The sequence below is a fragment of the Symphalangus syndactylus genome, chromosome 14 (assembly GCF_028878055.3).
Source record: "Symphalangus syndactylus isolate Jambi chromosome 14, NHGRI_mSymSyn1-v2.1_pri, whole genome shotgun sequence".
In the NCBI taxonomy this organism is placed as follows: Eukaryota; Metazoa; Chordata; class Mammalia; order Primates; family Hylobatidae; genus Symphalangus; species Symphalangus syndactylus.
Window position 1 is genome coordinate 57,366,632 of NC_072436.2, and position 71,579 is coordinate 57,438,210.

Below are 71,579 nucleotides of genomic sequence, written 5' to 3' on the forward strand. Positions count from 1 at the left end.
CCATTCCATCACATTCCATACCACTCCATTCCGATCCACTCCTCTCCACTCCACTCCATTCCCTTCCTTTCCATCCCATTCCAGTTTCCTCCATTCCACTGCACACCACTCTACTCCACTACCCTCCATTCCACTCCACTCCACTCCACTCCACTACCCTCCATTCCATTCCATCTCATCTCATTCCACTCTGTTGCAATAAACACCACTCCACTCAAAACATTCCATTCCACTCCATTACACTCCACTCCACGCCATTCCACTCCACTCCATTCCACTCCACTCCACTCCCCACCACTCTACTCCACTTCATTCCATTAAATCCCATTCCATTCCATTCCATTCCATTCCACTCCATTCCACTCCACTCCCCTCCACTCCACTCCACTCCATTCCATTCCATTCCATTCGACTCCATTCCTTTCCATTCTTTTCTTTCTACAGTAACTCACTCTGTAACCCAGGCTGAAGTGCACTGGCACAATCTCAGCTCACATTTCATTTCACCATTCCATCACTTTCCATTCCACTCCACTCCATTCAACTCCACTCCACGTCACGCCACTCCAGTCTATTCCATTCCATCCCATCCCATTCCATTACATTTCACTCCATTCCACTCCACTCCACTCCATTCCATTCCATCCCATTCCATTCCACTCCATTCCACTCCACTTCACTCAACTACACTCCTCTCCACTCTACTCCAGTTCACTCCATTCCGTTCCATTCCATACCATTCCACTCCATTCCATTACATTCCTTTCTTTCGACAGGATCTCACTCTGTCACCCAGGCTGGAGTTCAGTGGCACAATATCAGCTCACATTTCATTTCACCATTTTATTCCATTGCATTGCATTGCATTGCATTCCATTCTATTCCATTCCATTCCACTCCACTCCACTCGTCCACTCCATTCCACTCCATTCCACTCCAGTCCACTCCACTCCACTCTGTTCCATTCCATCCCATTCCTTTCCACTCCATTCCAGTACAATTCTCTCCTTTCTACTCCACTCCACTCCATTCCATTCACTCCCATTCCATTCCACTCCATTCCTCTACACTCCTATCCTTCCACTCCACTCCACTCAATTCCATTCCATTCCATTCCACACCACTACACTGCACTCCACTCCATTCCATTCCATCCCATCCCGTTCCACTCCACTACACTGCACTCCACTCCATTCCATTCCATCCCATCCCATTCCAGTCCATTCCACTCCACTCCATTCCACTCCAATCTATCACATTCCACTCCCTTCCATTCGATTAATATCTTTCGACAGGATCATACTCTTTCACCCAGGTGGCAGTGCAGTGGCAGTATCTCAGCTCGCATTTCATTTCACCATTACATTACATTCCATTAAACTCCATTCCAATCCACTCCACTCTACCCAATTTCATTCCACTCCATTCCACTCCACTCCACTCCCCAACACTCCATTCCATTCCATCCCATTCAATTCCAATCCATTCCACTCCACTCCACTCGACTCCACTCCACACCCTTCCATTCCATTCCAACCCATTCCATTCCACTCCAATCCATTCCACTCCAATCTTCTCCAATCCATTACATTACATTACATTACATTACATTACATTACATTACATTACATTACATTACATTCCTTTTTTTCTACATGACCTCACTCTGTCACTCAGGCTGGAGTGCAGTGACACAATCTCAGCTCACATTTTATTTCATAATTCCATTCCATTCCACTCCATTCAATTGCATTCCACTCCACTCCACTCCATCCCATTCCATTCCACTCCATTCCACTCCACTCCTCTCGACTCCACTCCACATCATTCCATTCCAACCCATTCCATTCCACTCCATTCCACTCCACTCCAATCCACTCCAATCCATTCCATTAAATTCCATTACTTTTTTTCTACAGGATCTCATTCTGTCACCCAGGCTGGATTGCAGTGACACCATCTCAGCTCATATTTTATTTCACCATTCTATTCCATTCCACTCCATTCAATTGCATTCCACTCCACTCCACTCCCTTCCACTCCACTCCATTCCATTCCATCCTGTTCCATTCCAGTCCATTCCACTCCATTCCACTACACTCCTCTCCTTCCACTCCACTCCACTCTACTCCATTCCATTCCATTACATTCCATTCCACTACACTACACTGAACTCCACTCCATTCCATTCCATCCCATCCCATTCCAGTGCATTCCACTCCACTCCAGTCCACTCCACTCCAATCCATCCCATTCCACTCCATTCCATTCCATTAATATATTTTGACAAGATCTCACTCTGTCACCCAGACTGCAGTGCAGTGACAGTATCTCAGCTTGCATTTCATTTCACCTTTCCATTCCATTCCATTAGATTCCAATCCACTCCATTCCACTCTACGCCATTTCATTCCACTCCATTCCAATCCACTTCACTCGACTCCACTCAACACCATTTCATTCCATTCCAACCCATTCCATTCCACTCCAATCCACTCCAATCCATTCAATTCCATTCCGTTCCATTCCATTCCACTCCATTCCATTCCTTTCTTTCGACAGGATCTCACTCTGTCACCCATTCTGTAGTGCAGTGGCGCAATCTCAGCTCACATTTCATTACACCGTTTTAGTGCATTCCATTCCATTCCATTCCATTCCACTCCACTCCAGTCCACTCCATTCCACGCATTCCACTCCAATCCACTGCACTCCACTCTCTTCCATTCCATCACATTCCATTCCACTCCATTCCAGTCCACTCCTCTCCTCTCTACTCCATTCCATCCCACTCTATTCCACTCCATTCCATTCCACTCCATTCCAGTCCATTCCACTCCACTCTTCTCCACTCGAATCCACTCCATTCCATTCCATTCTATTCAACTCCACTACACTGCACTTCAGTCCCTTCCATTCCATCCCATCCCATTCCAGTCCATTCCACTCCACTCCACTCCACTCCACTATAATCCATCCCATTCCACTCCATTCCATTCCATTCCTATCTTTTGAGAAAAACTCACTCTGTCACCCAGGCTGCAGTGCAGTGGCAGTATCTCAGCTCACATTTCATTTCACCATTCCATTCCATTCCATTTCATTAGACTCCACTCCACTCCACTCTACTCCCTTTCATTCCACTCCGTTCCACTCCACTCTGCTCCAATGCACTACACTCCATTCTATTCCATCCCATGCCATTCCACTCCATTCCACTCGACTCCACTCCACACCATTCCATTCTATTCCAACCAATTCCATTCCACTCCACGCCATTCCACTCCAATCCACTCCAATTCATTCCATGCCATTCCATTCCATTCCATTCCATTCCATTCCATTCCATTGCATTCCTTTTCTTCTACAGGATATCACTCTGTCACCCAGGCTGGAGTGCAGTGACACAATCTCAGCTCACATTTTGTTTCACCATTCCATTCCATTCCATTCCATTCCATTCCATTCCATTCCACTCCATTCCATTGCATTCCACTCCACTCCACTCCACTCCACTCCACTCTACTACACTCCATTCCATTCCATTCCATTCCATTCCATTCCACTCCACTGCACTCCACTCTACTCCACTCCTTTCCATTCCATTCAATCCTAATCCATTCCAATCCATTCCACTCTACTCCCCTCCACTCCACTCCATAACATTCCATACCATTCCATTGGACTCCATTCCACTCCACTCCATTCCACTCTACTCCACTCCACTCCACTCCACTCCATTTTATTCCATTCTATTCCATTCCATTCCATTCCATTCCATTCCATTCCATTCCACTCCAATCCATTCCATTCCGTTCCTTTCTTTGGACAGGATCTCACTCTGTGACGCAAGTTGGAGTGCAAGGGCACTATCTCAGCTCACATTTCATTTCACCATTCCATTCCATTCCATTTTTTTTCCATTCCATTCCACTCCATTCCACTCCACTTCACTCCACTCCACACCACTCTATTCCATTCCATTCAATCCCAATCCATTCCACTCCATTCCACTCTACTCCTCTCTACTCCACTCCACTCCGTAATGTTCCATGCCATTCCAATTGACTCCATTCCACTCCACTCCACTCCACTCCACCCCACTAGATTCCATTGCATTCCATTCCATTCCATTCCACTCCACTCCATTCCATTGCATTCCTTTCTTTCGAAAGGATCTCACTCTGTCACTCATATTGGAGTGCTGGGGCACAATCTCATCTCACATTTCATTTCACCGTTCATTTCCATTCCATTCCATTTCATTCCATTCCTTTACAATCCACTCCACTGCACTCCACTCCATTCCATTCCATTCCCTTCCACTTCATTCAAATCCACTCCACTCCACTCCACTCCAATCCATGCCATTCCACACCAATCTATTCCATTCCATCACATTCCATTCCACTCCATTCCGATCCACTCCTCTCGGCTCCACCCCACTCCATTCCACTCCTTTCTATCCCATTCCAATTCCTCTATTCCACTGCACACCACTCCATTCAATTCCCCTCAATTCCACTCCACTCCACTCCATTCCATTCCACTCCATTCCACTCCTCTTCACTCCACACCATTCCCACTCTACTTCACTCCATTCCATTAAATCCCATTCCACTCCAGGCCGTTCCACTTCCTTCCACTCCACTCCACTCCACTCCACTCCATTCCATTCCACCTCATTCCACTCCATTCTGTTCCATTCCTTTCTTTCTACAGTAACTCACTCTGTTACCTGGGTTGATGTGCACTGGCAGAATGTCAGCTCACATTTCATTTCACCATTCCATCCCATTTCATTCCACTCCAGTCCATTCAATTCCACTGCACTCCACACCACTCCACTCCACTCCATTCCATTCCATTCCATCCTATTCCATTCCACTCTACTCCACTCCAATCCACTCCATTGCATTCCATTCCATCCCATTCCTTTCCACTGCATTCCATGCCACTCCACTCAACTTCCCTACACTCCACTCCATAACATTCCATTCCATTCAATTACACTCCATTCCACTCCACTCCACCCCACTACACTCCTCTCCACTCCACACTAATTCACTCCATTCCGTTCCATTCCATAGCAATCCACTCCATTCCATTTCATTCCTTTCTTTTGAGAGGATCTCACTCTGTCACCAAGGCTGGAGGGCAGTGGCACAATATCCGCTCACATTTCATTTCACCATTTTATTCCATTGCATTCCATTGCATTCCATTCCATTCCATTCCATTCCACTCTAGTCCTCTCCAATCCATTCAACCACATTCCACTGCAATCCACTCCACTCCACTCAGTTCCATTCCATTTGACTCCATTCCAGTCCACTCCTCTCATCTCTACTCCACTCCACCACACTCCACTCCATGACACTCCATTCCATTCCTTCCAATTCCATTCCACTCCTTCCACTCTATTACACTACACTCCTCTGCACTCCACTCCACTCCATTCCATTCCAATCCACTACACTGCACTCCACCACATTATATTCCATCCCATCCCATTCCAGTGCATTACACTCCACTCCACTCCAATCCATCCCATTCCACTCCATTGCATTCCATTCCTATCTTTCGACAGGATCTCACTCTGTCAACCGGGCTGCAGTGCGGTGGCAGTATCTCAGGCTGAGATTTCATTTCACCATTCCATTCCATTCCATTAGACTCCAATCCACTCTACTCCATTTCATTCCACTCCATTCCACTCCACTCCACTGCACTACCCTACTCTCCATTCCATTCCATCCCATTCCATTCCACTCCATTCCACTCCACTCGACTCCACTCCACACCATTCCATTCCATCCCAACACATTCCTTTCCACCCCATTCCACTCTACTCCACTCCACTCCAATCCACTCCATTCCATTGCATTCCATTCCATTACATTCCATTCCTTTTTTTCTACAGGATCCCACTCTGTCACCCAGGCTGGAGTTCAGTGACACAACCTCAGCTCACATTTTATTTCACCATTCCATTCCATTCCACTCCATTCCATTGCATTCCACACCACTCCTCTCCATTCCATTCCATTCCGTTCCATTCCATCCCATTTCATTCCGTTCCATTCCATCCCATTTCATTCCACTCCATTCTACTCCACTCCTCTCTGCTCCGCTAAATTCCACTCCATCCCATTCCATTACACTACATTCCACAGCACCCAACTCCACTCCACTCCACTCCACTGCACTCCAATCCATTCCATTCCATTCCACTCCACTCCACTCCACTCCATTCCATTCCATTTCATTCCAATCCACTCCATTCCATTCCACTGCATTCCATTCCATTGCTCTCTTTAGATATGTTCACTCTCTGTCACCCAGGCTGGAGTGCAGTGGCACAATCTCAACTCACATTTCATTTCACCATTCCATTCCATTCCATTCCATTCCATTCTATCCCACCCCATTCCACACCTCTCCACTCCACTCTGCTCCATTCTATTCCACTCCACTCCTCTCTGTTCCACTCCATTGCAATCCACCCTTTTCCATTACAATTTTACTTGTTTCCATGTGGAAATCCAGTTTTCCCTGAATCGTGTATTGAAGAGACTATTTTTTCCGTTTTGTAACCTCTTACTGCCCTTGTCAAAAGTTACTTGACCATATAAGTTTGGATTTGTTTCTGCGGTCTCTATTATATTCTACTGGTCTATGCGTTTGTGAGGGAAATAGATTATTGGAAATCAAATTTGAGCAACCATTAAGTGTGTTTTTTTATTCTTTGTGTTTCTTTTAGTATTGAAGCTTTTCATTTTTAAGTAATTATACATGCATAAGAAGTTGCAGAAAAAGATCACAGAAGCCCCATGTCCCCTTCATTCACTGCAGAGGATGAAAGTCCCACCTTTCCACTAACCTTCCTGCACCACCACCACAGAGGGCAGCAGAAGTTTCTCATTACCTCCAGGTGATGGTAGAAGTCCAAGTACCTAGTGCCTCTGAAGACACTACAAGGTTGGGGAGTGGGGTAGGAGATTTTATTTTTTGGTGTTTGTGAAATATCTGGTTTTCCAATAACCCCCTTCTCACACTACCTGAGGAAGGAATGGGACAGGCACCTCTTATAGTCATGCAAAGATGGAAGTATTTGCTTTCCACTCAGGCTTTGCTGATGTGTGTATAGATGGAGACACAGGTTTAGGTTTTTCTCATGGCTAGGGTGGAGTAGAGAAGTATCGTTATTGGAAAATGTTACCTCTTGCTAGGATCTTCTTTTCCTCGCTCTTTGTCTAGAGAGGACAAGCTTTTCTTTTTTCTTGATGTGACCCTTTGCCGTTTCTGGGTTGTAAGTTTCTCTAGTATCCAGTCCAGTTAAAATGAAGCAAAAAGAAACCCCAGTGGAACTCACCTTCATGTAATTCTTCTGGCGCAAGTCCTTTAGCTTGTCTGCCTTCTTGTCTCCATGTTTTTATGTTGTTTTACAATTTTAGACATACATAGCATGAAGAATACTGAGAAGTATTTCTATTACATCTTTCCTAAAACTTGGAATCTCTTTCCCTTTTTGAAGCATGTTCTGTATATAAAAATTAACTTTAAAAATGTTAACTAAGCTCAAGTGAATATTTACTTTAAAATAAAATTCTTCATTTTGCACAGTAATTCACTTTGGAATTTCAATAATCTCTCTCTTAAATATAATACATGGTACAATTCCTTTGAATGTACAAATTTACAGGACTTTTCAGGTACATGTCATTCTATAAAAGGATGCATATTTGTATTGAAAATTCTAAGACTGGCACTGGGAAGATGATTTTAGATACCATCTTTATTTATTTTTCTTTGAATTTGTATTAATAGTAGAAATTCACAAGTGCCTCACATTCATCACAGTGTTCTTTGTGCTTTGATCTATAGTTGTAACCTTCCCAGGCACTGGAGGCAATGTTGTTTACTCAACATAAAAAAGTCAGGGTCACAGCTTTGCTTGCATTTGCAGCCTGAATATGCTGAGAATATTCTTATAAGACTCTTGGATCATTATTACATCCATTATGCACATAGCTGTTACACTAAATTTAATTTGAACTTTGTTTTCAATTATGCAAAAATCCCTGAGTCTGTAGTTAAGCCAGCATAGTCTGAGTGAGTGTAGAGATAAACCCATTATTGGAAAAAATACATTCTTACTACTAAAAGGTCACAATATTCCCAGACTCCAGAAAAGGGTGAAAAAAAACTTGTCTTTTTCCATGAAATGCTATTTGTCCAGCTTTGATGGTGATGCCAGGCCAGAGCCCCTTCTTCCATTATCTTTTTCTGTCTTCTTTGCTTTAGTCTTTTATCTTCTCTGTCCTGACCCAGACGCCTCCTAACTTCAGTACTTTGAGGTCCTTGTAATCTTCATAACCGTTTTGACTTCAAGTTGGAAGACTGACAGCAGTTATTATTCTGATTCATTTTGGAGGACTTCACCATTTTGGTTTCATCTTGGAGCACTGACAGCAGTTTTCTACTAAGTCCCACTCTGTGCTATTTCAACTTTGAGGTTCTTTAAGGTAGCGCTTTTAAAAATAAATAAATGTTTATCATGTATACAATATAATGTCTTTGCTATATATACAAATATATGCAATGTTTAAAATGTTGAGCACATTGATAGCAAAATGAGGAATCATGCTCATGGAGTCTTTGTCTTTACAACCCTCAAAGTCAAGCAGAAACAGAAAAAGAGATGAGGTGGAATGAAAATCTTGCTTTGCCATGTGAGGTTTAGTATATTTAACTTAGTCTTAAATTTATTTCTCTTACAAGTAACTGGAAAGATTAGAAATAGGATTTTCAAAGTCAGTAAAAATTAAGCATGCTGATATTATATTTATATCTCTGATTGTTTTATGTATGTAAACACATGTATTGGAAATACATAATATATATAAATACAGTTGACCCTCGAACAACATGGGTTTGAGCTGCACGGTTTCACTTATACATACATATTTTTTCAATAAATATATTGGACAATGTTTTGAAAATTTGCAACATTTTGAAAAATATTGCAGACAAACTGCACAAAATATAATTTAACAATACAACTTAGGAAGAGTTAGGTAGGTCATGAATGCATAAAATATATGTAGATACTAGTCAATTTTATTATTTACTATCATGAAATACACACGAATTTATTATAAAAAGTCAAAATGTATACAAAACTTACACACCATTCATGGCACCATTCACAATGAAGAGAAATGAAAACAAACATAAAGATCCAGTATTAAAACATAATTGCATAAAATTGTAGTACATTTTCTACTACTGTATTGATTTTGTAGCCACCTCCTGTTGCTATTTTGGTGAGTTTGTGTTGCAAGCATCCACTAAAAACATGGTGTGGCTCTGGTCATCCTTGAGTGAAGAGTTCATCTCTTCAGTAAATTGTGTATTCAAGTAAAAAGTGTTCTCTCACAGTTCTCATGTTATTTTTCACTGTGTTTAGTGCAATATCATAGACCTTGAATAACACAGGGGACCCATGTGCAGTGCCACCATTGATGCTGGAAGTGCTCCAGAGAAGCATGGAAAAGCCATGGCATTACAAGAAAAAGTCGAATTGCTTAGTACATACCAAAGATTGAGGTCTGCAGCTGCAGTTGCCCATCATTTCAAATAAATGAAACTAGTGTAAGCACCATTGTCAATGTAAGAAAAAAAATTGCTGCAGCTATGCTAGCAGGTACAGAAACCTTGCACTTTTCATGAAATATATTTTTTATCTCACACCCTTATGCTAGTATAGAAAAATGCAGCTCTTATATTAGCATAGGATTGTTATAAGGAAAACATACCAATAGACTCTAATATAATTCAACAAAAAACTAAACCATTATATGGAACTTAAATCAAAAGGAAGATGAAATATCAAAGCTGGATAACTTATTGCCAGCAAAGGATGGTTTGATAATTTTAGAAAAAAAAGTTTGGCCTAAAAATATCTAGGTAACAGGAGAAGCAGCTCCTATCAACCAAAAGGCAGCAGATGAGTACCCCGATGCCATAAAAAATAATTGAAAAGAAAAGGTATCTGCCTGAACAGGTTTTTAACGCAGATGAAAGGTCATAAGGACCTTCAAGGCTCATTATGCACGGTGCTCTATGGAAATAATTTTCAACTCTATGGAAGAGAACCCTGATAGAACATCTGGAAGAATTACACTGTTAAATTTGTCATCATTGTTACAGAAAAGCAATGAAGACCAACAAGCTTGAAACAGTAAATTGCTGCTGGAGAAAACCATATCCAGAAAACTGTGCTTGACTTCACGGGATTTCTGACAGAGCCAATCTAGGACATAATAAAAAAGATTGTGGATATAGCAAAAAAAGGTGAAGTGTGAAGGGTTTCAAGATATAGTCTTGGAGAAATTCAAGAGTTAACAGACACCACACAAGAGGAATTAACAGAAGATTACTTGATAGAGACGAGTGTTTCTAAACTAGTGCCAGATAATGATGATGGGGAAGTTGACTTTTGACAATTGGTCAAAAGGTTTCCAATTATTCAAGACTGCTTTTGACTTCTCTTATTACAAGGAACCTTCTTTGATATGGCACTGAAACATGGTGGAAGAAAGATTTTTACCATATAGGAACATTTTTAGAGAAATTAAAAGGCAAAAAAGTCAGAAATTATTATGTATTTTCATAAAGTTGGGCCAACTATGCCTGCTTCTCCTGACTTCCCTTCTATAACCTCCACAAATCTGCCTCTGCTACCCATGAGACAGCAAGGCCAGCCACTCCCCTTCCTCCACCTCAGCCTGCTCAATGAGAAGATAAGAATTAATAAATTATGATGACCGATTTCCACTTAAAAAGTAGTAAATATGTTTTACCTTTCTTATAATTTTCTTTATAATTTTATATTCTCGAGCTTAATTTACTGTTAGAATACAGTAAGTACATAATGCATATAACATTTAAAAGACATGTTAATCAAATGTTTATGTTACTGGTAAGGTTTCTGGTAAACAGTAGGCTATTAAGTTTATCAGGAGTCAAAAATTATACACAGATTTTTGCCTTTGTGGGAAATCAGCACCCCTAATCCCCACATTGTTCAAGGGTGAACTGTAATACATAACACATATAAATATATATATTATATACATCATAATCCAATACTCTAAAATAATAACCAGGAAAACATGCTTTTTCTGAGAAAATAATATTTTATTAAATTGAAAATGCATTGTGTTTTCATTAGTTTTCATTAGTGACTCCTTTTTGTGAGGTCATAGTAAAATCCAAAATAAGGTCCATATGGAAGTGGAACCAGCAATGAAAAATATTTGAATAGCTAGATGAGCACTGAAATATGACACCCAGAAAATATCATGACAGACAATAGCTGGATGTAGAGCATAGAAAGCAGTCAAGGTGGCAACAGATGACATAGTGGAATTTGGGTAGATTTGGGTGGATAACCAGAAGACTGGAAGACACAATATAGGGAAGTTAAGGCAGACTGTTGAGACAGAAAAACGATAGCTGAAGGTGTCATTGCTACCATGAAAATTTAAATTGTAGCAGTGGGTTTAAAGCAGGTGTGGTGATTCGTGTGGCCACACGAATAATAAAATCCCCTGGGTAACCACATCAAACATACTCCTACACTCTAGGGAACATATGGGGAAGGAAGCTGATGGACAGTAGATCCCTACAGAGGTTATACAGTAGGCTTGTGGAAAGAACAGAGGATTATTTTGTTCAAGACAGAATTAATCGTTTATAGTTTCGCTTTTCTGCACAACAAGAACATTATTTAGCTACTATGTATAAGCAGTTAAATTTGATTTCTTTGGTTTATAATATTAAGCACGGTGTGTTTTTGTAATTCTAATCCAGTATTTTAAAGATTATTAAAATTATTATCACAGTTGTGATTGTGCTTCCCATTTCATTTTTTTATCCTGATACCTACATTCTGACCTCAGGTTTCAATTTTTTTATAAAACTAGGTTTCTTCTTTGCTCTTGTTCTCTATGTTTCTATTTGGATAATATGTCCCTTGCATGATTTTGCCTTCTAACAAGAACCGTAAACGGATCTTGGCACAGAAACATTTGATAGTTTCTCACTGTTATCACAGAGTACATCCTCATAATTCTGTGTTTCTACAATTCAAAGAGTCATCAGCCTCACTAGTCCCCATTATTTTTTTCTACATAACTCCAGCAATTTCCTGCCCTTGATATTGAATCACTGATGTCTTGCTGGAATATAACCTGCTTGATACCACCAAGTAAATACCATGAGCTTACTGATTAACTCAAATTTCCCATAAGTCCCCATGCATGTCATATCTCAATGATTAGGTCAGGTTCATAAAAAGTACATATTTTTTTCTGCCAAATTCTCCTTAATTAGTACAGGGTTGGTTACAGCTTCTGGTTTTAGCAGGCAGTTACAGCTGCTGGAATGAAGATTTTAAAATATCCTCTCTGGGATATGTTATGTTTGGATTAATCCCTTTTTCAGATGCCATTCTTGAAATCTACAAAAAGGCTAACCTAGAGATGACTGATTTTATCTATTATGCTACTCCAGTATTTGTCATGCAGAGGAAGTGTGACCATGTGCTTGCTCATATCTTGACTTTCACTGTGTTATTTTATTTGTGTTTTCTTGTTTGTTTTTTGTTTTTGTTTTTTTGTAATTGAGTAACTGGATGAGGGTTGAGGACTTCTGTGAAGATCTAGAAATGGATATCTTCTTTTCTTCAGATAAAACTGGATGGGTGAGTTCAAAGGTCTACATTTTGCATTAGGAGGTAGAATATTAGTGTTAACTTTGTTACCAAGGCATATTTTACTTTTCCACTTTTGAGACAAGGTCTGACTCCATTGCCCAGGCTGGAGTGCAGCGGTGGATTACGGCTCACCGAAGCCTCAATCTTCTGGGCTCAAGTGCTCCTCTCACCTCAGCCTCCCAAGTAGCTGAGACCACAGGCTAGTGTCACCACGCCTGATTATTTTTTGTATTTTTTGTAGACAAAGGGTTTCACCATTTGCCAAGGCTAGTCTCGAACTCCTAGGTTCAAGTAATCTGCCCACTCCGCCTTCCAAAATGGTGGGATTACAGGTGTAAATTACCCTAAGGCATATTTTTCAATCAAGCTGTTACTTCAGCTTTGCTCTTGGTCTACAATTTTTGTTCTTTATCTCGATATGCTCTTGTTTGAGAACGCTTGTAGGAGATGAATCCTATTTGGCACATAAACCCCAAAACAAAGTAATCTTTAGCAAGACTGCTATATACAGAACACAGCTCTGTGACTGATAGTAATGACACTCAGCAAGTACAAAGTCAAAATGCAGATATAAAAGTAGCAGTTACTAGTATTGGGGTTGATATTTTTGACAGACGAATGTATCAGAGGCCAAGATTCTAACCAATTTTTTTCTGAATTAAATTTCAGAGAACAGCTGAATTGAACTAGGGAGACATAAATTTGTCATGAATAAATCTTGCAGCAGGAATGTATTCAAACTATGGAGATATGATATACAGTGGATATATTTGTGGCTAGCAAAATGATGTTACACTTTTATGATAATAAATTTCTTAGTATCTTGCACAGCGCTGGCATGAATTACATATTCAAACTTCCTGCTCCCAAATTAAGCAATACACTATTAGAAAATGTTAGTCAATATTTATCAGTATGTATGCCCCAAACATTTTGCAAAGTATAGGAAATGCAAATTTTAAAAGTCATTGTCTTTGCCTAAGGTCTTTCCATTTTATAAGGGAATAACATCAAGAATGGAGAAGGAAGAGCGGACAGTGTTGAATAAAAGTGACATAGAAGTGGAAAAAAGTATGAGGAATAGAAAATGTACACGAAGCAAGAAATAACACAGTGATGAGAAAAAAAAAGGAAAGAAGCATAGTAGTGAATACTAAAGAGGCGAGAGGATGATGCAAAAGAAGGATAAATAGATGCAAGTGGAGGAGCAAGGCAGAAAGGAAAAACAGAGAAAATATTAAGGGCAAATTAGACCAGAAAGGAGGACCAAAGGGAAAGTCCTACAGCCAAATGTTTCTATATCTGCTATAGTTAATTCATTACAATAGATGATACATGCTTTTACTCTAATAGGCTTAGTAGTAACTGATTTGAAATTATTAATGTATATAATTTTGAGATTTCTTTTAGAAATATTAAATTGGTGGCAGCAAATTAATAAATGACTACTATGTAGAAAAATAATTGTTAAAATTTAAAAGGACAAATTCTTGACAGAAAACTGCTGCAATAACAATCGCTATCTTATGTAACAAACACAGAACTTCCATTAGCTCCAATTTAAACCAAGCTGACAGGTTTCACTAGGAATTTGTTATGACTACTAAATATTCTTGTAAAATTATGTAAGAAATAAATCTTCTTTATGAAATAGCAGTCATATTCCTGAAATAAAATGTAGATACCAGGTTGTTTTACCCACTCCACCCCATTGGAGATTGACAATTAATTATAAAATATGCATACATGTGCAAGAATGCAATTAGCACATATAAGCATATTACTCTCTCACACAGACACGCGTGCACATACACACGCACAACCATTCATGCACACACACAGAGTTATTGCATATGGATAATTTTAATCGTTGCTACTCTTTTCAACTGTCATTACCACCCTTGTATCTTTTTCTTTGTGACTAATTGCTCCCCACTGTTAGAATAGAATGAAATCTGATAATAAAAAGAGAAACTTCTTGAGGTTTCTTCTCCCATGTACCCCATATCCCTCAGCAAATTTCATCTTTAGTTTTTTAAGCTAAGAAAAAAATGATTAGAGAGCATCTCTGTCTCCTGACTGAAACAGTATGCATTCATCATTGTTGCACAGTAAACATGTCACATTGGTCCAGCCCCAAGCATTGCTTATTTGTACAGCTTTGGCCTCTAGCAGTGGGTACAAACTAGCCCCAAGTATGGTTTTGTCCTGTGGATCTAACTACTTCTACTGCATTTTCAGAAACTCCAAAATCTAAAATTGTCTAGTGAAAAGGAAACAAATGTAATCTAAGTCATTATCTTCAGTACATTGTTATTTCAGAATATCTAAAGCATGTTCAATGAGTTGTTCATTAATATCAGGAATTGACAAAGTCTGGAAATGTGCCTAGAAATCCAAATCTATCATGACGCCATTATAAAATAAAGGATCAGGAAGTAATTGCTACTACAATGAGAAAAATAAATGTTGTTTATGATTGTTTGCTAAATCTATTTCTGAAATATTTTATGATTATAAAATGATTGACATGCAAATAATTCGCATGATTTTAGGGTAAAAGCTAAAAATTAAATTATATTTATATGACCTGAATCAAGACAGTGGAATAAAACAGTAAATATTCATGAATGTACACATAGAGAGAAATGTATTTGTTTGTTTCCTGAGATTTGACTGTGTTCCCTGAAAACCCAGTGGGTTGTTTTAAACTGGCAAGGAGGAATAATCCAGCTTGTTTGCAATGTGGCAGCCCATATCAGCATCCTGTTCCACACAGTCCTTGAGAATCTTGAAAATGAACACATCAGCATTATCATTACCTAAATACACATCCTATGTGAATTTATACAGCTAGAATGTAAGATTAATATGAACAATTCAAAAGCATTCTTCCCTGCCTAGAAATTAATTTATATTACCCTCTTATATTCATATCTTCCATAGTATAGTAAAGGTGCCTTCTCACACTTTTCCCCCTATCTTGAGCTTCTGCCTTCCTATGTTTTTAAACTAAGTTACTCTCTATTTCCTGAAAATGCCTCCACTTCTAACACTGAGTCTTTACCCACGGAGACCCCAAAATCCTTCATATATATTAACTCCTCAGTTTTCCTAACATCTGGATACTTCTTACTTCTCTAATCTCCTCAGTCTTCATTCCTTCTCAAGAATCCTACATGGTTAAAATCTTGCTAGACTGAGTCATGCATTCTCAAAAGGATATTATTGTCCACAATGTGGTTAGGATTGGCTCTTGAGGAGGAAAATCTTCTTTAGAATTACAATAGTTTGGGCCGGGCGCGGTGGCTCACGCCTGTAATCCCAGCGCTTTGGGAGGCCGAGGCGGCAGATCACGAGGTCAGGAGATGGAGACCATCCTGGCTAATACGGTGAAACCCCGTCTCTATTGAAAATACAAAAAATATTAGCTGGGCGTGGTGGCGGGCACCTGTAGTCCCAGCTACTTGGGAAGCTGAGGCAGGAGAATGGCGTGAACCTGGGATGCGGAGCTTGCAGTGAGCGGAGATCGTGCCACTGCACTCCAGCCTGGGCGACAGAGCGAGACTCTGTCTCAAACAAACAAACAAAATTACAACAGTTTGGGTCTCCACGGTTTAACACTATAGGACAAGATCTTCATCGTTAAAATTTAATTTCATGATAGAATGGTGGTGATTTTGTAAAAGCATCTAAAAGGGATCCTGGTAGGGAGAGGAGCGAACATGAAAAGAAGATTGGGAAACACTGGGCACAATCATCGTCCCAGTTGCCCTCAATATATTTGGAAAGCTCTGGACCAATACACGTTGTTCTTTTTTTCTCTCCAAGACAACTTTGTTCAACACTTGATGACTTATCTTTAGAAAACCCTCCCATTCTTCCAGATACAGCTCAAATCTAAACTCTTGTAGCTTTTGTGGATACAATCATTCCACCTGCACCAGGCAGAAAACTTCTTTTTACATGTGTTCCCATATTTTCCAGGTACTTGGCATGCAATGGACCAAATGTTTCTGGTTCCCCCTGCAATTTACACATTGAAACCCTAATTTCAGTATGAAAATTTTTGGAGGTGAAGCCCTTGAGATGTAATTAGGTCAGGAGGATAAAAGCCCTCATGAATGGGATTGCTGCCCATATGAGAAGAGGGGAGTGAGCTAACAAGAACTCTCTCCACCAGGTAAGGGCGCACTGAGTGACTCTCTGCAACCCAGAAGGGAGTCCTCACCAGAACCTAATCATGCTGGCAACCTGGCTACCAGAACTATAAGAAATATAATTCTGGGGTGGGGGCAGTGGCTCACTCCTGTAATCCCAGCACTTTGGGATGCCGAGGTGGGAGGATCACTTGATGTCAGGAGTTCGAGACCAGCCTGGCCAACATGGTGAAACTCCATCTCTACTAAAAATACAAAAATTAGCCAGGCATGGTGGTGGGCACTTGTAACCCCAGCTATTTGTGAGAGAGCCTGAGGCAGGAGAATCGCTTGAACCTGGGCGGAGGAAGTTACAGAGATCACGCCATTGTGCTCCAGCCTGGGTGACAAAATGAAAAAAAAAATCGGGTTTTCACTGTCTCCTAGGCTGCAGCCTCAGGCTCAAGTGATCCTCCTGCCTCAGCCTCCCCAGTAGCTAGGACTACAGGCATGTGCCACCACACCCGGCTAAAGTTTTTATTTTTATTTTTGTAGAGAGAGGGTCTTTCCCAGACTGGTCTCGAACTTCTGGCCTCAAGCAATCCTTCTACCTTGGCTTCCCAAATTGCTAGTATTACAGACATGAGAATTTCTGTTGTTTATAAACCACACAAGCTATAATATTTTGTTATAGTAGCACCAACTAATACATATCATCACTGTATATCCATTTATTTATATATTGTTCTTCCCTGTGATAATATGTCTTCATATTTAAGTCCAAACTATCTACATCTTTATAAGCCTCAGTAATACAGAATTGTTACCAGACTAAGCAAGATGATTTAAAGATTAGGAAAATAAAAGCCTTTGGATAAAAAAAGTAACTGAAATATTATTGTTTTGATGTAGAGAAAGAATAGGTAAAGATATAATCCTGCTTAATTTCAGATCAACTATAGGCTATTCTGCTTACCTAGTATGAAACAGGATTATCAAGGCCAAATTTAGGTTTTTAAAATAGAGCCATAAAGTGAGTATGTGCTTTACAAATTGTATTAGCATCATAGTGGTCCCCATAGTGAGTATAAATATAAGACCATGTAGATGACAACAAAAAGTCCTAGAAGAAAGAAATATTTGTAACCTGTACCTATTTGTCTGTATTTATTTATATCTCTAATCTTTTGAGCAATTTATATTTACTTATATAATATAGTAATATAATTATATAATATACTATATAAATTTATAGTAAATATAAATTTACTGTACATCTATGGTTAATATATTTATTAAATATATTTATACATTATATATACATAATTTTATCTTAATTAGAGTCTTGCTGTTTAGCTCAATAGCTCAGGCTAGAATATTGTTGCTTTTCATAAGTGCAATCATTCCACACTACAGCCTCAAATTCCTGGACTCAACCAAGCCTCCCGCCTCAGCCTCCACAAGTAGTCAGGACTATAGATATCCACTACTGTTCCTGGCTCTATATTATATACTCATGTATAAACATTTTGTAATTAATGTAAATAAGAAGTTATGGTATGTTACATAATATAATAATAGAATGTATTGCAGCCGGGCACGGTGGCTCATGCCTGTATTCCCAGCACTTTGGGAGGCTGAGGTGGGTGGATCATGAGATCAGGAGATGGAGACCATCCTGGCTAACACGGTGAAACCCGGTCTCAGCAGGGGTGGGTGAGGAACGGTTGAGGGCTTTTAAGAGAGTGACAGAATCAGAGGGGCCAGGAAAGAGGCGGCTGTGGCAGTCCCCAAGAGTCTTTGAGTATAGTGTCCAGCTCTCTGGCCCTGAATCCAAGGCCCCAGCAGGCTCCTCCAGGGCCAGCACTGCTCACGTCTAAGGATGCGGTGCTCGGCCCCACCAGGCCGCCTGTCCTGTCATTGTAGACTTCAGTCCCCAGCCCTCACTTCAGCCCAAAGGACCTCGGTCAGTTTCATTGTTGCTCCCTCTACCCGTCTTGCATTTATAGCGAACCTCTAAAAACCTCACAATATGGCTGAGGTGGGCACCGCAGAAATGGCCATCCCTGTGCTGTAGAGGAGGGATGGAGGCCCAGGCAAGAGGCTGCAGCCTGCCCCAGGCCCCGAAGTGTGAAGAGGTGAGGGCAGGCCTAAGGCCAGACTGCTCCCTCCACTTGACCCTCCCTGCCTGCACAGGGCCTGGCAGAGAACGTCCCAGGGACTGTTGGCTCCCAGCGCTCTTACATGAGCCTGACATGGGCACGTTTCTCTGGCTGCCCAGGATGAGGCAGTGATCTGGAGGAGGGACCATGGGAGGCAGTGACAGTCACAGGAGGACAGCGGTGGCCTGGCCATAGTAAGAGCAGGGGCTAGAGCTGGGAAGTGCTGGGGAAGCAGCAGGCCCAGGCCCTGGGTCTCAGGGGAAGAGGAGGGGGCTCCTCGTCTTCGGCTTGGGGCAGGTAGGGGTAGCATCCCTGCAGACAGGGAGCACTGGGGGAGGAGCTGCTAGAGGAGGATGATGAAGAGTCCAGTGGCACGTGCTTGGTGGTAGGGCCCTGGAGCTGCCAGGTGGGTCACTGCCCGCAAGGAGCCAAGGGGGTTAGACTCAGATGGAGCAGGTCCCCTCCAGCTCTGCCATTGAGGCTGCACAACCTTGGGCCGAGTTCCTGATGCTCCATATGGGATCCTCTTCAGGGAAGTGGAGGGCACAGGAGCCACCAGGCCAGGAGCATGAGAGTGGGAGGCAGAGCAGGGCCCGGCCCATGGTGAACACGTGGCCCCTGCTGTGGCGCGGGGTGGTCAGCACCCAAGAACAGGCCCTAAGGGACTAAGAGCCCCTTGTTCAAAGCCTGATGTTTACATACCAGTCATAGACTGAGGCAGCTCGGGAACTCAAGCTGCCTGGTCCAGAGAGCTGGTGACTTTCAGGTGGAGCTTCCAAGTCCCATTAGGGACTTCAGGGAAGAGAAGAGCCTCCAGGATTCTTGGAGTCGGTTTGGCCGGGTCCGTTTCTCAGGGTCACTGCCCCTAGAGCCTGCACCACACCTCACCTCCCCCTCCGCAGAGACCCAGTGCCCTCAGCCCTGAGTTTTCAGCGCCTGTCTCCCCCCACCCTCTGCACCCTGCCATGTTCCCCCATCTCTCCAAGGCCTGAGCCTTAATTACCTCCACCTGGAAAACAGGCACATTCTCTGCCCGCCTCTCCAGAGGGGGGCTCTCGCACAGGAAAAGCTGAGAAGGCAGGAGGGGAGCCCATTGGTTCCTGGATTCGGGGGTGGGAGGCAGAAGGGGAGCCCATTGGCTCCTGGATTGGGAGTGGGAGGCAGGAGTTCCCTCTCTTGTTGTCAGCCCAGGGAGGAAACTAACAAGCCAGGTGCTTGTAAGCGGGTTGATTTGACCCTCACCTCCGCCCTGGAAGAGAAGACTCGTCCTTATTTCCAGGTGTAAGTGCGGAGGTGCAGCCCCAAGGGGTGGCTGCCTGGGTGGCCCTGTGAATGACAGCCAGGACTCATTCCCTGGCCTGCCCACCTCCACTATCCCAGTAGATGGCCCAGAGGGCATAAGCCAGCCAAGTGCCAGTCATACCACCTGTATGAGCCTAAGGGAGGATGACACCTTCCCTCCGTGTCTGCGGTGTCAGGGAGGCTCCTTGTGGAGGTGGGGTCTGAGCCAGGCCTTGAAGGATGAACAGGAGGGAGGCGTCCAAGCCCTGGGACCAGCACACTGCCATGGCAGGAGGTGGGAGGGCAAAAGACTGGTTCATAGAAACCACCCATGCCCAGCTGAGGTCCAGGATTTGAGGAGACACGCAGAGGGCGAGCCAGGAAGAGTGTCAGGGTCAAGACCACCCACCTTCCACTGGCACCCACAGCTCATCCTACGGTGGTGATGGCTCAGCCATGACCATGAGGAGGACGCCCACCACTGCAGCCCTGCAGAATCTCAGATGCACACTCGCACACACACACAGAGGGGAACATGAGGTTTCCCTTTCCCCCTGCACACCCCTACAAGGTGAAGTTCAAAGGAAAGGCAATATGCATTTAATTTAATTAGCACCAGGGAGTCCTGACAGCTGAGGGTGTATATTCATTGATTCCCCCAGCCTGCAGAAACGCAGACCCCACAGCACAGGAACAGAGTAAACCCATTAGGGAGACGCTTAAGGGAGAAGGCACACCAGGGCCAGGAGTCCAGGTGATGTCGAGGCGAAGGCAGGCAGGGGGATCCAGGTTATAAGGGATGGGCGCCCATTGGCTTTCTGCCTCCCAGCAGCAAGGCGAAGAGGGAAGCCCACGCAGCCACCGTTTTCACCAGATAAAAGCCTGCCAGATGCTCAGGAAGAAACCCAGGTGGCAGAGACCCAAGGGCTGGACGAGCCCCCAGCGTCCTGGTGTGCCAGCTCTGCCAGACCCTCCTCCAGGCCTGGGGGGGATCACTCACGGCACGACGGCTTCAGTGACCTCAGTTATGCCCTAAGCCACTCTAGCCCCTTTGAAATTTGGAGAAAAAAAAAAAAGCACTAGACAAGCTTCAAGTGGACAAAAACCTGATGCCTTTGGCATATCACTCAGTGAGAACAGATGTTGGGCTGAAAGCCTTATCAAGGTGTTGGATGGTGTGCGAGCCCTCGGTACCTACCCCTCGGCCCCCTGGCCGGGGCCACAAGCCAGTCCGTACTGAGATGCTTTTGGGGGCCCCAGTCACCTCCAAGTAACCTCTAGCCTGGACTTGGAGTCTGAGTCCAGGCAGGTCAAAGGTTTAGGAATCCAGCCTTGGGCAGTTAAATACAGCCAGGCCAGTCTGGCCCCAGATGGTAGTTTTGACCCTGTTGGCAGCAGCCTCTGTATAAGCACAGCCCTCTGCAGTTTGCAGACAGTGTACTCATCCCTCACCACATGCAGCCCCACACAAGAATGGTGTCATTCCCCCATTTCACAGATGGGGAGCTTGAGGCTCAGAGAGGCAGCACAGCTTCCCTAGAGTCCCACAGCCAGAGAGTATATCAGAGCCAGAGCTTGAAACCGGGTCTCCTGTCTCATAGAAGATCTCTCCATGGAAGGGGAAAGCCAGTGGCTTCTGTCCAAGGAGACTGAGGTCTCTGTCTCTTTCCCTCCCCAGAGACGTGTGCAGTCAATAACGGAGGCTGCAACCGGACGTGCAAGGACACAGGCACTGGCGTGCGATGCAGCTGCCCCATTGGATTCACACTGCAGCCGGACGGGAAGACATGCAAAGGTCAGCATGTGGAGCTGTGTGGGCGCCCTGGCCCGTACTGGCCTGGCCAAGAGCCTCCGTGTGCTTGCATAGCCGGGCCCAGGGCTGGGCTGAATGGGGGCCACGTGTGGCTGTGGGAAAGGACATGTGGCAATCATTTGCGTTGCTGTTGGAGAGGCCAGGAAGAGGGAGGGCTGGCCAGCAGCAGGGTCCCCGGCAGAGTTCGAGAGAACGCAGGTCCCACGGCACATTGGCAGGTTCCTGGGCCAAAAAGGCACTGATGTCAGAGAATTTGGCTGCACACTGGGTTAAACAGTTAAGCCAGCGTCTCTGCTGTGGGACTTCCTGGGCCCTCAGTGATAGTGTGGCTTCCCAAGTTGCGTAGAATGTGGCGCGTTTACGAACCCCTTGACCTTTGGTTGCAGTGGGTCTTGCAGAGCTGGTGGGGGCAGTCTGGTACAGGGCCATCTGGGACACGCAGGTCTACTCATGCCAGGAAAAATAAGGACAGTGTGTCACTACTGGGGGGGGGGGCGAGGCTAGGGGGATCCCATCTGAAAAGATAAGGACTCGGCCAGGCACGGTGGCTCACGCTTGTAATCCCAGCACTTTGGGAGGCCGAGGTGGGCGGATCACGAGGTCAGGAGATCGAGACCATGGTGAAACCCCGTCTCTACTAAAAATACAAAAAATTAGCTGGGCGTGGTGGTGGGCAGCTGTAGTCCCAGCTACTCAGAGAGGCTGAGGCAGGAGAATGGCGTGAACCCGGGAGGCGGAGCTTGCAGTGAGCCGAGATCGCGCCACTGCACTCCAGCCTGGGTGACAGAGCGAGACTCTGTCTCCAAAAAAAAAAAAAAAAAAAAAAAGATAAGATAAGGACTCAGGACTTCTGCTTGTCATCGGAAAATGAGGAGTCAGGAAGACCTGAGAGTGACTGTGGTTGAAGGAAGGAGGGACAGGGCTGGGCTGCCGGTGGCTGGCAGTGAGGAAGGCAGAGGTGTATCCTCCCACTTGTCCCCTGAGTCACCCCACAAAGACTTACTGAGTACCTCCTGGGTTGAGGGGACCCTCGGGAAACAGGAAGCCCAGGGAGCTGGGAGAGGAGAGCTGGGTGGGCTCTTGAGACAGCCCTGCAGATGAGGAGGTCCAGCTACCCCCAAAGGACAGACGGAGCCCCAAGAAGCTGTGGGCCCTGGGGCAGGGTGTTAGGCCTGAGTGCCAGAGCCCCCTGTGCAGAAGGGTGAGGGGCAGTGCTCACTGCCCCCAGCATCGCTCCAGACCACCCTCTAAACGCCCCCACCCCAGCGCTGGGCAGTACTCCCACACTTCACCAGGAAGGGAGAGCCTAGAGAGCAGGGCGTGGAGGGGAGAGGAACTGGAACTTCCAAAGTCCCGTCAGGGAAAATATTGAAAGTGGAGGTTAGGGTGACTTAAAATAGCTTGAGGTGGACTTTTTTTAAGCCTGTAAAAATAAATGTCTTTTTGTACAGTGTATGACTTCTCCCTTGCCAACTTGCTGGGAAGAACTGAGTGATTATTGACAGAAATAACAGTGCTTCCGCCTGTTTATTTGAAAATAAAGCCCTTCTGTGACCACCGCTCAGCCTGTTAATAGCCTTGGTGCGTTCCTGGCAGGCAAGTGGGCAGGTGGGTGGCGTCTGAGTCCTCACCACATGACTCAGTGCCAGGAGTGACTGGCCGAGGAAGCCCAAGGTCTGCGCAGATCTGGGCATCTTCACAGCCCAGCGATGGCACAGCCTGCCAGCATTTGCCTTCGGAGGGCCAGAAGGGCAGGCAGAGCTTAATTCCTCCGGCAAGGCTGGGGCTGCTGGAATGGGGTCTGGAGGCCAGGGGCCACCCTGTCTGGGCCAGAAGGGGGCCTGGTGCAGGGCAGGCATGTGGCCCAAGAGGGGGCTACTGGGATTGGGGCTCCCACTGCTGATCCCTAACCATCCCTCTGTAGCCCAAGGGACACTCGTTTCCTCCCGCTCTGCTTCTGGCTCTGAGGGTAGGGTGGTACTCAGAAGTGATGTCCACAGCCCCAAGGTGACCCCCCAAACCCCCCCAACCCAACCACATTTCCTTTGCTCTTCAGTCGGGGCCCTTTCACCAGGCTGCCCCACTCAGCCCTTTGGCCAAACCTCCTCCATGGACGCCCAGCCCTGGGCCTGTGGCTGCACTCAGAGCCCTTAGGGTCCTGGCTCCCACTGGCCAAGGTCAGAGATCATCTCACTCACTCACGGAACTGGTATGTTTTCTGGGCTCCTATTGTATGCAGGTTCCAGTGAGACAGGATGAATAAAAGAGACGGTTCCTGCCTGTAGGGGTCCTCTACTGAGTGCGCAAGACAGGTTTTCATTTTTAAAATCACTCAGATCATTGAGTATTACAGACTGCTTGGTGTGGGATAGAGAAGTTCAGTATGGCAGGAGGTTGGGGGAGGCCGGGGAGGGCTGAGGGGAAGAGGCGTTTATCAGGCAATGGTGGGCACAGGGGAAGCATTTTCAGCACTGTGACTGTTGCCAGAGGCCTGCGGGTTCAAGGACCTGGGACTGGGAAGGATGCAAAGGAGGCGGGCCAGATGGCGCAAGGCCCAGGGCTACCCTACAAGCTTGGCCAGGTCCCAGTCAGCACTGGGCAGGGGAGGCTCACGCCCAGGTTTTCATTTTGAACTGACCCTGGCCACAGTGGGGTCACAGTAGGGTCTGGAAGAGCAGCCAGGCACAGCTGCTGCCACTCAGGCTCGTGGCAGTGCCAAGGCAGGACTGGCAGCAGACATAGAGAAGGCAGAGACTAGACATGTCCATAGATGCCCACATTTCAGCACCAAGGGACTGTCTAGAACTGCCCAAAGGACCACCTCAGGGAGCCTGAGAAACCAGACGGTGGCCTCCAGCCCCAGGGCTGGTGTCTTTGGTGTGTTCCCAGCCCTGGCTGGAGAGGCACAGGCAGGAGGATTCCCAGCAAATTGAAGGCCCTGGCCCCAGGGTCTGGCTCCTCGGTCAGGTGCACACCCTGATCTTGGCAGGGTCTGGGGAGGATCTCAAAGGAGAGAGTTCAAAGGCTCCATGTTTTCTGAAAGCCAAAATGTCAATGTCAAGCAAGAGGAGTGGCTGGAGAACAAAGGTCACAGTGGGCTTGGACAACTCAGGGCTGCAAACCCCGGGCAGGTGGGGGTCATGGGGGCAGGTGGAGGCAGGGGTGGGAAAGTTGGGAGGTTCTGTCTAAATGTTGGGGACGAGGGGGGCCTGGAAGATGTGCCTAAGCCCTCGTCTCAAGGGCTCCCTGTTGGGTAACGTGCCCGTTCGGTGTTGGGAGGCGGTTATCTTGCTAATCGGTCCCTCCAAGAGGAAGGGGATCCTGGGCCTCATGAATAAGGATGCAGGACTGCTGCTTGCCATTGGCAAGTGAGGAGTTGGGAGGATGGGAAAGTGACTGTAGCTGAAGGAAGCAGGGAAGGGCTGGGCTGCTGGTGGCTGGCAGTGGGAGAAAGCAGACATGCATCCTCGCTTCCTCAGCGGGAGCCTGCATTTCCCTCAGGGACACCAGCCCCTCTTCCCAGCATCTCCAGAACAATCTGGGAGAACCCCCTACCCACCACCTGTTTCCTCTCCTCCCTCTGCAGTGCTCTGGGCCAGGCAGGCCACAGCCAGGGCTTTTACCCGAGTGGGAGCAATGATGCCCTCGAGTGACCGCCAACTGGCCAGCCCCGCCCAGCAGCTGGCCCTCCCTGCTGGGCACTCCAGGATGATGCCAGCCCATGACCCTGTGCCCTCCCTCTGCTCCCACCCAAAAGTGCTCCCCTACATGGTCCCCCACGTGAGATGGGCAGGAGGGAGCCAGAACCAGTATCCTGTGCGTCCCTGTAGCTCACCCCATCGCCCTGCCCCCATGCATATGCACTCAAGCTCCAACCCTGGGTGATGCACACAAATAGTCCACTCAGTGGCCCAAGACCCCACCCTTCCCTCAACCCTCAGACCCGCTCCATTGTCTGGAATCACCCTGACCCATTCATTCATTCAGTGAGTGTTCCCAGACACTCACGCTGGGCCCTGGGGCACCAGACAGGAACAGACACCCCCAAGTCTGTGTCCCAAGGCCCTCTCATGCCCCCAAAGGCAGGTCCCGTGAAGAGGGAGCTACTGGCTCTGGAAAAACCCTGGGAAAGGCTTTCTGGAAGGGCCGTTTTTCCCAGGGCTCGGGTCAGCAGGTGAGGGGGTACTGGGTGTGGTCGCTGGAGTCCAGGCTGCCAGGGTAGGAGCCAAGCAGGCTGGAGAGAGGAGGCAAGGCCGCCTGGCCAGGCTGGAAGGGAAGCGCTGGGAGCTTTTGCAGAGGGAGGGCCCACATCCTAGCAGACTCAGAATGCTGGCCAGCAGGCAGGGACTCAGCCAGATTTGTGTGTGGAAGGTGGTGCTGGCTGCCTGGCGGGGGGCGGTGGGGTGGGAACCCAGGGAGGAGCAGAAGGGCAGAGGGGCACAGAAGCTGCACCCCAGGGGCCATGAGCCCAGCACCTGCTTCACTATATCCTGAGGTAGTGTGAGGAGGGGTCTTCCCTCCATCCTGACCCCCAGGCAGCCAGCTACACCAGCCTGGGCCTCAGGCAAACATGCCTCTCTCTGCCTGTCTGGTTGCTATGACAGCCCCTTAGCAGACAGGCCCAGATGGGGCAGGGGATGGGGCTGGGGGTTCTGGAAGGCCTGAGGCTCCACTGAGGAGGCAGGAGTGGTGAGAATGATCACGTGCTGCCCCTGTCTGCTTAGCAGCCTCAGCTCATTTCAGTTTGCTAAGGATGCTGGGAGAGGCGATGCTAGGAGAGGCACCATTTAGCAGCCCGGTTTGCAGATGGGACCCTAAGGCTCAGAGAGGTGCCTTTCCCTGCCCAACATCACACAGCCAACTGAGGCAGAGCTAAGATGGGCCTTTGTTCTTCTACCTGAGACTTCTATCTAGAAATTCCCCATCTACCTATAATCCCGGGACTGGGGGGGAAGGAATGATAGAGATTCCTAAGCCTCCTCCCTGGACCAGCACAGCTAGGCTTCATATCTCTTTCTTGGTGGCTGCAGGGCCAGCGTGACGTGCTGCAGCAGGCCCGTCTTTGGGTTTGGATGGTGCTGGCTGAGACCCAGCTCCTGCGTGTAGTGCTGTGACCTTGTCTGTAAAATGGGAGCCCTGTTGTCTGGGCTGGTTTGAAGGTCACATGAGATGACAGCAGGAAGTACATGGCATGTCCCTCCCCAAGGCTCCCAGAGAGCCACGTGGGCATCTCAGCCCCACACTCCTCTAATATTCTTGACCAGAGATTTGACCTCTAATAGCCTGGTTTTGTCATCACTGGGGGGCATTCCCTGGAAACATTGCTTTAGGACTTTGGGCAGGTAGTAAGTCCAGCCTGTTTGGTTTGAAGAAAAAAAGTGAGAGTGGCATAGGCCGGCCTGAGGTCGGAGGAGCAGTGCCAGGAACAAGTTGCCTCTACGGGGCCCAGTGCCATCTATAAAGTGGGGGCAGTCTTACCTTCCACACAGAGCGGTGCCAGTGACACTGGACAGGGCCTTCATGTACCTGGCTCAGCAACCATGCCCAGGACGGGCTCTGCAGATGCTGGAATCTGCATCTGGCAGGTCTGCTGAGACATGGCCAGTGACCAATAGGAGCTGCTCTTCCCATTGTCCTCCCTGGAAGGGCCTCTTCCACTGCCTCCTTTTTGCTTCTCCAAGTCAGGGTGAGACCACCGTCCTGAAAGCTAGCACCGATTATTATTTTTTTTTTTTGAGATGCAGTTTCACTTTTGTTGCCCAGGCTGGAATGCAATGGCAAGATCTTGGCTCACTGCAAACTCCACCTCCTGGGTTCAAGCGATTCTCCTTCCTCAGCTTCCCGGGTAGCTGGGATTACAGGCATGCACCACCACGCCCAGCTAATTTTGTATTTTTAGTAGAGATAGGGTTTCTCTGTGTTGGTCAGGCTGCTCTTGAACTCCCGACCTCAGGTGATCTGCCTGCCTCGGCCTTCTAAAGTGCTGGGATTACAGGCATGAGCCACTGTGCCCAGCCAGCACAGATTATTTTTTTAAGCTACCCCGCAGTGTAGAAATAAAACCTCTTATTTTTGTTACTCATTGCTGGAGAGAGTCTGGAGGGGGTGGCCAGCATGGGGGCCTGCAGGCCGGGACCCAAGAGGAATTTGGGAGTAGCTGAGACTGTGTCCCTTGGAGAAGAGGCCCCTTGGGGACAGGGACCTCTAACGGCACAGAATGCCAGGCTGGCCCAGAGCCTAAGGGCAAAGCCCAGATGGGCCCAACAAGGGGGCAGGACCCGTGTGAGGCAGGGCCCCCAACCCTCTGCACAGCTGGGGAGCCAGCAGCCAGCCTGGGAAGTGGGCACCAGGCAAGTCAGGGCAGGAGCATGGGGGCTCACAAGGGTCAGTGCTGTGTTTACGGTGAGGAAGACATCTGTGAGTCTTCGGCCAGCAGGCCATGCTGGGAGGGAGAAAGTTCCCTGTCGCTGGAGGGGTGCAAGCAGAAGCTGACAGGCAGAGTTGCTCGGGATGGCATCATTTATTACACGGGATTGGGCCAGGCAACCTTCGGAGCATACCACAACTCATTTACTGCCAAGCGAAGAAGCAGCTCAAACAAACAGGCGGGGAGTCAGGCTGGGAAAGAGGGGAGCGTCAGGCCCGCTGCATAGCCCAGCTTCCCACTTACCTTCTGAAGCCTCTTGAAGCAGGTGCTTTCCCTCTCTAAGCTTCAGTCTACTCCTCAAACAGAGGCAAAAATGCCTACTTTTTGAAAAAGGTTTCTTGAGCGCTGACCAAGCACCGGCACAGTGGAAATATTTTGTCACCTAGTCCTCGTGATGTCCTTCAAAGTGGGTGCACTTCCTGTCCTCGCTCTGCAGGCAGGAGGCTAAGGCTCAGGGGTCCAGGAGCTTGCGGAGGTCACCAGAAGTGGTGCCTGCCTGCTCCAGCCTCCCTGCTGGCCAGGTGGCCTCCCTGAACCTGCAGATGAGAGGACATGGGAGAGTCGCCATCCCTGCTTTCTTGCCGGGCACAGCAGCCATCAGTTCCTCTCTACTCAATGTCTCACATCCCAGGCTTGCCAAGTCTCAGGGGAAGTGACGAAGCTTGGGGAGCCGGCCCTTCCCGGTACAACCCAGCCCCAACCCTGACCCGTGCGAGACAGGGCCCCCAACCCTCTGCACAGCTGGGGAGCCAGCAGCCAGCCTGGGAAGTGGGCACCAGGCAAGTCAGGGCAGTGTCATCCCACGCCGCTAGCCTGTTGTCCCCTCACTGGTCACACAAGCTGATTCTCCTGGCTCTCACTCCTCCATCCCCCTTGGCTCCCACAGACATCAACGAGTGCCTGGTCAACAACGGAGGCTGCGACCACTTCTGCCGCAACACCGTGGGCAGCTTCGAGTGCGGCTGCCGGAAGGGCTACAAGCTACTCACCGACGAGTGCACCTGCCAGGGTGAACACCTGCCATGCCCCGGGTGGCCCTCGGGACCAGCGGGATTGTGCCCCTTCCCCTCCTGGGCTGACACGGGCTCCTAGGAGGGGAGGGGAGTGAGGATGGGGCTGGGCCCCAGGGAACAGGGTCCCTTATGACTCTAGGGGACATCGAGTCCAATCTGTTCCTTTTATTGATGTGACACTGAGGCCCGGGAGGGCTTCAGCACATGTCCCAGGTGGCAGAGGGAGCTGGTGGCCGAGCTCATCAGCTCACTGAGCCCCTCCCTTCCCAGGTGGCCCACGGGCCTCCCAGCATCCAACTCCTCTGGCTTCGGAAGTGGGATGCTGCCATCTGTTGGAAAGCGTTGCACATTGCAGGCAGGTGCTCTCAAACAATCCTCAGCTTCTGGGAACAAGGATAATGAGAAGGAGGGGTCTGGGCAGAAGCCAAGAATCCCAGCCCAAGACAAGTCTAGTGGGATCCAGGATGCAGCGGGAGCCCAGAGGCTGGCAGTGCAGAGCGGGGTCAGGGAAGGCTACGGGGGAGAGCCCGTTGGTGAAATGCTTGAGGGGTGAGTAGGGATTTTCCAGGAGGAGCCAGGGAGGGAAACGCACCCAGGAGATGGCACTGCCAGCCTGAGGAGGTTTAGGGGACCACAGGGAACTTGGTAGGGCCGGATGAGGCCATGAGGAAGGAGACAGGTACCCTGTGAGACCCACACTGGGAGAAAGTGCAGGAGGTGGGGCACCCCACGGAGCAGGGCAGGGGCTCTCTTTCCCTCATGATTATCCAGCTGTGGTCTGGTGGTTTTGTGCCTGCGGGGTACCAGCAGTTGTGGGCAGCATGTGGCCTTGTCTGGGTACCAGGCTGTGCTTCTGCCTGTCACTGCAGCTCAGGGGCTGGCACGGGTCAGGGTGAGGCCCTGAGGAGCGAGGGCTGGGCTCCCACAAGGTCCCTGAGGAATGTAAAAGCAGGAGGCTGGTGAGAGTGAGGCCAGGGCCTGCCGTCCTCAGAATCATGTGTGCCCCAGGCCAGCCGCTCCCTTCCCCAGGCTCAGCCTTTTCGTCGTCCCTGGACGGGCATCCTGGCCGTGTCTTCTCCTCAGGGCCTGAGGTCTGGTCAGGAGTACAGCGTCTGTCCAGGCCCTATCAGGGTTCCTCTGACTTTGACTTTGTTTCTCTATTGGCCTTGCCAAGTTCTGCAGAGGGCTGAGGAGAGCCCTTGACCTTGCATCCCAGCTGCCCCCTGAAAGAGGCAGGTGGCTATCGAGGAGGAGGTGAGATTGCTTGTGAGGCCCTGTCCTCACCCGCCCCACTCCCACCTGTATCTTTTTCCATCCCCTTCCAGGCTCATCTTTCTGAGGACTTGGGGCTGTGGGCTCCACAGGTCCAGCAGGGAAGGGTCCATGCTCCTTCGCTTGGCACTCAGGGGACCCCAGACACCCCCCCCAGTCCCCCTTGGGCTCCACACAAGTGGACCTGCCAGGGTGGCTCCTAGGAGGGAAGGGGAGTTCAGATGGGGCTGGGCCCAAGGGAACAGGTGCGTCCCCTGGGCACCCCATGCTCTTACCTCCTAGCCACTGCCTGGAGCACTCTTCCTCCACATTCATTCGCTCATTCCAGGCTGGTCCCATCCTTCAGCTTTTAGCCCAGGTGCCGCAAGCACCAGGAGATCCCAGATCCTCCCTGGGAGGGAGCACACTCGCCTTTGAGCACCCATGCACAATTTCTTCCTTGTGTTAATGTTTTTATAAATATGCATATGTTACAAATATTTGTGAAATTACATGAGCTAATGTTTTCAAAGAATGAACTCTTAATTGCTGCGCCCAAGGAGGGGCAGGTTGGCTTCTGTTTTGCCTTCAGGGGTCCCCATCAACTGTCCCATAACAGCCATTTTCCTCAGAATTTATGGCCAGGACAGACTTGTCTCCAGTCAACATGGTGGTTCGTTTTTTCCTTTCCAGGAACAAACACCCCATGACCTTTCCTGTTTCCCTTTTTACCTTGGCTGCCAGGAAGCTCATCATCACATTTCACATTCTATCAGAGCTCCCTTTTTGACCTTTATGGGTGGCGTGTTTCCTCTTCTCTTTTTACTTGTGTGGTTTTCCTTATTTTCTCAAGAACCATCATGGGGTGATGGGGAAAGATGCTTTGGTCAGCATCCAAGAGGCCTAGATTTATGTCCCAAGTCAGCTGCCCCCCCAGGGCCCTAGGGCCAGCCGCAGTCCACTTCCTGCAGGCATGGATTCAATGCCTCTCTGCCACTCCTAATCAGAGTTGACTGTGAGATAATAAAATGGCAGAGATTCATAATAATCCCTTCCATTCACAATGTTTCTGCCCTGCTCATCTCCAGAAAAGATGTGAGGTGGCTCCCAACCCAGAAACAGAAGGCCAATGGAGACACAATGGAAAATCGAGCAGCAAGAAGGAGTCTCCCATTTCCTGCGGGTCGGTGCTGTGCTGTGCCTCCACCCAGGGACTGTGTGTCCACAGATGTGTCTTGAGTGACTGAGAGTGACAGGCCGTGCCCACCCACCACTCCCTGAAACTCCTCCCCCAACTTTGTCTCCCTGTGGCCACGCAGACATCGACGAGTGCTCCTTCGAGGGGATCTGTGACCACATCTGCATCAACTCTCTGGGCAGCTTCCAGTGCCTGTGTCACCGCGGCTACATCCTCTACGGGACAACCCACTGCGGAGGTCTGCAGCCTGCCCGCCAGGGCCACCTCCCCCCCGAGGCACGCGCCTGGCCGCATGGCCACCTACACTGCACCCCGCATCCCAATGCTGCCCTCAACCCTGGGGGGCCCGAGGCCTCAGCAAGGATGGGGACTGCTGGGCAGAGGGGCTCAGCCAAGGACAAGTGGGGCAGGGCTGGGGAGACAAGGGGTAGCAGGGAACGGTTAGAGGTGGGTAGCAGGTCTCTGCCAGCGCCAGGCCTTGGCCAGATGGGCACAGGGCTAGAAACCCCATTTACTAGAGAACCCGGGCCAGGAGCAGGGGCAGCCAATACATGGAAATTCCAGACAGCTTGTTCCAGGGAGGCTTACAGCAGAGAGGGGCAGAGTAGAGGGGCAATTCGGGATCCTCAAGGGGGAGTGTTTGGCTGGGGGATGGGGAGGAACTCCAGAGGGATCCGCATGAGAAAGCAGTGGACAGAAGGAGCGAGAGGCAGCCACAGGGCTGGAGCCCGCAGGAGGGAGCTCAGAGGAAGATGCAGATAGGGGGCGCCATCCCACCATGCAGGCTGCGTGAGCCCGCAGGGGAGTTGGGGGTTAATTCCCAGTCAGATGAGAAGCCTGTGGAGGGTTTAAGCAGGGGTGTGATATGGTCAGGTTCAGGGAACTAGATGCCCCAGTGGCCACGTGGAAAGGAGAGTGGAATCCAGGGTACCACTGGGAAGACAGCTCCAGGCATGGGGGCGTGCACTGCTGGAGCCGGGGCAGGGTGGGCAGGGATGGAACAAAGAGGAAGTTTCTAGATGTATTTAGGAGCCAGAGCCAGGCTGCTGGGACTTGGTGTTATGTGGGCATGGTGGGTGAAGATTGGGAAGCCAAGGACGGTCCCCCTGTCTCTTCCTTTTCTGTGACCTGGGGGTAGCCACACTCAGGATGCCAGGCCACTTGAAGATCAGACAGGGTCAAGCAAGAATGTGATCAGGACGCAGCTGGTGCTTGGGCTTCTGGAGGTAGGCTACAGATTCTTCTGGAAAGACTCTCAAAAACCTGGGCACCCCTTCCCTGGGCCTGCCCAGTGCAGGCAGCTCAAGAACTAACAGAATGTGGGGCCCGGCCTCTTCCCCCAGCTCCAGCAGGTGCTTTTGGTCAGAGGAGGAAGGGCCTTAGTGGTGACCTCCTTCACCCTGGTGTCTGTTGTACCACAGGGGACCTGGGGCTAGAAAAGGGCTTGTCCAGAGTCCCACAGTAAAATCAGTTTCACAATCCCTGGAGCAGTGCTCATTCCCTGTGCCAAAAACCAGGTTGGGTTGGAACTTTAATCGTGTGCCACCTCCTCTGCCCCCTAGCCTGGGGTGCAGCTGCTTGAGTTCAGAAAATGACTGAGGTTCCTGGGGGAAGGGACATTGGGGTCTGTGAGGAGCCTTATAAACCCAGGCGTGTGCGCGCCTGTGGCGCGTGCACTGCTCATCTGCATCCCGTGATGCTGTCCAACTCGGTGGGGTCAGGAGACTCTCTCCCTCTTGCACCGGGTGGTCCCTTCCCCTGCCAGCTGCCAGCCTCCCCTCTGCCCTTACGCCCGCTGTGCTTCCAGATGTGGACGAGTGCAGCATGAGCAACGGGAGCTGTGACCAGGGCTGCATCAACACCAAGGACAGCTACGAGTGCGTCTGTCCCCTGGGGAGGCGGCTCCACTGGAACCGGAAGGACTGCGTGGGTAGGTGGCCGCCCTGTGCTGCTGGCTCCTCCCCTGCACCTGGGCTTGGATGGGAGGGGCAGTGGCTTTTCTGAGGTGGAGGTGAGCAGGACAGCCCCTCCCTTTCCTCTGGGCCTTGCCTTCCCAGGCAGAGGTTCTCTGCTGTTGGGGTATGGCTGAGAATGAGGACTTGCAGAAAAGGAGGGGGTCCCAGGCAGAGCATGCCAGTGTCAGCCAGAGGCACAGCAACAGGGATCTGCGGTGGGGAGGAAGGCACAGAGGAGATCTGGGGGTCCGTGTGCAGCCCCAGCCGTGGGCCACAGGGACCCTGCTGATGTCTCCGTAGGGCTGGAAGCTTAGAGGGAGTGGGTGTGGAGGCCTCTCTTCTGGCAGCTTCCCCTTGTCCTGCTGAGGAGGTTGAGGGGGAGGAGGAGGGTCACTCGGGGTGCAGCAGCCTCAGTGGGGCACAGTTGCAGGGGATGTGGCAGTGCCTCCTGGAAAGCCCATGGTCCCTGCACCCTCTGCGGGTGTGCTCGCAGCACTGGGTGCCCCTAGGCTGAGTTCTGGATGGGCCCCTGCGTTCCCTGGTTCCCTGTACACGGGGCCCTGTCTGGGTGCTGGGGCTGTGGGCCTGCCCTCCTGGAACCTCCACACCGGGTCCTTGCCCGGCCACACTCTGACATCCCCAGGGCAGCCTAAGTGAGCCTTTTAAATTTAAGTTAGAACATCCCTCTGGGCTCAGAACCCTACCATCCCCCCAACCCTCCACCGCTTCCACCCCCCCGTAACTCCTCCTTTGACTCTGAATCAAAGCCACAGTGCTTGGAATGGCCCGAAGGCTGCTGCCAGCTGACAGGATTGCCCTCTGCTGTCTCCCTCGCTTGCTTCACGCCAGCCTCACTGACTTTGCAGGGCCTCCACCAGCCCTCAGCCCAAGGCTGTGCGCTTCTCTTGGCCTGGAGGGCCCTCCCCCAGCGCTCCCTTGCTGTGAGGGTCTGTGAGTGAGGCCCGCCCCATCACCCACCCAGAGCCGCAGCCTCGGCCACTTCCGCAGCCATCTGGGCCCCCTTTGCTTCCAGCCTTCTTTCCCTCCCATCACACTCCCAGCCACCAGAAGTAATGTGCACTTTACAGGTTCGTGTTGGTTTATGTCTGTCTGTCTGTCCATCTCTCTCTCCTCACTAGAATGTAAGCTTTACACAGTTAAACAGGTCTTCTTGGCCTGTCCCATTCACTGCTACAGGCCCAGCACCTGCAACAGACCCTGACAATCATAGACACAAAGTAAATATTTGTCAATGAACACATTAATGAATACAGACCATCATTTAATATCTGAGCTCAAAAGGCTGGGTTTATCATGTACTTATGGAAGGAATTGCTGTGCTGTTCAGGCAAAGTCTCACTGAACAAAGTCAACTGCTGCTCTTCTGTTGAGTTTTGGGAAAGAGCTTGTTTGGGGTTGTCCTGGTGACAGAGGCAGCATTAGGGGATATCCGTCTTAGAAGCATAGGAAGGATATGGTACCTTCAGATTCTTTGCAGGAAAGCGTTGTTCATTGAGGGTGTTGGGGGTCATTGCTCCTTTGTGAGCAGGTTTACAGAAACCTGCCTCCAAAGGCCAAGGAAACTGAGTGGCAGAAGAAAGAGGCTGACACATTTAGTTTCTCAGAAAGAAACATTTGGCCGGGCACAGTGACTCACGCCTGTAATCCCAGCACTTTGAGAGGCTGAGGTGGGCAGATCACCTAATGTTTGTATTTTTAGTAGAGACGAGGTTTCACCATGTTGGTCAGGCTGGTCTCAACCTCCTGACCTTGTGATCCACCCGCCTCAGCCTCCCAAAGTCCTGGGATTGCAGGTGTGAGCCACCGCGCCTGGCCGCTTCTACCGCTCTTTACCATCTGTTGCTTTTGAACTTTTTCTTCCATCCAAGATCCTAACACTTACGTGAACTCATTGTGATACAGATCTGATCATCCAGGACAGTAACTATCCAGCGATATCCCGAATTCTTAAGCAAGGATGTTTGTCTGTCTCCTGGAGAATTTCCTTCAGCACTCAGCATAGCTCTAGACCTGACTTTACATCCAGCATTAGAGATCTGATTTCTGACTTTCCTGGGATAAACCCTAAGGGAGGAGTTGCTTGTGTAGGAGGTGAGGGGCAGGAGCAGAGAGGGTGGGATGCAATAAGTGGCTGGTGAAGACAGAGCTGGGCAGAGAGAGTGGCAAGTGGATTTCGGAAGGTTTGAGTGGGAGAAAACTGAGGCCAAGGTATACCACTGGCAAAAGCTGTTAAATGATGGCATTTTGTCTCCTAACATTTTAGAGCTCCTCTTAAATATATTAATGTATTAGTTTTGATGTGTCAGAAGTTCCCACTATGACCAATGTTATTCCAAGCTGCTGGTGGTGGTTGTCGCTGTTTGGGTTTTGTGGTGAGTAGGGGGCAGTTTGCCATTTACCATGACAAGCACAAGTTAGGATAATAGTCTAAATTCATAAGGATGCAGGAGTTCAGCCAGGGAAGTTGCAGCCTTGGCATAACCAACCCATGATCATCACTTTCATCAGTCAAAAGTGTGTGCTTAGAATGATGTTCCTGGTTCCCCCAACCAGACACAGGCTGGAAAGGGCCGTGCAGTCAGTGACCTGACAGCTGTGACCCCAGAATATGGAGAAAACAAAGGGGCCTCCTTTCAAGTGTTGGCAGAACAGGAGCGCCCTCGGGAAGATTTTAGAAGGGACCCAAGGAAAGTTCTGCCTAGTCGCCTATAGGAATTGGCCACTAGTACCATAGACCTCTGACCATTGATCCTGGGGGCCAGCTTGGATTGAGTTGGAAGCGTGCAGGGCCTGTGTCACCATCTTCTCCCCAAGGAGCACCCTGTTATCTATCCATCAGACACAAGACAAGTCAGAGCACAGCAAAACTCATAGCATAAACCTTTATCTAATAGTCAAGCAAAAACAAAGTGCCCAGCAGCAGAACACGCAGGTAAATGTGCATCTCTGAACACAAGGTCTTGCTCCCCAGCCGGAGGCCCACTTGCTAACAAAGCAGTCAGCACGAGAGAGCAGCAAAGCAAGTGAGAGCTCAGAGTGTTGTCACACTGTGCCCTCCCAGAAAGCAATCAGCAGGACAGACAAAAATGTGGGCCCCGGGGACTTGACCAAGGACACCTGTGGTCCTCGGCGCCCAAAGGACACTGGGAAGCAAGGGTTTCTAAAACAATCTCAGAGGAAACTCCAGAATTACCGAAGGATGAGATCAGCCACCGCTCAGTATCTGAAACCAGAAAGCTGAGCTGTCGCTTAAGTAAGGGGGAGCTGTGTTGGTCAGGCAGGCTCAGGGAGCAAAGCAAACTGCTGATCTTCCCTGGGGATTTGGGGCAAAGCTTATTCCAGGCAGGTCAGGATTAGGTTGATGGGAGTCTAACAGCATGGCCTGTGTGGGTTACAGAAGGGAGATGACTTGACTGAGCCTGGAAGCCTGGTTATACTGGAGTAACTCCACACTGATGACTGACCAGAGTGTGAGGCTGTCACTCATGAGGTGGCTTTCAGAGGCGTGCCACATAAGCAGGTTGTCACTGACCAATTAGCCGTCTATAAAATCAGTTCTGGTATTTACCATGGCTGTAGAACCGTCTGTCTTTTCCTAGGAGTACGGGGGACTTTTTCATCCTCTAATGATAAGTAAGCAAGTGAGAAATTCTGGAGGGCTGTTTTGGACATCTCCAGACACCTGATGGCTGTAGCAGGTGCTGCCCCAAAGAGGTGCTTCCGAGCGATCCCTCCCACGGCCCCTCCCAGGAAGCCAGTGTTCATTTACCGCCGTTCCTTTCCCCAGTAGGAATGGACGCCTGCCCTGGAGAGCTCAGCCCTGCCCTCAGGGAGTTCCTGATCTGGGGATGGGGACATGAACCTTCTCACAGCCAGGATTAGAGCCTGAGGGGGAGGAGGGACTAAGCCAGCTGTCTGGGCCCAGCATCCCCACACACCCAAGGGACCTGCGATCTCCAGGCGCCTTCCCACCTAACCAGCCCAGCCATGGAAGAAGGGAGTTGGGGGAGTCCCCATTAGGCCATCCCCAGGACCCTCCCGGCTCCAGGAAGCCTCTGCCCTGGCCTCTCTCAGCCCTCTCTCATATCTCCCTTCACAGAGACAGGCAAGTGTCTTTCTCGTCCCAAGACCTCCCCCCGGGCCCAGCTGTCCTGCAGCAAGGTGGGCGGTGTGGAGAGCTGCTTCCTTTCCTGCCCAGCTCACACACTCTTCGTGCCAGGTAACCCGGGCTGTCCCTGAGATGGGATGCTGTGGCACGGGGGTCTTCCTCCCTGGGGTCCCACCATTGCTCCCAGCTGTCCTCCAGGAAACAGCCCGACCTAGGAATGAGAGCCTCTGATAACTGAGTGGCCCTAAGGCAGCTGTCTGGTTTTCTCTGGGCCTCACTGTCCTTCTCAGTAAACCCAGTGGGCTCCTTCCTCCTGGCCACTTACCTGTGGTTGTGTAGCAGAAACTGGCAGAAGAATCTGTCCTGATCTTTGCCTCACTCCACAATCCCTCTGAGGCCCCAAGAATCTGAGTGCCGTGGGAGGGAGGAGCACCAGGCCCACCTCACCCACCGGCTTCTCTGCAGACTCGGAAAATAGCTATGTCCTGAGTTGCGGAGTTCCAGGGCCACAGGGCAAGGCGCTGCAGAAACGCCACGGCACCAGCTCTGGCCTCAGGCCCAGCTGCTCAGGTAACCCCTCGGCCTGTCCATGCTGCATGCCACTGGGTGACCTTGACTGCATCCAGCAACATGCTGGCGGGAGAGGAAAGGGCACCGCCCAGGGAAGACCTTCCTGCTCTCGGCCCTGCCCCATGTGGCGTGGGGTACTGGTGATGAGCCAGGCCAGGACCTAGAAGCCAGCAGGCTGCAGGCCGAGTTCCAGCCCAGGGTCAGGGGACCATGGGAGGGCCCTTCTGGCTCTGAGGTCACAGCCAGAGTGGTTCAGGGACCCTAAGGTGCTGTGAGTGCACAGATCTCAGACTGTATGGCTGGAGCAAGCCACATCTGCTGTGGCTATTAGGTTCTGCCGAGTCGGAGCTGGCCTGGCCGTGCAGAGCGTGCCAAGAAGCGTCGAGGCGCAGCACAGTCCCAGCCCTTTGGGAGCAACCTGCTGGGCTTGATCAGCATGGCACAGCCAGCCTTAGCTCCTGCCAGCTAAGGAGCTGGGGGTTGTGTCTTCAGCAGCTTTTCTTATTCAGGATGCTGGATTTGATAGATAGGTGCATTTCTGTATGTTTATTTTTATTATTATCTTTTTAAACGGAGTCTCACTCTGTCACCCAGGTACAGTGGCGTGATCTCGGCTCACTGCAACCTCCGCCTCCCAGGTTCAAGCAATTCTCCTGCCTCAGCCTCCGGAGTAGCTGGGATTACACGTGCCCATTACCACACCTGGCTAATTTTTGTATTTTTAATAGAGACAGGGTTTCACCATGTTGGTCAGCCTAGTCTCGAACTCCTGACCTCAAGTGATCCGCCTGCCTCGGCCTCCCAGAATGCTAGGATTACAGGCGTGAGCCACCGCACCCGGCCCATTTCTATATATTTAATGCATATGTCATTTGATTCTAAGCACCTGTGGTGATAGGCTTCTTTAGTCCAAGGGCTATGATTTGCTCTTGCAAGGAACTGGCAGTCCTGGGATCTATAGTATTTCAAAGCCCCTTCCCTTCCTTGCTGTCCTATCTCTCTTCTGTTCTACGCTCTTTCCTAAAGCACAATCATGGCTTGCTGATGGGGAGGAGGTAGGAGGATCCCTTTCCTCCTTCACAGAAGACCTCTGGCAGGTGGTCCCTGGGCGTGAGCTTGACCCCACCATCCATGTGTTCACCTGTTTTAGGCCTTGCAGGGAGAGAAATGGGGCAGGAGAGGGTCCCCCACCCCAGGAGAGCTGTCGGGGCACAGGGACTCAGATCAAGCCCCACCCCCAGCTCCAGATGGATTTGTCCCCTGGCAGCCCCCGTCCCCCACCACCTCCTTGCCTGCAGGAGAGGCCACCACCTGGGGGAATTTTGGCTTTCCCCAGATGCCCCCACCACCCCCATCAAACAGAAGGCCCGCTTCAAGATCCGAGATGCCAAGTGCCACCTCCGGCCCCACAGCCAGGCACGAGCAAAGGAGACCACCAGGCAGCCACTGCTGGGTGAGTGGGATGCCCTGCTCCTAACCCACAGCAACGGGGCTGTAGGAGAGTCCTCATGCCTGGGAGCTGGGGCCCCAGGGTCCAGCGAGTCTGGTTTCCGAGGGTGGAGGTCTCTCTCACCTGGCAGCTGTTTATTGAATGAGAGTTTCCAAGGACATTGCAGGCTGGGGGAACAGCAGAGGGAAAGCTTGGTACGAGGGGCCCCGGAGGAAGGCACCAGCTCTGTCCCCGTGAAGATTCCTCCTCAAACCTAACAGAACTCTCAGCACGCAGCAGGCTCTGCCTGGAGCCGAGTCTGCACTGGCCAAACACTCAGCAGGCCCAGAGCTGGGGGCACAGCCTCATTCATGAATATGTATGAGATGCCTCCACCTGCAGCAGCGTGATGGACCGGTCGTGAGACCTGGCTCAGCCACCAGCCCCTCCTGAGACCCTGAGCCAGCCCTGGCCTTCTCTAGCCTGAGTTTTTCCATCTGCACCACGGACCAGGAGGTCCTTGCCAATGGCACTCTGTGTGCAGGGCTTGGTAGGACCTTGCTCCCTGCCCCATGCTGTCTTTGCCACAGTGGTCCTTTCCTCATCCAGACCACTGCCATGTGACATTCGTGACCCTCAAGTGTGACTCCTCCAAGAAGAGGCGCCGTGGCCACAAGTCCCCATCCAAGGAGGTGTCCCACATCACAGCAGAGTTTGAGATCGAGACAAAGATGGAAGAGGCCTCAGGTAGGTGAGGGGTTCTCTTGGGGGCTTCTGCAGGCCTGAAAGAGGACAGCAGGCTGGTGGTGCTGCCGGGGGCCTGCCAGGCATGAAGCCAGGCTCCCAGTAGATCACAGCTGTGGCTCGGATGGGAGTCCAGCTTCTGGAGACAGAGGCAGGCCCACAAGCAAAGGGAGCTGGCAGGAGTCAACGCCTGCAGCCCAGGATAGAAGAGGCAGCCCAGGGCAATGAGACAGAAGGGCCGAGGTGACCTCAAAAGTCACGTGACCCTTATCTGCCCCTCCACACTCCTGCTGGGGCCCGGGAGGACAAATAGGTGCAGCCCCCCTAGAATGCTTGAGCCAAGGATTGTCTTTCCTGGTTCCAGAAGGGGGTTCTAATGCTGGCTCGGGTGTCACAGCAGCACTTGGCTCTTGGCTATATGTGAGTGTCAACTTGTGAGTCGTTGACGTTGAAGAGATGGGATCTGTCAGCAGATAAGTGTGGTATGGGCCTGGCTGTGGGCTTGGGTGCTGTGGAAAGAAAAGTCCCCACCCAGGTAACACTCTCAGCCAGAGAGGCAGACGCATGTGCAAACCACTCATTGCCAGGTGAGACTCTCGGTGGTGGGGGCACAAGAACAAACAATGCATAGAACTGAGGTCTCTCCCCACGGGAGGGCTTAGGAAATGTCTTAGTCTGGCTGGGTGCGCTGGCTCACGGCTGTAATCCCAGCACTCTGAGAGGCCAAGGTGGGTGGATCACTTGACGTCAGGAGTTCAAGACCAGCCTGGCCAACATGGTGCAACCCTGTCTCTACTAAAAATACAAAAATTAGCCAGGTATGGTGGTGGGCAACTGTAATCCCAGCTACTCAGGAGGCTGAGGCAGGAGAATCGCTTGAACCTGGGAGGCAGAGGTTGCAGTGAGCTGAGATTGCACCACTGTACTCCAGCCTGTCGACAGAGTGAGACTCCATCTCAAAAAAAAAAAAAAAAAAAAGGAAATGTCTTAGTCTATTTGTGTTGCTAAAAGGAACACCTGAGGCTGGATAATTTATCAGGAAAAGAGCTTATTGGCTCTCGGCTCTGCAGGCTGTCAGAGAACACGGCAGCAGCATCTGCCTGGCAAAGCCTTAGGCTCCTTCTGCTCACGGAGGAAGGTGAAGAGCAGCTGGCATCACATGGCAAGAGGAAAGGAGCAAGAGAGAGGGGAGGGGGTGCCTATGTCTTCAACAGTCACATCTCATGGGGACTAGTAGAGCCAGCAAGAACTGACCACCACGAGGACAGCACCAGGCCATTCATGAGGGACCTACCCCATGACCCAGACACCTCCTACCAGGCCCCACCCCCAGCATTAGGGATCATATTTCAACATGAGGTTTGGAAGAGACAAACATTGAAACCATATCAGGAAGCTTTCCCAGAAGAGCTGCCATTTGAATGAGAGCTTAGAATCAAAGCTCACTGGGTGGAAGAGGTGGCAAGGAATGGCATTCAGGCAGAGGGAATAGAATAGGCAAAGGCACAGAGGTCAGAGAGAGGAGGAGGTGTCCAGGAAGCCCTAAGTAGGGCCGGGCGGCTAGACATTGGAATCCACAGGGAATGTCAGAGTGGAGGGGATGAGGCTGGCAAGGCCAGACGGGGCTGGATCTTGAAGGGCCTTGGATTCAGGGCCAGAGAGCTGGACACTATCCTGGGGACAGTGGCAGTCCCCAAGAGTCTTTGAGTGACAGAAAGGGGTTCTTGCCCCGTGAGTTGTACCCTGGGGGGGTGATGTGTTGCAGTGGCAGCTGCCTGGATTGCACTCACATCTGCCGCGGGGCCTTGGGCAGGCCCTGCCTCCCAGGTCCACAGCCTCCTCACTGTCAGATGGGCGCGACAGTGACCCCTTAGGTCAGGACTGTCGTGAGAACGTGCTGAGGTGTCCGAGCCCAGTGCAGGGCCTGGCACGGGGCAGCCCTCAGCTAAGAAGGCAGCGGCTAGCAGGGTTGCCAGCGATTCATGTTGTCTCTCCTGCCCCTGCAGACACGTGCAAAGCAGACTGCTTGTGGAAGCGAGCAGAACAGAGCCTGCAGGCCGCCATCAAGACCCTGCACAAGTCCATCGGCCGGCAGCAGTTCTATGTCCAGGTCTCAGGCACTGAGTACGAGGTAGCCCAGAGGCCAGCCAAGGCCCTAGAGGGGCAGGGGGCATGTGGAGCAGGCCAGGTGCTACAGGACAGCAAATGCAGTAAGTCCTTGCCCATGGCCACTCAGATGCTGACTCTGTCCTTCCTTGCACATGAGCTGGGGTAAACAGTGGTGGGCATGCAGGGGAGACAGACACCTGGGGAGGGGACAGAGAGATGCAGAGGCCTGCCGGGGAGAAGGACTGCAGCCCTCATGGTCATCGCTGTCATTTGAAGAGCACTCCTCTGTGCTGGGCCTCGGGCATGTCATCACAGCCTGAGGAGGGACAAGGAGTGGACAGGACAGCAAGGCCACGGTCGAGGGGCGCAAGGGGGCACGGGAACCCGAACAGGCCCTCTCTAGTCTGGGATGTGGTTCAGGGAAGCTTCTTGGAGGAGAAGTCACGTGAGCTGAGACCTCAGGGCTCCAGGAGTTGGGGAGCCTGAGTCAGGGTTGGGGGACAGAGCAGCAATGTCGTGAGGCCTAGGGCCACCCAGGAGGGCAGCGTCGTGCTGCAGGGAAGCAGGTGAAGCCGGCCCCCAGCGGGCTGGTGTGGGCTGGAGGGGAGAGCCTGGAGGTAGGACAGGCAGAACCAGCACACGAGACAGTCCTAGTTCTAGTGGAGCTCGCATGCCCGTGCGGAAGATGGACAGTGGGCCAGTGAACATGCCCACAGGTACAGTGATGCCAGAGGTGATGGGGCCTGGCAGGCCACAGACACCACTCTGAGTTGGATGGGGAGCCATAGGAATGCTTAGAGCAAGGACGCAGGTTCACGCGCTCTGTTATGGGAAGGCTGAGTAGGGGGCGGAGCAAGGACGCAGGCACGCGCACTCTGATATGGGAAGGCTGAGTAGCAGGGGTAGAGCAAGGACGGGGAGGAGCATGAGATGGAGGAGTCTCCTAGGGAGAGACAGACTTCAAGGACGACTCCAAGGGTTTGGCCAATTGGGCAGAGGTGGTATCGCTTCCCGATGCTGGCCAAATCCCCAAGGATTTGAGGAAGAGGGGGCTGGGGGGGTGGGGTGCGCAGGCTGTACATGTTCAGTTTGAGACGCTCACAAGTCATCCACATGGAGATGTTGGATGAGCAGTTGGAGCCACAAGTTCGAAGCCTCAAACAGTAGGGTTGGCCAGGGGTGTAAACTGGGAAGCCGGTGGAGAAGAGATGATACCTGGCGGGGGAGGGGGGAAGCTGTTGGAGAAGAGGTGATACCTGGCGGGGTGGGGGGGTTGGGGGAAGCTGCTGGTAAAGTGATGACACCTGGCGGGGTGGGGAAGCTGTTGGTAAAGTGGTGACACCTGGTGGGGTGGGGAAGCTGTTGGCAAAGTGGTGACACCTGGTGGGGTGGGGAAGCTGTTGGTAAAGTGGTGACACCTGGTGGGGTGGGGCAGCTGTTGGTAAAGTGTTGACACCTGGTGGGGTGGGGCAAGCCATTGGAGAAGAGGTGACACCTGGCGGGGGTGGGGGGAAGCTGTTAGAGAAGCGGTGACGGCAGTGGGGGGGAAGCTGTTGGAGAAGAGGTGACACCTGGCAGTGGGGGGTGGGGGAGAAGCTGTTGGTAAAGAGATGACACCTGATGGGGGAAGGGCCAGGTTGGGGAAGCTGGGACTCTGGCTCAGACAGTGGAGGGGGACAGCCGTACTGACAAGGGGGGGACAAAGGGAGCTTGGTGATATCATTCTTCTACTTTCTTTTTTTGTTTGTTTTTGTTTTTGAGACAGAGTCTCGCTCTCTAGCCAGGCTGGAGTGCAATGGTGTAATCTCAGCTCACCGCAACCTCTGCCTCCCAGGTTCAACCTATTCTCCTGCCTCAGCCTCCCAAGTAGCTGGGACTATAGGTGCGCCCGGCCTCTTCTACTTTCAATAATTTATTTTGGGCCAGGCATGGTAGCTCACGCCTATAATCCCAGCACTTTGGGAGGCCGAGACAGGTGGATCACCTGAGGTCAGGAGTTCGAGACCAGCCTGGCCAACATGGTGAAACCCCGTCTCTACTAAAGATACAAAAATTAGCTGGGCGTGGTGGTGAGCACCTGCAATCCTAGCTACTGGGGAGGCTGAGACAGGAGAATCACTTGAACCTGGGAGGCAGAGGTTGCAGTGAGCTGAGATCACGCCACTGCACTCCAGCCTGGGTGACAGAGCAAGACTCCATCTCAAAATAAAAATAAATAACTTATTTTGAAATTTTTTCAAACTTTCAGAAACATTGTCAAGCAGAACAAAAAACTTCCATATTTTCTTCATCCAAATTCCCCAGTTGTGCACATTTTACCACATCCGCCCCGTCTCCCACACGTGTATGCATGTGTGTGAGTGTGCATGCATGTGTGAGTGTGTAGTCTTTGCCATCCAACCCACACACCCACCCCATTCAGCTCCAGCAATCCTTCCAATAATGTCCCTTTTTTTTTCTGGTCCCAGCTCCCATCCAGAAAGACAGGTCACCCTCCACTGTGTCTTCAGGCTCCTTCAGTCTGGAGCCGCTTCTCCCCTTTCCCTGCCTCTCCTGTCCTTGTCCCAACCTCACCTCCTCTAGGCTAATGCTCAGAGCTCCCTCTGGTCTTTCCTGGGGACCTGACTCAGGGCTCAGGGTCCAGCAGGAACCTCAGCTTCGAGGCCTGATCCTGGGCGTCCCATCAGCAGGCACAGGATACCCCCAGCCCACCACAATACCCCCAGCCCACCACAGGATACCCCCAGCCCACCACAGGATACCCCCAGCCCACCACTGGATACCCCCAGCCCACCACTGGATACCCCCAGCCCACCACTGGATACCCCCAGCCTGCCACTGGCTTCACTTTCACTTGCCATTTTCCCTCTGTGTTTGATGAGTGTTTTCTGGGGACATTCTGAGTTTGGACCAATATTCTCCTCCTCATCAAACTTCTGCACAGCTCCCGCCATGTCAGCCACCTCTACCATTCCTTCCACCCTCTCCTGTAGGAAAGCAGGTGGCCATGGCCATTTACCTCTGGGTCTGTATCCCTGTAGACTCAGATTCCCCTTACTCATTGCGTTGTGATCCATTCCTGATGTTATTTAGTTCGGCACTCACTGTGTCCCCAGGGTAGCCAGGGGTGCCCCACCAAGCTGGCTCTTGGGTCTTTCTGACCTGCCACACACACGCTGCGAGCCTCCCCTTCAGATCCAATTGACACTCTCCATCCCCTGGCATCAGCCAAATCCCCAAGGACCCCTGGTTCCTTTGAGAGGAAGATGATGGGTAGAAACCAAAATCTGGGCTATTCATTGCTCCTGGAGTACCACTGCCTCTAGGCCCTCTCATCGGACAGAACTGGAAAGCATAGGTGTGTATACACGTGTACACATAGGCATGGGGATCTATGAGTTCATGCCAGTGCCTCCCGTTCCACACCTCAGGGTCTTTTCTAACCCTCACTCCCCGTTTCCACGTTTGTAAGCATCTTCTCCAGCACTGAGAAACTCGGCTCCCTTTCTCCTTAATTTACTGATTTACTCAGTTTCCTTACTCATCAGTTGATGTATTTGTTCAGTGAAGCCAACCAGACTGCACTGTCTTCAGCCCATCATCTCCTCACTACGCCCCTCCCACCTCCCCCGCCAGGCCCTCCTGCCCTTGTCTATTTCAGCCCCAGTCCCTCCCCACTGCCCCTGACTCCTCCACTGAGGAAGGACAGGGGAGCTTTGGGGTGAAATGACTGTAGCATATCCAAGTGGCGACATCCAGGAGGCAGTTTGCTAAAGCTGGAGGGCAGGGTGTGGAGCAGACAGAGGACAGACGTATGGGGAAAGTGGGGACCACAGGCTTTTATAAGCGGGTGGAGATGGAGGGGTCCGCAGAGGACTCTGAGGTGCAGCAGCCAGAGGGGCCAGGCTTCATGGCCCTCACAGATGGCTGTCCCCTGGGTCCTGCCCCAGGCTCTTCTGGGATAGGTCAGGGGCCCCTCTGTGTCCTTGGGGCCCCAGGGAACAAGGACTGTGTCTATCAGGAGAGCCTGGGCTTGAGCACACAGGAGACACCCCCGGCCTCCCCGCCTCTGCCTCCAGCAGCCTCTCCGCTTTGCCTCTGCAGTTGCCTGTGGGCCTGGCACCCACTTCAGCGGTGAGCTCGGCCAGTGTGTGCCATGTATGCCAGGAACATACCAGGACACGGAAGGCCAGCTCAGTTGCACACCATGCCCCAGCAGTGACGGGCTTGGTCTGGCTGGTGCCCGCAATGTGTCAGAATGTGGAGGCGAGTGCAGGCCTACCCTAGAAGGAGAGGTGGGGTGGGGGTGGGAGTGGGGGTGGGGGGTGGGCGGGGGCTCCCCCTGTCTCTGATGAGGCCCTCCTGTCCAAGGCCCAGGTGCCTGGTGTGGCCACAGAGTGTGGTATTTTCTAAAGTTCCTTGTCCTTTCCAAAACCCTTCAGGATGTCTGTGCCATCACCACTTACAAAGCGCATGACAGATCCCAAAGCGTCAGCAGTCCCGGCCTGCACTACAGAGCTGAGCGCTGCACCGCCCTCGGTGTGCTCTCAGACTTGCACTGTGCCCTTTGGAAAGGACTTCACAGTGTGCAACTTACGGTTTCTAAGGGAGGCACATAGGTGCCTTATGGTGGACCAGACAGCTTCCATTTTATGGAACATTCCATTACGACTGGAACACTTTGCAGAGTGTATCTTATACTTGAGCAGGAACTTTGCTCCACACAAAGAACTTTATGATGTGCCCCACAGACTGTTTAGAAAGCCCTTTTTCAATTTACCAAATGCAGTTAGGTTTGCAAAGAGCTTTTGCATTTACCTCCCTCTCCCCACTTAACTCCATCTGTGAAGCTAGCTCAGTCTCCCCATGAGCCTTTCTTCCCAGGCCACTGAGTTTCACCCAAGAGAATCCGCGGGGAAGCTTCTCAGCACCCTGAGAAGCACAGTGCCTGTGAGGGTGGGGGAGTGGGGTCCCAGGATACTGGGGACCTCCAGCTTTCTCCCGGTGACAGAAGGGCTCAGAGCCCAGCCCTGAGTCCGTGCAGGCTGCCGGCTGCTCTCTGGCCCACTGCCCGCTCCAGGACTGTGGTCTCCACCCCTGGGGGAGTGGCCACTGGTAGGAGATTTGGTGTTTGGGTGGAAGCTGAGAATCCCAGGGTCTGGGCTGAGAGGATGCTAAACCCGCCCCTCACTCAGTGCCAGAATACTCTCTGCATCCTGAGTCTGCTGGAGTGCTAGAACATTCCTTATGTGGAGCTGAAATTGGCTTTCCTGTGGTCCCCTCCCTTTGTCTCAGAGGTGACCTTGAGTACCTCAGAAACCCTCCCCAGACCCGCCTCCCTCTGCTCTGGCCTGGCCCTGCTGGTGGACCAGGCAGCGTCACCCTGAAGCTGAGCAGGTGCTCCTTCTGCAAAGACCCTGGTGCAGCCTGCCCCCCGGGGAGAGCCCCTCTGAGACATGTGACCCGCCCCTCCACCTGTGGGTCCCCTTCCTAGCTCAGCAGCAAGGCCTCTTGCTCTTCAACCCCCAGGCCTTCTTGCTGGTGGGAGAAGGAAAGCCAGGCTTGACCAAGGCCGCACATGAACCGCTGGCAGCATCCGGACCAGGGCCCAGCCTCCTGCACCCCGGCTGCTTCGCTCTCCCCACCCCGTCCCCACTCCAGGCCTCGGGTGCCCGGTACCTTTTCCAGGGCCAGGCAAAGGCCAGGAGCAGGGCCTGAGACCACCCACAGCCTGGGCCCTGCAGTGCCTCCTGCTCGCCTGAGCTGTGACCTCTGACTTCCAGGCCAGTGTTCTCCAGGCTTCTTCTCGGCCGACGGCTTCAAGCCCTGCCAGGCCTGCCCCGTGGGCACGTACCAGCCTGAGCCCGGGCGCACCGGCTGTTTCCCCTGCAAGAGAGGGTTTGCTCACCAAACATGAAGGCACCACCTCCTTCCAGGACTGCGAGGCTAAAGGTGAGCATGCCCCCCCACCATGCCCGCCCACCCCGAGAGGCTTCCCTGAGCCCCTCTCATTTCCTCCACGTGGCAAACCTCCCAGCTCAGAGGAGGAGCTGGAGCTGTCAGGCATGGGCGTGGGTGACCCACTGTGCCCTGCATCAGGACAGGGACGCCTTATAGCTGAGAGCTTTCTGAGCTCCAGGGGGACAGCAGCTCCTCAGAGCACTGAGCAGGCCTCTGGGGACAGGAGGCCTTGAGCAGCATGTAGAAGGGAGGTTGAGAGGGTGAGGAGGGGGCAGGAGTGTGGGGACAGGAGCAGGATCAGGGCATCACCTCAACTGCTGTCTGTTCAGGGCATCTGGTCCCACTCAGGTCTGCATCCCGTCTTCCCTCGCTCACCAACTCCCCCCAAATCCTCCCCATTCTCAGCTGCTGACCCTGCTTCCCCACCGCGCTCCCTCTCAGTGTCTGTCCGTCTGTCCAGGTGGCCTGGCCCTCAGCTCCCTGGAGCCAGCCACGTCACCAGATACTCTCCTGCACATACAAACTGTTCCGAATTTGCCCATTTAAAAAAACTGAAGCCAGGTGCGGTGTCTCACGCCTATAATCCCAGCACTTTGGGAGGCCAAAGTGGGTGGATCACCTGAGGTCAAAAGTTTGAGGCCAGCCTGGCTAACATGGCGAAACCCCGTCTCTACTTAAAAAAATACAAAAATAATTAGCCGGGTGTGGTGATGTGCACCTGTAATCCCACCTACTCGGGAGACTGGGAGGGGAGCATAGCTTGAACCCAGGAGATGCTGGTTGCAGTGAGCCAAGATGGTGCCACTGCACTCCAGCCTGGGTGACAGAGCGAGCTCCATCTCAAAAAAAAAAAAAAAAGAATTGCCCACCTCTAGCCCCCCCGCCCCGCCACCCCTCAGACTCTGGCTGCCTGTCTCTCCTGCCCCAGCAACCTTGTAGAAAGAGGGTTTGGCCTCGCTGGCTCCACCTCCCCTCCTCCCTGTCTTCCCTGCACACCTCCAGTCGCATCATCGCCCCCACTCTCTCTGAAAATTGCTCCCATCAAGGTGGCCTGTGTGGTCCCTGTTTTGCTGAAGCCAATATCACATCAATCTGCCATGTGACTCCCACGCCAAGGGCTCTTCCTGGCCATGGCGGAGTGAGGGTGATGGGAGGTCATGGGGCGGTGGGGAAGAGCCTTGAACTCTGTGCCAAAACAGACCTCGAGGACATGAAAGGTCCTGGGGACAGCTCCCCAATGCTGCCCATTCCCTGCACCCCTCCACACCCACCACACTGCCTTGTGTCCCCTGGCAGTGCACTGCTCCCCCGGCCACCACTACAACACCACCACCCACCACTGCATCCGCTGCCCTGTCGGCACCTACCAGCCTGAGTTTGGCCAGAACCACTGCATCACCTGTCCAGGCAACACCAGCACAGACTTTGATGGCTCCACCAATGTCACACACTGCAAAAGTGGATGCTGCTGCTCTGCCATGGGAAGCTGGGAACACAGGAGGGGCTGGGCAGGTTGTGGGGGTGGGAGGAGACCTGATCTCACACGAGCTCCACGAGGACACTGGACTCCTCCTGCTCCATCCCGTCTGCTCTCGGGTGCCTTGCATCCATCTGGAGGCCTGTGGCACCAAAGGGGCAGCCCTGGCTTGGCCCACTCTACAGAGCCCACAATGGTGCCCATCGTTCATCAGTTCCCACTGCTCACCCAACACAGCCCGAGCCTCTGCCCTGAGCCAGGCCCTGCTCTAGTTTCTGGGTCTGCTGGGGTAGCTGACAGCCTACAGGGGCACTGACGGGGCCGCTAGAGAGGGCACGGCTCCAGGCCCTCAGTGCCCCTGACAAGGCCCAGCCGCAGAGAAATAGGGTGGGCCTGCAGGCATGGCAGCCCAGTAAGAAGAAGCCCCCAGGCTGGGCCTCAGGGAACCACAGGCGTGAGCAGGGGACCTGCCCTCCTGCTCTGGGGTCAGCCCAGGCAGGGTCCCCAAGGAGGATGGGCTAAGGGTCCGAGGGCTGCTGTGGGAGGGTACAAGAGCACCTTCCAGCCCTGCCCTAGGCCTCCCAGGTGGTTAGAGGCCTGGCCGGCCAGGGCCCCTGCCCAGTGGAGCCTGATGAGGCCCTCGGGCCACTGTGCCCACAGACCAGCACTGCGGCGGCGAGCTTGGTGACTATACCGGCTACATCGAGTCCCCCAACTACCCTGGCGACTACCCAGCCAACGCTGAATGTGTCTGGCACATCGCACCTCCCCCAAAGCGCAGGATCCTCATCGTGGTCCCTGAGATCTTCCTGCCCATCGAGGATGAATGCGGCGATGTTCTGGTCATGAGGAAGAGCGGTACGTTGGGGGCGGAGGAGACTAGCAGCCTCAGCCGCGTGTGCACCCCCGTCTCGCTGCGGTTCCGCCAGGCGGGATCGCTGCCTTCACAGGGCAGAGAGGAGGGCCCTGGGGCTCAGGGGACCAGCCCCTCAGATTCCACCTGGGAGGCAGGGTTGAAACCCACTTGGGTCTAAAAGCTGGCTTTACAGAGTTCTATGGAAAGATCTGGAGAGCTTAGGGTATTCCGAGCGTGGATGCTGGGATGTGGTCAGGCCTGGTCTCAACTCTGGCCACGAGCCCAGCCCTGAGCCCGGCCCTCATCCCAGTGGCAGGACCAGCCACAGGGCCCCTTCCCACCGCTTTCTGCCGCACCGCTCAGGGCGAGACCTCAGGCTCCAGCTCCATGGGTCTCCTCCCGCCCACTGAGGCTTGGGGGACAACACGGCCGTCCCATGCAACACACAAGATACCAGCTCAGAGAGCCCTCCCCACCCCTCTGTGAGCCCTGGACTCCGGGCCCATCCGCCCCATCAGGGCTCCTCTTGAGACTTCAGGGAGTGAAGGATGGAATGGCATGAGAGAGGACTGGACTCAGCAGTGGGTGTGACCACATGTATGCCCAGCTGGCCACAGCAGCAGGAATGCCTGGGAGGCCCCTGAGCCCCCCCCCCCCCCCCCCACCAGCCAAATCCCTGCAGGGCACCTGTCCAGGGGACCTCCTTGCTGTCGGGCTATCGGTGCCCATGTGAGCAAGCTCCATGTCTGAGTGTTAGGGAAGGAAGAGCAGGAACCCAGACACCCACAGACACTGGCCAGAGAACATGTCTGGGTACACAGCGACCACAGAGACCGGCCAGAGGAGGGCATGGGGAGGGGCCTGAGGTCTGCTCCGGGGCTGCTCCGCCAGAGCTGCGTGCGTTATCCTGGGCAGGAGTTGCTCAGCATAGCTAACGAGTAGACAAATGTCAGCAAGGCTGATGCAGCTGACCAGCCAAAAGCCACAGTGTGCAGATGGGCAAGGGACCAGCCTGGGACCACCTTCCCCGCCCGTTCCCCTCACCCGCTCCCCTGCCCCCAGCATCCCCTCCTTCTATCCCCCACCACAAGGCTGAGCTCAAGTGAAGCCCAGCCTGTCCCCCATGAGGGGCTCCTCGGGAAGGCCCCCAGGGAACCGTGAGGCCTTGCTGAGGAGCCCTTAAGTGGGGAGAGGCTGGGCAGGGCTGGGGTGCTCCCACTGTGACCGCATCTGAGAAAAGGATGGTTTTCGGAGTTTGGGAAGATTTACCTGCTGGTCACATGCTGTGCCCACGCTGCCGCACTTGGCTCCTGATTTCCTCCTCGGGAGATCAGGGCTCAGTGGGCCTTGCTGGTGCATTTGCTCTCGGGGAGAAGGGACTTCCCAAGTCTGTGCCTCTGGTCCCAGCAGTCAGTGCCAGTTCATCTCCCACCTCCTCCCCCAGCTTCCACTCCCGCCTTGGCCTTGCACCAAGTGCAGGCCTGAGCCCTTTCACCGAGGAGCAGTTAGCTCGAGAGAGATGGAGACCCACTGACAGAGGGCCTGTGATAAGGGGTTCACCAGAGCAGAGCAGGAGCTTGGGAGGGGATGGGGGGCAATCAGGGAGGCTTCCTGGAAGAGGGGACACAGAGATGGGTCTCAGAAGGACAAGTAGGAACCAGGGTTGAGGGTAGGGAAGTGCCTCAGAGACAGAGGGAACAAGCACATAGACTAAGCTGTTGTGTTTGGGGAATCAGGCGTTCGGTGCAGGTGCTGGGCAGTGGACTGGATGGGAGGCAAGCGGCCTAGGGCAGGAGGAGCTGCCCACCTGGGGCGGCTCAGCAATGATGCTTCACCCACAGCCTCGCCCACGTCCATCACCACCTATGAGATCTGCCAGACCTACGAGAGGCCCATCGCCTTCACCTCCCGCTCCCAGAAGCTCTGGATCCAGTTCAAATCCAATGAAGGCAACAGTGGCAAAGGCTTCCAAGTGCCCTATGTCACCTACGATGGTAAGACCCAACTGTCTTCATGGCCCACTGTGCACGGCTCAGGCGGGGCTCTGGAGACACAGAGAAGAGTCGCACGTCCTTGCCCTCAGGGAGCTGCGACCTGGCAGGTACAGACCTGGAAGCAGAACGAACACTATTAGTGGCCAGAGCCAGACAGGCCGAGGGTGGTACCGGGTGGTACAGGCAAGGCAGCGGTTAGTGGCATCTGCAGGCTTCAGCTGAGGTGCTGCCCAAGCCGGGTTTTGAGGGCTAAATAGGGGGTTCTTAGTGAAACCCCGAGGAGGACAATACAGGTGGAGGGAGCCCCAGGTTCAAAGGCACAGAGGCAGAGCTGTGGCCAGCCATAGCCCGGAGCCCGTGGCTGGAGCAGGGGAGGGAGGGCAGAGGCTGGAGGTGAAAAGGGAGCACGTGGGTCTCAAGCCCCTCGCCTTCCTCTCCCCCTGCTGCCCCGCTGCCCCGCTGCCCAGAGGACTACCAACAACTCATAGAGGACATCGTGCGTGATGGGCGGCTGTACGCCTCGGAGAACCACCAGGAAATTTTGAAAGTGAGTGAGTTTATTGGAAGGGAATCCACGTAACCCTGGGATGGGGCCTGTGATGAGCCAGGACCGCCCCTGCCCCAGCCCTGGCCCCTGGAGGAGCAAGGGAGGATGGGTCGTGATGGGAGAGGAGCAGGAGGCTTGGGGGGTCCCAGAGCCCTAATGGTGGGGACTGGGTCCTGCACATCTGTCCCTCCAGACCAGGAGGCCTGAGGGAAGCTGTTTGGTGAGGATGTGGGGAGCAAGACCTGGTGATGTGGCCTCAGGCACGCTCCTCACCAGCTCTCAGCCTCACTCGCCTCATCTGTAGAATGAGGGTATTCTGGGGGGTGTCTCAGAATCAGTGGGATCTACCCAGTGCCATTGTCACTTGGAGTCCCCCCTGCCGCTCAGACTGGGCTCCCTCCTCTTCCTGCTTCCAGCCTGGAGAGGCAGGGCCGCCTGGTGTGTCACATGGTGGGTACTGGCCAGAGGTCCAGGGACCCGGGACTCACCCAGCTCAGCCCTGGGCAGCAGCACTGTTAGCCCAGGAGCCCCGGGGTGTGGAGGACAAGGGCAGGGCTGGAGCGCTCCCGCTGTCACCTCTTCTGAGAAAAGGATGGTTTGCAGAGTTCGGGAAGATTCACTTGAGTCTCCCCATAGTCTGCCAGTCACATGCTGCCGCCCTCGGCTCCTCATTTCCTCCTCAAGCTGCTTGGGCAGAAGCCAGGGATGCATCCTGGGCTCCTTCCCCCCAATCCCTGTCCCCCTAGCTCTGCCCTGGGAGCATCGCTCCCAAACTGGAACGTCCTGACGCTGCTCTGGGAACACAAACCTCAGCCAGAGGGCTGTCCTCCTCCACAGTGGCTCCCAGCTTCTCACACACCGAGCCTCTCGGCCCATTCTTCTCTCCCCCACCTCTTTACCCCAACCTTCCGCCCTCAGCTGGGACATCCTGTCGTCCTCTGGGCGGCCTGCCCGGACCCCCTGACCTGGGCACACCTTTGCAGCCCCTAGGACCCGTGTGCCCCTCCTTCCTGGCACCCACCAGAACTCACTTTAGGTTTGTTCTGTGAATATTTAGCCCCTGCCCCGTTGCGGGGGAGGAGCTGCCAGGGTTCATGGTCAACTCTGCCTCCAGCGCCGGCACCACGCCCAGCACAGAGGGGAGCAGGAGTGTCTGTCTCCAGGGTATGGGTTCAGGGCACGCGTGTGTGTGGAGAGTGTGGGGGAGTGTGCTGACTGTGTGGTGTGTTTGTGGAGGCATGTATGGTGAGTTTGGAGGTGTTCTGTGTGTGTGGTGACTGTGGTGTGTGTGTAGGGATGCGTGGTGGGCTTGAGTGTGGGGTGTGAGTGGGTGTAGTGTGTATGTAGGGGTATGTAGGGATTTGTGTGCTGGGTGTTTAGGGGTGTGTGTTGAGTGGGCGTGTGGTGGGTGTGGTGTGTGTGGGGGTGTGTGTGGTGGGTAGGGGTGTGGTGGATGTGTGGTGTTTATGGGGTGTGTGTGGTCAATGGAGGTGGGGGTGTGTGGTGTTTGTGGGGGAGTGTGGGGTGAACAGAGGTGTGTGGGAGATGTGTAGTGAGTGGGTGTGTGGTGTGTATATAGGGGTGTGTGTGGTGAGGGGGTGTGGTGGGTGTGTGATATGTATGGGGGTGTGTGGTGAATAGAGGTGGGGGTGTGTGGTGTGTATGGGAGTGTGTGTGGTGAGTGGGGGTGGGGGTGTGAATAGAGGTGTGGGGGTATGGTGAGGGGGGTGTGGTGTGTGTAGGGGTGTGTGGTGAGTGGGTGTGTGGTGGGTGTGTGTGGTGAGTGGGGGTGGGGGTGTGGTGAATAGAGGTGTGGGGGCATGTGTGGTGAGGGGGGTGTGGTGGGTGTGTGGTGTGTGTGTGGGGTGGGTGTGTTGTATGGGGTGTGTGGTATGGGGTGTGGTGGGTGTGTGGTATGGGGTGTGGTGGGTGTGTGGTATGGGGTGTGGTGGGTGTGTGGTATGGGGTGTGTGGTATGGGGTGTGGTATGAGGTGTGGTGGGTGTGTGGTGTGTGGTATGGGGTGTGGTGGGTGTGTGGTATGGGGTGTGGTGGGTGTGTGGGTGTGTGTGGGTGTGTGTGGTATGGGGTGTGGTGGGTGTGTGGTGTGTGGTATGGGGTGTGGGTGTGTGTGGTATGGGGTGTGGTGTGTGGTATGGGGTGTGGTGGGTGTGTGTGGGTGTGTGTGGTATGGGGTGTGGTGGGTGTGTGGTGTGTGGTATGGGGTGTGGTATGGGGTGTGGTGTGGTGTGTGGTATGGGGTGTGGGTATGTGTGGTATGGGGTGTGGTGGGTGTGTGGTATGGGGTGTCATATGGGGTGTGGTGGGTGTGTGGTATGGGGTGTGGGTGTGTGTGGTATGGGGTGTGGTGTGGTGTGTGGTATGGGGTGTGGGTATGTGTGGTATGGGGTGTGGTGGGCGTGTGGTATGGGGTGTGGTATGGGGTGTGGTGGTGTGTGGTATGGGGTGTGGGTGTGTGTGGTATGGGGTGTGGTGTGGTGTGTGGTATGGGGTGTGGTATGGGGTGTGGTGGTGTGTGGTATGGGGTGTGGGTGTGTGTGGTATGGGGTGTGGTGTGGTGTGTGGTATGGGGTGTGGGTGTGTGTGGTATGGGGTGTGGTGTGGTGTGTGGTATGGGGTGTGGTGTGTGGTATGGGGTGTGGTGGGTGTGTGTGGGTGTGTGTGGTATGGGGTGTGGTGGGTGTGTGGTGTGTGGTATGGGGTGTGGTATGGGGTGTGGTGTGGTGTGTGGTATGGGGTGTGGGTGTGTGTGGTGTGGTGTGTGGTATGGGGTGTGGGTATGTGTGGTATGGGGTGTGGTGGGTGTGTGGTATGGGGTGTCATATGGGGTGTGGTGGGTGTGTGGTATGGGGTGTGGGTGTGTGTGGTATGGGGTGTGGTGTGGTGTGTGGTATGGGGTGTGGGTATGTGTGGTATGGGGTGTGTGTGGTATGGGGTGTGGTGTGGTGTGGTGTGTGGTATGGGGTGTGGTGGTGTGTGGTATGGGGTGTGGGTGTGGTATGTGGTATGGGGTGTGGGTGTGTGTGGTATGGGGTGTGTGTGGTATGGGGTGTGTTGGGTGTGTGTGGGTGTGTGTGGTATGGGGTGTGGTGGGTGTGTGTGGGTGTGTGTGGTATGGGGTGTGGTGGGTGTGTGGTATGAGGTGTGGGTGTGTGTGGTATGGGGTGTGGTGTGGTGTGTGGTATGGGGTGTGGGTGTGTGTGGTATGGGGTGTGGTGTGGTGTGTGGTATGGGGTGTGGGTGTGTGTGGTATGGGGTGTGTGTGGTATGGGGTGTGGTGGGTGTGTGTGGGTGTGTGTGGTATGGGGTGTGGTGGGTGTGTGGTGTGTGGTATGGGGTGTGGTGGGTGTATGGTATGGGGTGTGGTGGGTGTGTGGTATGGGGTGTGGTGGGTGTGTGTGGTATGGGGTGTGGTGTGGTGTGTGGTATGGGGTGTGGTGGGTGTGTGGTATGGGGTGTGGTGGGTGTGTGGTATGGGGTGTGGGTGTGTGTGGTATGGGGTGTGGTGTGGTGTGTGGTATGGGGTGTGGTGGGTGTGTGTGGGTGTGTGTGGTATGGGGTGTGGTGGGTGTGTGTGGGTGTGTGTGGTATGGGGTGTGGTGGGTGTATGGTATGGGGTGTGGTGGGTGTGTGGTATGGGGTGTGGTGGGTGTGTGTGGGTGTGTGTGGTATGGGGTGTGGTGGGTGTGTGTGTGTGTGTGTGGTATGGGGTGTGGTGACTGTGTGGTAGGTGTGTACGCAAACAGATGAGTGTGTGCCAGGAGAGGTCCACCCCAGACACAGCAGATGCAGCCACAGTCAATGGGGCAAGGAGCTCTCACGCCCCAGCAGGTGGTGGTCGCCATTTGCTGAGCACCTTCCCTGGACTGGGCTCTGGGGACTCTGTCAGGAACCAGACCTCCACCAGGCCTCACCTCTGCTCCATAGTTTCTGCCCAGGGTGGCAGCCAGTGCCCCACTAGAGAGAAGAGACACTGGGGCTCAGCGAGGGCGGGGACTGCGTCTGCCCTCCAGAGACTGCCCTGGAGGACAGCCCCATTGGCTGCCTAGATCCCCGCAGCAAACCTGCACTGAGCACCGCTGAGGACAGGTTCTCTGTTCACGCCAGCGCGGATCCTTTTCCTCGCAGCCTCAGGAAGAGGCATCATGACCTCTCTGTGCAGGGAAGAATGAAATTCAGAGCAGCAAAGCGATGTCCCCGAGGTCCAGGGGCCAGCAAGCAGGCCTGAAGTGATGATTTGGGATCTGCCAGCTGCAAAGCCTGTGCTCTTGGCTGAGTGTTCTCTGTTTGCAAATGTTGGTTGTGTTGTGTCATTTTGCAGCGGAACCCTTTGTTAATCTTTTTTTTTTTTTTTTTTTGAGACAGTGTCTCGCTCTGTCATCCAGCATGGAGTGCAGTGGCGCACTCTCGGCTCACTGCAACCTCCGCCTCCCGGTTTCAAGCAGTCCTTATGCCTCAGCCTCCTGAGTTGCTGGGATTACAGGCGGGCACCACCACGCCCAGCTAATTTTGTATTTTTAGTTGAGATGGGGTTTCCCCATGTTGATCAGGCTGGTCTCAAACTCCTGACCTCAGGTGATCTGCCCGCCTCAGCCTCCCAAAGTGCTAGGATTACAGGTGTGAGCCACCACACCTGGCCTTTAATAAAATCTTATTGGAATCCCAAGAGTTAATGCCAATGATCTATTTAAAAACCAGTTACAGGCCAGGCTCTGTGGCTCACGCCTCTAATCCCAGCACTTTGGGAGGCCGAGGTGGGTGGATCACCTGAGGTCAGGAGTCTGAGACCAACCTGGCCAACATGGTGAAACCGCATCTCTACTGAAAAGACAAAAATTAGCCAGGTGTGGTGGTGCGTGCCTTTAATCCCAGCTACTCGGGAGGCTGAGGCAGGAGAATCACCTGAACTCAGGAGGCAGAGGTGCAGTGACCCAAGATCCCGCCACTGCACTCCAGCCTGGGTGACAGAGCAAGACTCTGTCTTAAAAAAAAAAAAAAGACTGAATGGATGGTCATTGGCACAGAGGAAAGCACTTAGGCTTTGGACCTGGCCAATCCTGTTTTTGTTTGTTTGTTTTTGTGTTTTGAAACAAAGTCTCACTCTGTTGCCCAGACTGGAGTTCAGTTGCGCAATCTTGGCTCACTGCAACCTCCACCTCCTGGGCTCAAGGGATTCTCATGCTTCAGCCTCCCAAGTAGCTGAGACAACAGGCACGAGCCACCATGCCCAGCTAATTTTTTTTTTTTTTTTGGCAGAGGTGGGGTTTTACCATGTTACCCAAGCTGGAATCCTGAGTTTTAATCTCACTCCCCCTACTTCCTTCTCTGCAAACACAGAGAAAAGGTATCTGTATTGTAATATGAAGGTCTAGAGAGAATAGCTGGGAAGCCCAGATCACACTGGGGACCCAGTGAGATCTCTCTTGCCAGAGTTTCAGGATCGGAGGCTAAGGCTTTATTTTCCTTCTCTTGGAACCTTTTATAAATAGCACCTGGCATAAGTCTTAAACCATTCATTGGTGCCCAATATACAGTTACTGAACAAGTTCCAGGTATTTATTTAAATATAAACCCATCTTTTGGTAGTCATTAACACTTTAGTGTGAATTAGTATATAGAAATACTAACTCAGGTAGCCAGGAGAAAAACCAAGCCAAACTACATGGGAATCAAGTCAGGATTGGGGGAAAGAGGTTCTGAAGGAAAAGACGGGTTTGGGGGAGACGTCAGACCTAGAAGAGTCCCTCCGGTTCTCACAGGTAGAGAAACTGTAAGAATTTTAATAAATTAAGAAAATTAAGCATTTTCTGCTTAAAGGCAGAATATCTGGCAGAGGTGTCTGGGTCCTTGGAGAACAACTTAGTTTTTCTTCTCCTCCCTGCTGGTGATGTGCTGGGAGGAAGAGTCCATCTGAGCTGCCCTGTTCGTCTCTCCACTAGCTCAGCAGGTGGGAGTCAGCCTTCTCCAGCCTCCTGATTTTTGTTAACACAGAGCAGGAGATGGAGAAACAGCCTCGCAGAGGAGGGCAGGGATCGTTCTCAGTCCTCACTGCAACTGGTTTGTGCCAAGGGCAGAACTTCCTCCCCTGAAGGACCAGACATTCTCTGGTCCATTGTCTACCTAAGCTCCTGCTCCTTCCAAGCTCCCCACCCGTTCTCAGCGGCTCCTTGCCTTCAACCATCCCTCCATTGATATCACAGGGTCAGGACTGATGCTAAATACAGCCTGCTCACTTTGCCATTCCAAATAGCTTCTTGACACCTTTTAGCAAGCATCTCAACCTTAACACGTCCAAAAGCAAACTCTTTCTTTTCTTTTTTTTTTTTTTTTTTTTTTTTTTTTTTGAGACGGAGTCTCGCTCTGTCGCCCAGGCTGGAGTGCAGTGGCGCAATCTCGGCTCACTGCAAGCTCCGCCTCCCGGGTTCACGCCATTCTCCTGCCTCAGCCTCTCCGAGTAGCTGGGACTACAGGCGCCCGCCACCAGGCCCGGCTAATTTTTTTGTATTTTTAGTAGAGATGGGGTTTCACCGTGGTCTCGATCTCCTGACCTCATGATCCGCCCGCCTCGGCCTCCCAAAGTGCTGGGATTACAAGCGTGAGCCACCGCGCCCGGCCGCAAACTATTTTCTAGCTAAAACTTTCCTACCAAAATCTTCCCCCTCTCAAATGACATCACATCCACCCAGGTGGCAGGGTGCCCAGCAGCAAGAGAGATCTGCAGGGGCCCCGACACCATCCACCACGTGAGTTATCTTTCATTCCGCGCTCCAGTCACGTCCCACATCTGACCCATTGGAAACACCATCAGCTCTGCCTTTGTGGGGCATTCCATTATGACAAGTTGTCACCAGGCACGCTTCTTCATCTTAGTCCATGCCACCACTGCCTGTTGCCTGCACCAACCCCACACCCTCTGCTCAGCCCATCTCCTGGTTTCACTTTAGCCTCCACCAGCCATCCTACAACCAACCACCAATCCAATCCCTTCCTTCCTTCCTTCCTTCCTTCCTTCCTTCCTTCCTTCCTTCCTTCCTTCCTTCCTTCTTCCTTCCTTCCTTTCTCTCTCTCTCTTTTCTTTCAAGACAGAGTCTTGCTCAGTTGCCCAGGCTGGAGTGCAGTGGCTCGATCTTGGCTCACTGCAACCTCCTCCTCTCGAGCTCAAGTGGTTCTTGTGCCTCAGCCTTCTGAGTAGCTGGGATTACAGGCACTCGCCACTACGCCTGGCTAATTTTTGTATTTTTAGTAGAGACAGGGTTTCGCCATGTTGGCCAGGCTGGTTTTAAACTCCTGACCTCAGGTGATCCGCCCCCATTGGCCTCCCAAAGGGCTGGGATTACAGCAGTGAGCCACTGCGCCCAGCCCAATCTTTTAAAAACATAACTCACATTAGGTCACCATCCCTCTGAAATCCTTCTGGAGCTACTCATTGTACTTGGAATAACACCCAAACCTGACCTTTGTCTAGAAGGTTCAGAGTGATCTGCGCTTTCTTTACCTCTTGTACTGAATTTCTCATCATTCTCTTCCTCACTTGCTAACTCCTGACTCCTTTACATTGACCCCTTTTTATTGTTCTTTAAATTCACCCAGCTGGTTCTACCCTCAGGTCCCTTGCCTTTACTGTTTAATTTGGATGCTTTGCCCCCAGCCTGGACTAGTTCTTTCTCATCTTGGGGAATCTCAGTTCACAAGTCCTCCAAGTCCCTCTTTGTCATATCAGCCAGCTGAATTTCTTTGTAGCACTTTGCACTGTTGGCAAGTATTCTGTTGATTTTTTCCACCTGCTTACTTCCTGTGTCCCAGCTACAGACTCAGCACTCTGAGTGCAGGAGCCTTGCCTGTCTCCCTGCCTAGGACACTGCATACTCACGGTCTAGGACAGTGCCTGGCACATACGGGCTTACAATAAAGATTTGTTGAACCAGTAACTGAATGACCCTTCTCCCCTAGTCTCTATCTGTATTAGTCCGTCATTGTATTGCTATACAGGAATACCTGAGACTGGGTAATTTATACAGAAATGAAGTTTAATTGGCTCTGCAGCCTGTCCAGCAAGCATGCATGGTACCAGCATCTCCTTGATTTCTGATGAGGCCTCAGGGAGCTTCCAATCATGGTGGAAGGTAAAAGGGGGAATCAGTGTATTACATGACAAGAGATGGAGCAAGAGTGAGTGGAGGTACCATGCTCTTTTTAAACAATGAGATCTCCCGTGAACTCACTGAGCAAGAATTCACTCATCACCAAGGGGATGGCGCTAAGCCATTCATGAGGGATCCACTCCCATGATCCAGTCACCTCACCCAGGCCCCACCTCCAACACTGGGGATTGCATTTCAATCTGAGATTTGGAGAAGACCAGCATCCAACCATGTCCCCTGTTTTAACTGCTTTCCTCTCCTGGTTTTGGACAGAGGACCCTGACAATGCTGCCCTCTATCTGGACTGTGTTCTGGGGGGTCTACTTCTCCCAACCCCCAGGAAGAACCCTGGCCCCATGAGCGTCTGTGACATTGACTCTTCCCTCTGGGCTCAGGAGGACTACATACTAAGCCTGCCCCACCAGGGTGATCATAGCAGAAATGGCGTCAACAACCTCCTCTGCTTTCACTTTGGCTGGCTGGACCTGAAACTTTTCTCTTTCTCTTGAAGAATCTTATTGAGCGTTACAAAAAGGAGCCAACACAGTCCAACATCCTTACATTTTTCTACCAAATTCCCTAAGGCTTTAGCCCTTGAGGCACAAAATCAGAGTCTCAGTATACAACTAGTATAGTTTAGCCAAGTGCCTCCTATTACCTAACTAGAATTTTCAATTCCCCAGCAAGGATTGGGGAACCCTCCCAGGCCTGCATCTCCCCTCAACTCAGCTCATTCCACATTTTAGGCTGTCATTTATAATATATCATTTTGGGGTACCAATTTCTAAATACATCGTTACTGTTTTAGTTGCTAATGACTAGAAACATGACCTTAATGAGCTTAAGCAAAAAGGGGAAGGCATTGGTTCATATACTTAGAATACGGAGGGTATGACAGTTTCAGGCATGGCTGGATCCAGGGACTCAAGTGATGTTTGCAAGACTCTGGCCATCTTTCTTCATTCCTCTCTCTGTAGTTTTCAGCTCTGCTTCTTTCTGTACGTTAGCTTAAATCTCAGACAACCTTTACCTCACAGGGTGAGAAAGAAACTCTGCCAAGTCTCGGCCAAACTCTACATTGCTTATGATCCAATAAGTTGTTTTCTCCCACAGTCCATACATCTGACCTCGTGGAAGGAATCCAGTTGGCTGTGTTTGGATCAGCTGCCCAGTCCTTGGGCCAAGAACTATGAAGGGTGAGACCCATGGCAAAACAACAGACACAGCAGGGAGCCCTGCCATTGATTGATCCACTGGAACCATGCGGGATGGGAACCTGGGGAAGACATAGCAAGTGATGTCCCTTGCACCTGTGCTCCAAAGATTATCCTTGATTCAAATAGAAAACAAAACAGTAATGCCTGTAAACCCATCAAAACCCATAATCATTATAGTTGTTTCCACGCAGGTCATGATGCCAGTACTGTTTCCATGACAAGGCACAGATAGGCTGTGAGTCCTGAGCAAAGCCCAGGGCTAAAGCTGTAATTCCACAGCTTTCTCTTGCACCCGAAAAGCTGTCCAAAAGTATGTGGGTGGGAACCATGATAATTCAATTCCTTCTGAGTCTCAGTGACTTTCTGTAGAATTAGCTGGGATACACCTCCCACAGATATTCACTTGCTAGGCAAACACTTGAAAGCTGTTGTTCTAATGAATGAACACAGTGATTCCCACAGTATGTCCCATAAGATATAGTTGTCATGGGAAGGAAAAAGGATTACATGGTCAAATACATTCAGGCAAAATGGATGATATGGTTTGACTCTGTGTCCCCATCCAAATCTCATCTCGAATTGTAATCCCCATATGTCGAGGGGGGAATCTAGTGGGAGGTGAGAGGTGAGAGGTGATTGGATCATGGGGGTGGTTTCCCCCATGCTGTTCTCCTGATAGTGAGGGAGTTCTCATGAGAGCTGATGGTTTAAAAGTGGCAGTTTCCGCTACATGCTCTCTCTCTCCTGCCACCTTGTGAAGAAGGTACTTGCTTCTCCTTTGCGGCCCACCATGATTGTAAGTTTCCTGAAGTCTCCCCAGCCATGTGGAGCTATGAGTCAATTAAACTTCTTTCCTTTATAAATTACCCAGTCTCAGGTAGTATCTTTATAGCAGTGTGAGAACAGACTGATACACTAGATTAAACAATATCAATCCAGCTTCTTTCATGGAAGATTTCTCAGAGCCTTTAGGTGCTAATGAATATTGTGACTTTCCAAGAGGGAGAAAGAGTTTGCAGCATTTTGCAAAGCAATTCACCTAAGAAGTTCTTTTTTGGCATATTACATGGCTCTCATGACCCATGGGACACACTTGGGGAGTGGAAAGATGACAGGACTTAGAGACAGCACAGCCAGGTTTGAAGCCCAGCTCTGTCATTTGGCAGCTGTGTGACCTTTATATTTTGAGCCTCCGTTTGCTCACTTGTAACATGGGATCATTATCATTATTGCCTTACCTGTTTTATTTTTGCCTTGTTTTGAGGGTTATGTATATGAAGTCATTCACTGAGAGCCTGGCACAATGAGTTATCCTTCTCTGAACTAAATTCTGCTCTTGCAGCAGAATCATCAAAGGATATGAACAGTGTCCTTGGTGGTGATAGCCTAAGAGTGTCACCCACACACTGAATCCCCCAGGTACAGAAGTCTGGTAACCTTGGGAACTCAATAGCTTGCTTGCACCTGACATCCTGAAACTGCCCTCCAGCAAGCAGGTGCCTCTGGCCTATGTCACTGGGAGCTTTAGGAATGGGAAATGTCAATGTCTAATGGTTCTGACCAATAGGTTGAGGCGCATACATTGAAGGAGGGGAGATGTCAGTTCAGCCAAAGCAGAAACCTTCGGGAACCTCTTTGTCCAGAGGCCATTGCTATCTAATTATCCTGGGAACTGTCTGACTCTTAACTTCAGAACCCCTTATGTTTACATTACTGAAACTTTAAATGTTACAAGTTTTATAAGTCCTACCCTATGAGTATAAGGCATGCAAAAAAAAAAATTTTTTTTTTTTTTGAGACAGAATCTCCCTTTGTCACCCAGGCTGGAGTGGGGTGACGCAATCTCAAGTGATTCTCATGTCTCAGCCTCCCGAGTAGCTGGGATTACAGGCACCTGCCACCATGCCTGGCTAATTTTTGTATTTTTAGTAGAAACGAGGTTTCACCATGTTGGCCAGGCTGATCTTGAACTCCTGCCCTCAAGTGATCTGCCCGCCTTGGCCTCCCAAAGTGATGGGATTACAGGCATGAGCCACCGTGCCCAGCCAAAAAAAAATTTCTGTTAAGGATGCTGTATTTGACTATACTTAAATTTTGCATTCCATTAGTCATGGATACAGAGCTGACAAGAGGGTAAGTGAGACTGGAGCAGCCTGCACCCAGAATCTATCCCTTTAGGATTCATCTCCCCTGATTCCATGGCTTTGAAGAGGAGGTGGGAGGAGGTGGCTCAGGAGCTATCAGGCCCCTCTTCCCTGCTGAAACCAGGGAACCAAGCAGGAGTAAGAGATAGATGCAGATGGCCCTGATCCCCAAAGCCAGCCTTTTAAAGCTGTGAGCTTCACCAGCAAGGCAACACATTCCCTTTCTCTTATAAACCGACTTATGTTTCTGTCTCTTACGGCTAAAAGAGTACTGATCAATCTGAGGATTGTTTGAACCATTTATTAATAAGCAGTTATTCAGCCGGGTGTGGTGGCTCACGCCTGTGATCCCAGCATTTTGGGAGGCCAAGGTAGAAGGATCACTTGAAGCCAGGTGTTCAAGACCAGCCTGGACACTAAAGTGAGACCCCAGCTCTACATAAAATTTAAAAGTTAGCCGGGCACTGTGGTGTGCACCTGTAGTCCCAGCTATTATACTTGGGAGGCTGAGGTGGGAGAATTTCTTGAGCATAGGAGTTCAAGGCATAGCAGCGAGTTATGATTATACCATTGCACTCAAGGCTGGGCAATAGAGTGAAACCCTATTTTTTAAAAAAGCAGTTATTAAACAAATGTTTATTGAGCACCTACTATCTGCCAGATCCTAGTATGAGTTCTGGAGATGCAACAGGGGACAAAGCAGGCATGTTTCCAGTCTTCCTAGGCATGTCTGAAGTATAGACTCAAAGGGTGAACTAACTTAAAAATATCACCTTTAGGCCGGGCACGGTGGCTCACACCTGGCATCCCAGCACTTTGGGAGGCCAAGGCAGGCGGATCGCTTGAGGTCAGGAGTTTGAGACCATCCTGGCCAACATATAGTGAAACCCTCTCTCTACTAAAAAAAAATACAAAAATTAGCTGGGCGTGGTGGTACACGCCTGTAGTCCCAGTTATTTGGGAAACTGAGGCAGGAGAATCACTTGAACCCGGGAGGCAGAGGTTGCAGTGAGCCAAGATTGTGCCACTCAACTCCAGCCTGGGCAAGAGAGCGAGACTCCATCTCTCAAAAAAAAAAAAAAAATTCACCTTTAATTCAAAATTATAAAATGAATACAAGCCAGGTGCAGTGGCTCACATCTGTAATCCCAGAGCCTTTAGGAGGCTGAAGCAAGAAGATTGCTTGAGGGGAGGAATTTGAGACCAGCCTGGGAAACATAGCAAGACCCTGTCTCTAAAACAAAAAAAAAATAGGCAGGGGTGGGGGCTCACGCCTCTAATTCCAGCGCTTTGGGAGGCCAAGGTGGGAGGATCACTTGAGGTCAGGAGTTCAAGATCAACCTGGCCAACATGGCGAACCCCCATCTTTACAAAAAATACAAAAATTAGCTGGGTGTGGTGGCGCACACCTGTAATCCCAGCTACTGGGAAGGCTGAGGTTCAAGAATTGCTTGAACCCTGGAGGCGGAGGTTACAGTGAGCCAAGATCATGCTACTGCACTCCAGTCTGGGTGACAGAGTGAGACTGTGACTCAAATAAATAAATAAATAATAAAAAATAGCAAAACAAAAAAAAAACCACAGAAAAAGAAAAAAATACGAAGAAAAACAAACATAAACTCCTTGGAATATAAAAAACAGTAGAAAGAAGACATATACAAAAAAAGTAGAAGAAAGATTTAAAAATTGACTCATCATCTCATGACCCTGGGAAAATTACTATTAACATTTTCATGTATTTAGTTCTTTCAAAACAAATATGCATTTTAAAATGAAAGAACGTGGAATTTATAGCTTTTATCTTGCATTTCCATAAAAGGCATCATGAATATTTTCCCATGTCATTAAATATTCTTCAAAAGTTTTATTCTGAAAAACCATGATTCAAAACAGCTGTATTTTTTTTAAGCACATGGATCAACAGCGTTTTAAAAAATGAACCCTCTATTTTGGGGCAGCCAGGTTATTTCCAACATCATGCTGTGATAAATAACACTGAAATGAACATCTTTGTACAAAAAACAAACTTCATCCATATCAAAAGACTTCTTTAGATAAATCTCCGGAGGTGGCATTGTGGTAGGCCATAGGGAATAAATATTTTAATGTTTTTGGATGGATATCACCAGTCTGCCCTGCAGAGAAGCTGTATCAGTTTGGATCCCAGCCAGTAGGACAGGAGCAGGTCCGTTCACAACACCTTCCTCTTTTAGAATTTACCTGGGCTGAGATTGGGTGAGACCCATGAGACACTTGCCTGGGGCACAAAATTTGAGAGGGTGCCAAAAAGCTCAGTAATTAAGATAAATACTATTTCAATGCAATACTTTATTTAAAAATCAAAGTTAACGCCAAAAGAAAATCCATGATGAATAAAATATCAAAATTTAAAATAAAAATAAGATTTGACAGTGCCCACCACACTGCTATGTCGAAGCCTGAGGAAAACTGCGTGCCCGTATACACATGATTTTATGCATTTTTCAAAAATATGCTTCCCAGAATGTTAAAGAAGCTGAAAAGTTATTAAAGCATTAAAAAGTGGGTTATTAAAACTCATAATAGTATTTCAAGTTTAAATATCTAGAGAGTATATTCATATCTTTTTCTAAAGTTTTACATTCATCAAACATATTTTCCAAGTTTTCTCTCATTTGTTGTAACTTACAACTCTCAATTGAGAAAGAAAAATAGGCATGGCCAAGTGTGGTGGCTCACACCTGTAATCCCAGCACTTTGGGAGGCCACGACAGGAGGATCGCTTCAGCCCAGGAGTTCGAGACCAGCCTGGGCAACACGGTGAAATCCTGTCTCTACAAAAAATCCAAAAAAAAATTTAGCCAAATGTGGTGGCACCTGCCTGTAGTCCCAGCTACTAGGGAGGCCGAGTCAGGAGGATCCCTTGAGCCTGGGAGTTCGCAGCTGCAGTGAGCCAAGATCGCACCACTGTACTCCAGCCTGGGTGACAGAAAAAAAAAAAAAGAAAAAAGGAAAAAAAAGAAAAACAAATAAGTACAAATAAGTAGACTGACTTTACATTTTGATTGTTATTGATGAGTTTATTTTCAGTAAAGACAGGCAGGCAAAATTATAATACATTCTGATTTTGCTATAAATAAAATATTGAAACTTAAAATAATGTTGTGATTTTTAGTACTCTTGCTTTTTATTCTTCAATATTCCTTTCCTTAATGTTCTAGAAAAAAATTAACTATTGAAAAACCACCTAAAATATGTATACAGTGGCGCACATTTTTCCTTTCGCTTGGGTTCCAATATGGCTTGGCACCGTGGCCCTGGAATTTAGCTCAGTCATGGTTGATGTGAAAATGACAATCGTTACATATTCATTTATTCATTCACTCATTCAGTCATCTGATTTTGTGCACATATTATGCTGAGTCCTGGGAGGAGGGGTGTACAGAGGTGCGTGCCACACAGCCTGCCCTGGGAGGCAGAACCGATGCCAGTGAAAGAAAACATCATTTGGACCTGGGTCCTATTATTCACCAGCTCTTCCACCTTGAGCAAGCCTTCAACCTTTCCAGGCTCAGTTTTTCCTCTTGTAAGACAGTGATTTTAAAATCCTCCCTTGCAGGGTTGGTGTAAAGATCACATGAGATGATGGAGGTGAGGTGCTTGGTACACAGTGACTGATGACGGTGATGCTGTGATCATTTATACGTCCAGTTACTTCAAGCCATTCATTCTGCAAACAACTCTGGAGCAGCACCTAATGTGCCAGGCACTGCAATTGACTCTAAGAATTATGCCAACACGTCTTAAGTCTAATCTCAAGGTGCTTATAATCCCGGGGACAGTCGGCATGAATGGATAAATGACAATATAATGCAATAACTCCTTGACGGAAGTTGTGTCCTGCAGGATAAGGAGGAGTTTGCGAGGCAGAGAAGGGGGAAGAACAGAGACAGGAGGCAGGAACAGTCTGGGAAAGAGCATCAGGTCCAGGTGGCTTCAAGGAGGGCGGGTAGTGCCGACCCAGCGGAGCTCACTTCACCCTCAGAAGAGATTCCTTCACGATCCCAGTGGCCGGGGCGCAAGCTGGTCTCTCCCTGTCTGCCTGCAGTAAATGGCGTTAAGTGCTGAGTGGCTACGGGATTTCAACCAGGACACAGAACAGGGGACTCCAGGACACTGATTCAGTGAATGCCGAACTTTGTGTTTGTCCTTTGGGAAAAGCTGGAGAAGCCGTGGCACTTATGCTTGTTTTTCCGTTTTTCAAATCCCATCTTTGATTATTCACCGCTCCTTCCGCCGTCGTGCATGTGGACCGTTCCTGACATTTGGCCGTGAGTGTGTTCAGAAACAGCCGCCTGTAAATCACATCCTGTCAACTTGGAGCCAGTGAGAATCGAATGAATGTGACTCTCCCTGTTCCCCACCTCCCGGCCCCCCAACACCCTGTAAACGCCATGAGAGCCCCGGGGGTTCTGTCTGGCCGCTTCCCCCGGGATGGAGGCAGCACGCGGCCTGTAGTAAATGCTGGACGAACCGTTTTGAATCGACACGATCCAGGTGATGGGAGGACCCTTTGAGGGATGTTTTAGCCGCAGGCTGGTTAAGTGCGAAAGACTTCTCCCTTTTTCTCTGCATCTTCCCAGTTTCCCTGGCTGTGTCCCGTGGGGCCTCCCAGCCTCTCTGTCTGGAAGTTACTGAGCTATAAACAGACACCTAAATGAATGAGTTTAGCTTTTAAAGAATCCTTTGAAGAAGGATTGCAATGTGACTAATCACCCCCTAATTTATTCGCCTGTAAATTTGCATTTTCCTACAATACATTTTTCTTCGCAGAGGGCCCTCGCATCCCACAGACAAAGGCAATTTCGGCTGTGGCTGAGCTGCCCATTTAGAAGCTACAGATGCTTGTCTTTTCCAGCAGTGGAGTCACTATATTGTTTTAATGTCAAGAACGAGATTATAGGCAGGCAGGGGCCAGGAGAGAGGGTGGGGGAGGGGGTGGGGGCGGGAGCGGGGGCAGGAAGGAGGGGAAGGATGCAAGGGGGCGCGGCTAGGAGAGGGCTGAGTAAGGAGCTTGGGCAAGGGAGGGGGAGGTCAGGGGCAGGCCTCCTGGGCCCATTGTTGCCCCCTTTCTTGGCCCTTATTGCAGTCCCTGCTCAGCTCCATCCTTCTGTACCTGGAACTGCCCTGCTACACCTCGCCCCTCCCAACTCTGGCCTCCCCTCCCCCATCCCTTGGCCAGGGGACAGGGTTGCGCAGGATTTATGGAGCTGGCCCCTGCGGAGAGGATCCGGGGATAAATCTCAGCTTATTTAGGAGCGTGATCTACATTTATTGCACTTAATGTGATATTTAACGTGTCCAAAAGGGGCCCATAAATCCCAGCCTGGCCGGCTCTGCCAGCAGGGCCCCTGAGCCGGCCCCTCCCCTTGCTGGGGTGAGCTAGTGCGAGTTCCTGGGTCTGTTGTCCCCCTTTCCCTGGAGCTGGCGCCCCGGCTCAGTCATCCAGGAGTGGTGCCCTCCCTGAGCGGGATGAAGCCACATCCAGAGTGTATGCCAGGTTCTGCTGAGACCTGGGTTACCTCTCTGGGACAGAAACAGCGCATGCCTCTTTGACTGGGTAACTTCTGAGATCCTTTCCCGAGCTAGATCTGAAAGGGCCAAGATTTGTAATTAACGTGATGCAGGCCCAGATGACAGAAGTGAGCCGAGCAGAGCAGAAGGGAGGCCATGGGAGCAGCATCCCAGTGTGGAAGGCAGACGCGGGGAGAGGGAGATTCTACCAACACTGCTTCCTGTGGTTTTTATAAATATGAACCCGTGCATATCTAACAACGGTGGCTCTCTAATGTACACAGCAGCTTACAATGTATAAAGCACGTGCACACCTGCCCTCCCACTGCCCAGAGGAAGAACCAACGGCTTCCAGAGGCCACACTTGCTTAAATTCACAAAGTTAATAAGCAGCAAACTGGACATGGACCTGTCTCTTTTCACAGGACCATGCTGCCCAGATGTGTGGGCACATGTGTGTACCCCCCAAAACACACACAGATGCTGTGTCCTTGGGAGCATGCCATGTGTGTGTGTGAACATGCACGTGGGTGAGCCTGCTGGAGCACTCCCAGTGGAGATTGTACAGACACACTCAAGGTCACCACATGTATGTTTTTAATCCTTTTGTCTCTGTTTTTCTCCCAGCAAAAAGAAGCCATGCCTAGCTGTTAAGAATCTGTATA

The 71,579-nt window shown here is 51.1% G+C and overlaps 1 protein-coding gene across 1 annotated transcript; it reads left to right on the forward strand.

Moving 5' to 3' along the window:
• Positions 1–21,538: 21,538 nt before the first annotated feature.
• LOC129462982 (signal peptide, CUB and EGF-like domain-containing protein 1) lies at positions 21,539–58,087 on the forward strand. Its single transcript, XM_055243437.1, is given in 18 exon segments — positions 21,539–21,599; positions 22,045–22,161; positions 29,493–29,615; positions 32,190–32,306; positions 33,876–33,998; positions 38,144–38,263; positions 38,618–38,722; positions 40,059–40,175; positions 40,761–40,898; positions 42,902–43,105; positions 47,109–47,270; positions 48,788–48,894; positions 48,896–48,956; positions 50,262–50,423; positions 51,103–51,300; positions 53,140–53,292; positions 53,760–53,839; positions 57,821–58,087. Coding segments are annotated over 18 exon segments (2,415 nt in total).
• The last annotated feature ends 13,492 nt before the right edge of the window (positions 58,088–71,579 follow it).